This window comes from Ipomoea triloba, chromosome 2 (assembly GCF_003576645.1).
Source record: "Ipomoea triloba cultivar NCNSP0323 chromosome 2, ASM357664v1".
In the NCBI taxonomy this organism is placed as follows: Eukaryota; Viridiplantae; Streptophyta; class Magnoliopsida; order Solanales; family Convolvulaceae; genus Ipomoea; species Ipomoea triloba.
In genome coordinates, this window is record NC_044917.1 from 14783976 (window position 1) to 14842476 (window position 58501).

General features: G+C 33.3%; 5 protein-coding genes and 2 non-coding genes across 9 annotated transcripts; 3 read left to right on the forward strand and 4 right to left on the reverse strand.

Annotated features, from left to right (window-relative positions):
- The first annotated feature begins 8431 nt into the window (after positions 1-8431).
- LOC116009083 (kinesin-like protein KIN-8A) lies at positions 8432-12717 on the forward strand. 2 transcript variants are annotated; one of them, XM_031248731.1, is made up of 7 exons: positions 8432-9235; positions 10078-10351; positions 10649-10699; positions 10802-10894; positions 10984-11349; positions 11581-12267; positions 12383-12717. In XM_031248731.1, the coding sequence occupies exons 1-7, from the start codon at positions 8583-8585 to the stop codon at positions 12407-12409; spliced, it is 2151 nt and encodes a 716-aa protein (XP_031104591.1). In that variant the 5' UTR covers positions 8432-8582; the 3' UTR covers positions 12410-12717. The 2 variants fall into 2 exon arrangements, with proteins under 2 accessions (XP_031104591.1, XP_031104590.1); XM_031248730.1 differs by having other exon boundaries at positions 12387-12717.
- A 5582-nt stretch (positions 12718-18299) lies between these two features.
- Positions 18300-19621, reverse strand: LOC116009746 (protein MIZU-KUSSEI 1). Its single transcript, XM_031248874.1, has one exon. It carries the CDS (start codon positions 19440-19442, stop codon positions 18594-18596), a length of 849 nt encoding a protein of 282 aa, XP_031104734.1. The 5' UTR covers positions 19443-19621; the 3' UTR covers positions 18300-18593.
- A 1742-nt stretch (positions 19622-21363) lies between these two features.
- On the reverse strand, positions 21364-25597 carry LOC116007906 (protein Dr1 homolog). 2 transcript variants are annotated; one of them, XM_031248571.1, is made up of 6 exons: positions 25391-25597; positions 25148-25228; positions 23173-23262; positions 22624-22718; positions 21958-22026; positions 21364-21774 (listed from the first exon to the last, which is right to left on the reverse strand). In XM_031248571.1, exons 2-6 carry the CDS (start codon positions 25200-25202, stop codon positions 21616-21618), a joined length of 468 nt encoding a protein of 155 aa, XP_031104431.1. In that variant the 5' UTR covers positions 25203-25228; positions 25391-25597; the 3' UTR covers positions 21364-21615. The 2 variants fall into 2 exon arrangements, with proteins under 2 accessions (XP_031104431.1, XP_031104423.1); XM_031248563.1 differs by having other exon boundaries at positions 21364-21777; positions 25391-25595.
- Positions 25598-45971: 20374 nt separating this feature from the next.
- Positions 45972-46043, forward strand: TRNAC-GCA. Its single transcript has one exon. It is a non-coding gene; the product is annotated as a tRNA-Cys (tRNA).
- Positions 46044-46110: 67 nt separating this feature from the next.
- On the reverse strand, positions 46111-46184 carry TRNAV-AAC. Its single transcript has one exon. It is a non-coding gene; the product is annotated as a tRNA-Val (tRNA).
- Positions 46185-49307: 3123 nt separating this feature from the next.
- On the forward strand, positions 49308-55224 carry LOC116009765 (DEAD-box ATP-dependent RNA helicase 51). The gene is made up of 12 exons (XM_031248892.1): positions 49308-49914; positions 50289-50474; positions 50882-51067; positions 51517-51603; positions 52248-52289; positions 52689-52760; positions 52850-53149; positions 53448-53486; positions 53569-53673; positions 54068-54136; positions 54244-54369; positions 54792-55224. The coding sequence occupies exons 1-12, from the start codon at positions 49405-49407 to the stop codon at positions 54963-54965; spliced, it is 1896 nt and encodes a 631-aa protein (XP_031104752.1). The 5' UTR covers positions 49308-49404; the 3' UTR covers positions 54966-55224.
- Positions 55225-56169: 945 nt separating this feature from the next.
- On the reverse strand, positions 56170-57301 carry LOC116009770 (early nodulin-like protein 1). Its single transcript, XM_031248900.1, has 2 exons — positions 57157-57301; positions 56170-56515 (listed from the first exon to the last, which is right to left on the reverse strand). The coding sequence occupies exons 1-2, from the start codon at positions 57278-57280 to the stop codon at positions 56193-56195; spliced, it is 447 nt and encodes a 148-aa protein (XP_031104760.1). The 5' UTR covers positions 57281-57301; the 3' UTR covers positions 56170-56192.
- Between the last annotated feature and the right edge of the window lie 1200 nt (positions 57302-58501).

The window sequence follows — 58501 nt, forward strand, 5'->3', positions numbered from 1 at the left end:
TGCATTATATACATATACTTATAAGTTATTTTATGACAAAATATTGATTAACTGCAATAATTTAAAACATTTTATTTCATTACGAAATATGATTACAAAACATTACAAACAAATTTGAGTACATCATCAATTATTATAATTTGTCCAAAGTGCATTTGCAATGTCTAGTTGTAGCATTTGGTGTTGTTGACTCATATCTAATTGTATGGTATCATTTCCACCTCCACTACTACTTCCACCATCATCCAATCCTATGTCTTGTGTTGCATACATCATACCTAATTAATCATCCCTATCTTCCAACCGTATGAAATTGTGTAATGCACAACATGCAAGAGGGATTTGTCTTTGCCTAATCAATGGGTAACCATTAATGGACTTTAGAATTGTAAATCTTGCCTTTAAAAGTCCAAAACACTACTCAATCACATTCCGCAATGATGAGTGTCGATAATTAAATAGGGTTTGCTTATTTCTTATTCGTCCTTGCCCATGAAAGTCATTCAAGTGATAGGGCTCCCCGCGGTATGGTGCCAAAAAACTCGGTGCATTTGGGTAACCACTATCAACAACGTAGTAATAACCTATTCATTTGAAAAAAAAAAAAAAAGAATATATTTAAGAAGTAATAAATTACGCTAAGATAAATAATTGAAATGAATAAGTTATTTGAATACTTTTACCTTCGGATGGCATAGGAAACTGACTTTCAGGCTTTGAAATTGCATCTAAGAATATGCGAGAATCATTTGCACTTCCTTCCCAACCCGAATATACGAATGTAAACATCATATCATGCGAGCAAACCGCCATGACATTTTGGGTCACCATTCTACCTTTTCTACCTCGAAATGTGTTTTGCTTTGATGCAGGTGTCCAAGCTGCAACATGCGTTCCATCTATAGCACCTATACATTTCTATCACCAATATTGTAATATTCTTATTAGATACTTTACATAAATAATTATATTAATTTTATTATTCTACAACTACCAACATTACCTCAAAATTGGGATACCATTTGGGATTTCCCAAAATTTATGGTTGCACCGGTCCTTTATTCACGGGCTTAATGATTTCATTTCCCAATCGTACAAGTGCACGTATGACACGCTTCACACATTTATGCACAGTTCTAGTGGAATGTTGAAACCGCTCGGCAATTATACGTTGTGCACTTCTATGCGTTAGAGCTAGGAGACCCATTGCTAATTGTTCCTCCGCTGATATATGCTTTGTATCTTTTAATGCATTCAACCCCTTCAATGTATCACATAACTTTTCGAACACACGGGACACCATCATAAAAGATTGATAACACATAGCAACATTTCCATGCAACATTTCTTTGATGTAATCATTACCTGAAAGGATTGAGGTCCTACAAGGAGTCCTTTCTACATCGTTCAACAATAAGCATGCAGCAATAATGAGAATTACCAGTGCATACTCATCTTTATCACTATCACTAGAGCTATTAGAACTACTATAACTCAGTCGGCATACTCATCGTACTTTCCTCTTCTCTAGCTTTTCGACGGGTTTCTTTTGAAGAAATACTCATACTAACAGTATCCAATGCATTGTAAATCTTTTCCTTCAATCTCTTGGTAGTGCTCTTCCTAGTGCTACCAACAATATCCATCAAATCGTCTAAACTCCTTTTTCCCTTGGAACCGGTACCACCTTTAGTTGCAGTTGATGATGGCATTGCACAATGCAAGAACTCATCCTCATCAATGCGTTCCTCATCAGAGGTTGGTGGCATTTGCGAGGAAGAGTTGGCAAGACCTCCATTAGCAACAGATCGGGCAAATACCTCAGCCATTAACTCATCATGTTTGCAACCATTTCGCTTAAAAGTCTTGAATAACCTATGCTTCTGTTTCAACCATAAATGTGTATATTATTAAATTATACAAAAGAATGAAATAACTAGGTATCATTATTAAACTAATAGAATAAGAAGTGGTTTCATACCGCATAGAATTTATTCCATGTATCCTCACATGCCTCCACAGTGTTTGTAGTTGGATTGTATGTTACCCCCGTATGAGAAATCAACTCAGAAAACATATTGTAGGTCATTTTCAACCTATTATCCTTTCCTTTAAGTTTAATAGGCCCGTAACATGACTTAACAGAGTCTATCATCTCACGATCAATTTCAGTCATTCAGAGGGCATTAATGAAAGCTTTCCATCCTTACTTTTTTTTACTCTTTCATTTAAAATTCTTAAAAATTCTATAACAGCCATATCGGGCCATTTTGCGTCGTCATCATTGGATTCTGCGAACTTATTCATCTAAGAAAAAATAATATGCATTATTATAATCATATTTGCAAAAATAAATATACAGATTACTCCGTACTAGATTAGGTGAAGATAGTGCATGCTTGGCACAACTAATAGGGGTTAACACCATGCTTGGCACAACTAAAAGTACAGTAACATGCCAACAACAATTCATAATTGAGTTGCAATAGATATTCATTTCAAGAGTTGGACACAAGAGAGACATTATTATAAGATTACCACAACACATAAGAATCATCAACACTGCTTCACAAAACCAAAAGAAACACGCATCATAAATGCTTCACAACACTTCTACAAGAAATAAATAAGCATAAGAGTAATTTAAACTTGCACGAATGGTGAATAAAATAAGCCAATTATTGAAAACTTTTGCAGTAGTTTGATTGAATGAGATTATGAAACCATTTCTCTACTAACTTACAACTAAAAGTAAACACTCCGAAAATCTTTGTTGGAGTATAATTCATACATGTCTGCAGAATCATAATCACACTTCCAAACTAAATGAATAAAACTGGAAGTTACTTAGCAAGTTGAAGGAAAGTTCAAAAGTAAAAGATGAAAGATCCCTTTTGTCTATGTAATTTTGGAAATTACAAAATGAAAAGTGAAAAAAAAAGTCAAAAAAAATTGTAGAATGATGATTAGAGTGAAGGTAGCTACTGGGTAGATTAATAATTCTAAATCTTATCTAAAACACAACCATTTGTCTAATATGGAAGAATTAGCACAGATCAGTCCTCCACAGACTTTCATCTTTGAGGTGAAAAAAGTGAACAACACCTTCCCACCCAAAAATCTGTTTTACAATACTATACTAACCAATTGCTAGTTCATGAGAAACACAACAATGTTCATTTTTCATCAAAGAAATTTTCATAGGAAGAGATTAGGTGCACTGCATACATGCAAATCAATTTCAAAGAGGACATAGATAGGATTCTTAATTAGTTTCTACTGCTCCATCTTTTACTTACTGTCTATATAGAAATTAGAAAGGAGTTATGGACTTGTAGATATATAAATTGCAGTTCATAATTTCAGCAGTTCATAGTTTCAGTAGAAGACATAATCCTAAAATGCAAAGGCTCCAATAGTAATGGCTTACCCTAGAACGAGGTGATGGGCATGATCCAACAGATGACTTTGGTGACTCCGTCTTTGGAGTGAACTCGCCCACAATAGATAGATCTGACTGGAGTGTCGCCGAGTTTGGTCGCCAACTGGTACAGAGCTCCTCAAGAACCTGCGAAGAAAGTGAAGAAAGTGAAGCTGTGAAGAAAGTGCCTCGCCCACCCACCCTAGACTCGTCGTCGCTGGAATGAAGAAAGTTCCGCTAGGCTCGTCGTTGTCAGAGTGAAAAAGGTGAACCTGTGATCCCAGACTACGGAAATCGGACTACTGAAAACAGCCTCTTAAGGGGTATTAAAGTTGTGAAGAAAGTGAAGAAGTAAAGTGGTGATTGAGGGGACTGTGGTGTGTTTTCAAATCAGAAAGGAAGAAGGTGAAGAAGAATAGGGAGGAAGATAGAAGAAAAGTGATGCTGCTAGGATTCAATTACTGTAGCTCTTTTTACTGTTCAGCCGTGTGTTTTCAAATCAGAGAATCACTTTTAGGTGTGTTTCTGATTTCTTAATAAATGGAGAACTATTCTCACTTTTCAAAATTAGAAAACAAAAAGTAAACGCCTTTCCCAATTTTGGAAAATTTTTGAAAATTTCCTAAAAGTAAATGCACCTTTAAGTTTTCTTCCTCTGTCTACTCTAAATTTCTCTTCCTTTCTTCTACAATCCTCTTATTCTTATGTCATTCTCTTCATTTCTTCTGCAATATTCCTTTATTCCTTTTTCTTTCTCTGTTTAATTCCGTTGGAATGTTACATTTGGTATCAGAGCTCTAGGCTCGTGCTGGTATGGCGAGCTCCGTGAATCGATGATCGCTTCTAGAGGCTTGAAGACAAGGTGATGGAGTTTGAAGGTCTGATGGAGAACAATACGCAGGAGATGCAACATCTGAGGACTATCATTAATGAGTTGAGAGTGGAACTGATTGATCTCCTGAGGTTAAACAAACTACCGCCACCGCCGGTGTTCTTAACAACGCCGGGAGCTTCTTCGGTCCATGGCCGAGGTAATATAGCACCAAATCCCCCTCCTGTTAGCACTTATGAGGTTGGAGAAAGCAGTAACATACTAGGAAGAAGGCCCCAAAACCCCACCGTGGTTGTTCCTATTAGGGGAGCTAATGAACCTCGAAATTTTGATATGAACATAAGCCATGCTGTTAATATGAATGCTCAGAATGAACTCCAACTACAAGCCCAAATTACTAGACCTATAGCTGAATTTCCACAGTTTGATTATGCTTATCCTAGATTATTAGTTCGAAGATGTGATTTTTTTTTTAATGATTTCCCAGACCCCTATGCATTCTTACTTGGATTACTTGACTTTGTATCTGAATGGTAAGGTAGGAATATGACTTGAAGGCTATGTGAGTAACCTAAGGGATGAATTTGTTTGGAGGGATTTTACCCAAGGAATTTACAGGAGATTTGGTATCGATTCGGTGTCAATAGAAGAGGAGTTCACTGCCTTAAATAGATAGGTAATGTGGATGAGTTTACAGAGAAGTATGAAGAATTAAAGAGCTTGATGTTGCAGGATCACCCATACCTCACTGCGAATTATTTTCTCAATCACTATATCTGTAGACTCACACAAACCATCAGGTGCTTTGTTAGAGCATCCAGACCAACTACTTTGGAGGAGGCTATATGGTTAGCTAAACACTTTGAAGAAGGTATGAAGGCTCCATAGTTTTTCCCTAAGCTTCCATTTCAATAGAGGAATCAGATTGGGGATCCTAATGACACTCCTAGACTGTTACAACATGGTTAGGAAGGAGGTAGTAATACAGTGAATATGAGGAACTCTGAGATGGATAGACTGAAGAATCAAAAACTATGTTTCTATTGTAAGGAAAAGTGGCAGTATGGCCATAAATGTAAGCCAAGACCTACCTTTGCTGCAATAGAAGGGATAGGGAAGGATAATGAATGGCAAAAACCGAGTGAAGGAGAGCAACAAAAATCTGAAGAGGTTAAAGTATCACTATGTACAATGGTAGGTGGTAAAAGTATGAATATCATTAAAATGGTGGGAACAGTTAACAGGAGACAGATTACAATTTTGGTGGATACTGGGAACACCAATAGCTTCGTGGATCTTACTAAGGTAACTGAAGAGGAAGTTTGAAAGGGCAAAACCATTGAGTGCCACTGTGGCAAATGGTAAAAAATTGACATGTGATACAGTGTGTAAGGATTTTCAGTGGGAGGTTCAAAATGAGAGGTTTACCAAAGACTTTAGGTTGCTGAGGTTTGAGGGGTGTGACATGATCTTAGGCATGGACTGGATAGACCAGTTTGCCCCAACTCAAATACACAACAGACCACTAAGCATATCCTTCTTTAAAGATGGCATGACAAAAGGAGCCAAGATAAGAGAGGTAACTAAGAAAAAGGTAAAGAAAAAGCAGCAGATTAAACACAACAATAAGGTAGCTCCACAAATACTGGTGTAGTGAGTCAATTTACCAAGGCAGCCATGGGAGGATTATCAACATATGATAAAGTAGTTCTAAATTTTGATCCTTAGGGACAATGATCAAGTGAAGCGGAGGGGAATGTCATGATTCGGACCACCTTGCGATGCCGTTTTTTTTACCAGCTTAGTGATGTCACCAACAGAGGAGATATCATGTGGCTCGTGGTCCGGAAGATAAGCTAATAGTTATTATTTTTGTTATTTTTGCTTCCTTATGAATCCAGATTATTAAGTTTTCTTCCTCTGTCTACTCTAAATTTCTCTTCCTTTCTTCTGCAATCCTTTTATTCTTCTGCCATTCTTTTCCTTTCTTCCTTTTTCTTTCTCTTTTTAATTCCGTTGGGTTGTTACACACACTCACTTTTAATTCTAAGTTATTATTGGCATTGCACTTTTTGTCTTTTTACAGTTTACTAATAAAACATTAGGGACGAAATTTACAATTTTAGTATAACTCAGGGACGAAAAATGCAACGCAAATGATAATTTAGGGATGAAAAGTGAACCAACACCCATGGACAAAATTTACAATTATTCTACGGAGTATAACTTAGAGACGAAAAACGCAATTTTTCTAAATTTTAACTATCATATCAATCAATCAATCAATCAATACTATATAAAAGTAAAATCTTCCTATTTCATTTTTCCCGCCCGAACTTTTGTAGTCAATTAATTAAATATTTTATTGATTAAATAATTAATAAAGCTTATTTGGTAAGAAAGTGTAAAATGAAAATTAACTAATATCTATTATTTGGTAATATTGTTTCTATATTCACGTATCAATACTATTAATAAAAAATTAATAAAATTTAATTGGTAACAAAATTTTATTTACCAAATTATGAGAATAATTAAACCATTATAATTGTGAGAATAATGGAAACAAATTATGCATAATAAATTAAAAAATTCCTTGAATTTTGCATAATTTTATAAGAAATAATAATTTATTAATTATTATTTAAATCAATAATAATAATTCAAATACTTATCTATACTACTATTAATAAAAATAAAATCATCTTTTGTGAAATTTTCACCCAAACAATAGTAAAGATAAAATGGAAAAAAGAACTTATATTACTAATTGATTGAAAATATAAAAAGATTCTTATGAAAAAAAATGAAAATTAGGCAAATTAAAAAAAGAAAATGATATTACTAATTGACTGAAAATATTTTAAAAAATTTTAAAATCTAATTACACTTCTTTTGTAAAATTATACAAATTTAAAGTGAATGATTAAAAGTAGAATAAAAAATAAAAATTTGTCGTGGTGAAAAGAGCAAATGGAAATAAAAGCTCTCTAAAAAAGGGGGGGAAAAAAAACAGAAGAAAGAACTATATGTGGACCCAATTTGTTGACGTCAAGAGACCCCTTTTCCTTCATTCATTGACCGAGAATTTTAATACTTTTATTTTGGCCCACCTTATTTCCACGAGTAAATTTTACTGTGCGTAATGCATTATTAAAATTACTCACGTTCTAGACTTATAAAGCATGTGAAAAGATATAAATCATGATAATTTAATTTCTTTTTTCAAATATTACCTACTGTATTAGCGAGTTAAATCCGTGCGGATAAACACATTCATATAAATAATAAATTTTATGCATATAAATAGTGAAGTTAAATTTATTGAATATCGTGTTTATGAATAAAGGGGTGTGGAGTGTACCGAATAAGTCTAGTTATGTTTTACAAATAATGAAAATGTACACACAATTAGTTAACCTTATGCATATAAATAATAAATCACCAAGTTATTTTCATACTATTTTGTATAATTCAAATAATAAACATTATGTATAAAAATAATGTACCTTATGCATAGAAAATAATGTACTCTATACTATACATGGTCCATCTAATAAGCATTGATTTCCACTCTACCATTTCATCCGCTTTTGTTTTTATTTTTATAATTCATGTTTCTCAATTTTATTATACTATATTTTATATAACTCATAAACTTGATCCTACACTTCTATACACGAAGAATTCAATCCAAACTCAAATTTCTAATGTTTATTGCAGAAATTGAATTCTCACCAGTTAATACCTAGTGACACATTTCTTTTTTTTTTTCTCATAGAATGTATTTGTTTATTGATATGAGAAACTTGTAACCATTACCAGATGATGTATGTTAGATAAAATACGTATTGTGATTCTAACCGGCAAATATGATTTTTATTTTTGAAAAGAAAAAAACATAAAATGTACTCCGTATTTATTTATATTTTTAATTTAAAAATAAAAATAAAAATAAAAGTAAAAGAAGAAGAAAGAAAATCGAGAAGTTAAAGTAATAAATGCAATTTAACTTTTCCTTTCATAGAGAGTTAGAGACCATCTTTGAATTTCTCCCTCCCCGCTTTAATCAACTACGTACTGCATATCAACGGCTGACATTTGTCCTCATAAAACCCCAAAATCTTGTTCTTTAATCTCTACCCCCAGGGGCCAGGGCCCGCCTCCTTTACTCGCAGCCTCAAGAGGATCAAGTTTGATCAAAATTTTTGAATTTTCCGACGAAAGCTGTGAACTTTATCTCGATTCAAAACACATAAGAGAAATGGGCAATAAAATTGTGATGTTTTGGTAGGGAGTGGGGGTGGGGTTTTGGCACAGAAACAGAAGATGCCGGTTTCAACAAGATCTCGCACAGTGACAAGCAGCCGACATCATCAAAATGACCCAACAACCGGACCCAAACTGGAAAACCAGGAAGAGAGCCAAATGTGTTGTAAGATGATGAGAAATCCACACCACGGGTTGAAGGAGAAGATGAAGGAACTAACCCTTTTGTATGAGCAGCAAAAGCAAGCCTCTATGAAGAACCGAATTTTGAGGGTTGAAGAGCCTCCTAGCCTGGATATCGTGGGTTCATCGAATTCAGTCCCTAATTCTACTGTTACAAGGACTTACGTGCCCCCGCAGGAGAATGTGGGTGTGGAGGCCGGCGGTGGCGAGAGGATTGTGGGGTTTTCTTGGCCGAGAAGGGCGAATAGAGGGGGGGCTACTAGTGAGAATGTACAAGAAAGTGAAAGCAATGGGGGTGAGGCAAGTAGTAGTAGTAGTAGTTGTAGGATTCTTGTTTTTGTGAGGCTAAGGCCATTGGCCAAGAAGGAAATGGACGGCTGTGTGAGAATTGCTAATGGAAAAGATGTTTATCTCACTGAACCTGCTACTGAAAATGATTATCTTGGATTAAAGAGGCTTCGAGATCGCCATTTTACCTTTGATGCCTCATTTCCTGATTCTGCTTCTCAGCAACAAGTCTATTCCACAACGTGCGTAAGATCAACTTTTCTTCTTTTTTTTAGTCAATTCTATGTGCTTTGAGTTAGTATGCCTGAATAGAACACTTCCATTTCCAGTTCATCAATGCTATTTGATATGGTGCTGATTATATCTGGTTGTAAGTATTTATTTGTTTTCCAAAATTTGCAGCTGCTTGTGTTTGGCTTACATTTTTAGTATAGAAAATTCGTTCTTTTCTTCTCCGTAAAGGTCGAATCCCCAACCCCAAGACCCCCACACCCCGACCCGACAAAGCAGGTAAGATGATGTAAATCACGGTAACTCAGTGGCTATGCAGACATGGCCAAATGCCAGTGCGCACAAGGGATCTGCCTACTTTAGGCATAATCCTCACAAATTGCCGCTTCCAAGTTTTAAATATTGGTCTCTTCTCCCAAATACTGCCTAATAAATCAGTGTGCTAAGCCTGTGTTGTGGAGTTGTGTAACTTGGGTTACATGATAGTCATTAATTATGAAGCATTTGGGGTTCCTTGAGTCCAGCAACATATCTTCCCTATTCCAAATTTTCTAGGTTTCATTTGGATCATATTTGGTTAATTGGGTGCTTTTATTGTAGTGAAGACTTACTATATGCAGTCAATACTTTTGGAAGTTCTCAATAGTTTTGGCAATTAGGATTTACTATTGCTTTTAATGCCAAAACATGAGAGGTAATATGAGTTGTAATAGCTTTTAATAATGCCATTTTTCATCATCTTTCAAAGGGTTGTAATTCCGTTTTCTCTTTCATGGTACCAACTCCTTAGAGCTGAGTATATTTAAGCTTTAAGGAACTTAACATTATATATATATTTTTGTGGGACTTCCAGAACAGCAGAGCTTGTGGAAGCGGTTCTGCAGGGTAGAAATGGGTCTGTCTTCTGCTATGGAGCAACCGGAGCTGGAAAGACGTACACTATGCTTGGTACAGTTGAGAATCCCGGGGTAATGGTCTTGGCAATCAAGGATCTGTTTAACAAGATAGGGGAAAGGAGCTTTGATGGAAATCATGTAGTCCATCTTTCCTATCTGGAGATCTACAATGAAACTGTCCGAGATTTATTATCCCCGGGGAGGTCTTTGGTCCTTCGAGAAGATAAACAGGTTTGTATGTGCATATATAGTAGCATCTTATTTATTGAATCCTTAGATGACTGTTTGCTTTGCCGTTGTATACCTTTCATCGGAATTGATCATGATATTGTCATATTCTCCTAATCATGTTAACGGATATTCCATCAATACAATGTGTTGTCACTAGCATTTTGTGATAGAACAATTTGAATGAAAAGGTTGTGCTGTCAAGTGGTACAAAGTACAAGAATTATAAGCAGCACGGTCCGCTTTCTTTGTCTTTCTGTTTATTAATATCATTCAAGCTATTTATTTTAAAAATTTCAGGGGATTGTGGCTCAAGGTCTTACTCAGTACAGAGCATATTCTGCAGATGAAGTATGCAATATTGCAATCCTTCCATTGTTTTAGACCGTTTATAAGACCGGGACCTTGTTAAGGAAAAGGGTTACTGATCTCTGTTTCTGCTATAAATGGCAGGTAATGGCATTGCTTCAACAAGGAAATCTTAACAGAACCACAGAACCAACTCGTGTTAATGAAACTTCCTCACGTTCTCATGCAATTCTGCAGGTTTTCATTGCTACTATAAGGAATCGTTAAAAAAGTTGTGTTTTGCTAGCATGGTGTCTTATAACGCTTTCTTATGCAATCACATTCAGGTCGTGGTTGAATATCGTTTCAAAGATGATTTGAATAACATTGTATACCGCATGGGAAAGCTATCACTTATCGATCTTGCTGGCTCTGAGAGAGCGCTTGCTACTGATCCAAGAACGCTAAGATCTCTCGAGGGTGCCAACATAAATAGGTCACTCCTCGCTCTCAGCAGCTGCATCAGCGCACTCGTTGAGGGGAAAAAACACATACCATTTCGGAATTCCAAACTTACCCAATTGCTCAAGGACTCCCTTGGTGGAGCTTGTAATACTGTGATGATTGCTAACATCAGCCCGAGCAGTCACGCTTTTGGTGAAACACAACACACGCTTCACTGGGCTGATCGTGCTAAGGAGATCCGGACAAAGGTTAATTACTTTCAGCTTCTAGCTTCGATCTTCGGTGATTCTAAATTGAACTGTTGGATGCATTGCCTTGCCATTTTGGTGCAAATTGTCATCATCATCTAATAACTACTGCTACATTGTTTACTTAGAAAGTTGAAAAATTTTCATTGTCCAAACAAAAGCCATAGTTGGATGGTGATGAATCAGTTTATTTAGTAAGATTTATCTAACCATTTATCCTTAACATTTCAGGCTTATTACACACATGATAAAATGCTGATTCCTGATTCTGAAATAGATCAGGCCAAGTTATTGCTCGAGTTACAGAAAGAGAATCGTGAATTGAGAATGCAGTTGGCTCGTCAGCAGCAACAGCTACTAAGTAATCAAGCGCAAAACTTAGCCCCAAATGCATCACCCACCGCATCTACTGTTACCTCTCAATTATCCCCTTCACCGTCTCCAGCTCATCCAAACGAGAAAAGAAAAGCAAGACCCTCGCTTTTGGGTGCTAATTGCTTCACCCCAGAATCCCAGAAAAAGGGAGCAGATGAGACGGTTAAGGAGCTCAGGAAGGTTGTGAGTGAACTGGAGGCTGAAATCGAGAGAATGAAAATGGACCATGCATTGCAGATAAAGCAGAAGGATGATTTCATACACGAGCTTTCCAGGAAAAGCCAAAAACCGGCCAGGGTAGGTGGAGACTCAATGAAAAGGGTCATTACAAGGGTGAATATACAGGCAGAGCCAGAGGAGGCATGCGAGGATGAGTTAAAGACTCAAAGTCATCGTTTTCTATCCCCAGTTGCCACAGCAAAAAAACGTACTTTCTGGGACATAGCAATGCCAAGTAACCCATCACTCGTCACTCTAACTTCACGACAGACCAGAAACCATGTCAATACAGAAACCGTAGTGACTGCATCCAAGCTTCTCCAGGTGGGTGTAAATGTGTAATTGACTTATATTCTCATTAGTTTTCTTCCATTACTAGTTTGATAAGCTGGACATGAAAATAGTTTCTAAAATTCCACCATGATTGTGGTTTGGGCAGCCAGGATTCGCTCGCCAAAGACCCTGAAATTTGTAAAGCAGTTAAAGAATGAAGAATTAAGAGCTAAAAATGGATGCAAGTGATCCAAAGGGGGGAAACGCCATATCAGCTTCGGGGTAATCTTCCTTCCTGCAACGTATATTCTTTCAAGTAGATTGTTCTATGCAAATGATATAATCAATCTAGTTCCCCTACCAAAAACAAGGGGAAAACTAAGCAGATTCTATTTATTTAGCTATACACATGAACTTTCTGATAGTTTCATATAAAATCTGTATTAATTATTTCATTGTTATCTCTTCAGTAATGCAGCAGAAGCATTCTAAATTCTGTTCTTTTCCTTAAGTCTCCACTTCTGGGCAGTTTTACCATTTGCCCTTTTGATTCATTCATACTTCTAGCAGTGCATCAAGCAACAACAATTTTAAATTCAGATGGTTTAAACTATCCATATATGAACATTTTGTATTTCTGCAGAATATATGTAAGTCTGGTATGGAAAAGCAGCCATCTAAAGTGAAGGACAAATCATTTCATATCATAAGATAATCATAATCACATCATCTAAGCCCTCCCAAAAGATAAGAATGTTTTTTTCCCCTGTGAAAATCATTACTTTGCTTGTGTTTTCAAAATCACCAAAAGATCATTTGTGAATTGAATAGAGAAATAAAATCAATATAGTTGACCTTACATAGAATTGATCTCACTGGAATTTTCCTTGTAATGATAAAATAAAAGATTTATATCCAATGAACAGTATTAAAAATTAAAATATCGAATTGTATTTTTAAAAAAAGAAAAAAAAATACTTGAGTGTGCACAAAGGAAAATGAAGAGAGAATGACTGAATAAGGTTGTAAACACACACAGGTAAAACGGCATTGTTTAGTAGTATGTCAAACCTTAACCCTAAATAATTTTGGATATTCGTATGGGTCAGATATGAAAGTATCTCCCCCCACCCACCCACCTGAAATTACAAAACCGACTATTTTAGGGTTGCAAGTTGGTATTCGAAGCTCGACTATATTCGGATATCGGATCGGTCGATTTTTTTCAGGTGGGTTGGGTTTGTATGTGATTGCCTTAAAACTTGTTGTAAAAGAGGACTTTAATAAAGATTGCTTATCTTAATTTTAATTGAAAAGAAAATCACATTTCACTTATATATGCGTGTGTATGTATGTGTGTTAATGTATGTATGAGTACAAAGGATGTTTTACTGTATTAAATGAAAGAGTCATTTCCAATTTTGGTCTTACTGTTATTGTGGCATTGCCAATTTTAGTCCACTTCATTAATTTTTGTCACATTGCGGCCAGTCTTATTTAGTTATTGTCACTTTTAGTCCACCGTTAAAATTTTCGTCAAATAACTGTCCAAAACAGGGATATTTTGATCTTTTCATGCTTTGATCATCTCCTTTACCCTTTGTAGTGGTTTTCCTTATAGATTTTCATTCAATGAAGAGGTTCGGCGAAAGCCATGGCTTTGTAATGTGGCTCACATGGCTTTCGTCAGACCTCTTTAATAGATGAAAATGTGTAAGGAAAATCACTGCAAAGGGTCAAGGAGATGATCAAAACATGAAAATACCAAAAATACCCTTATTTTGGACGACAATTTAACGAAAATTTTAACGGTGGACTAAAAGTGGCAAGTACTAAATAAGACCAATGTGGCAAAAATTAATGAAGTGGACTAAAATTGGCAATGCTCCAATAACAATAGGACCAAAAATGGAAATGACTCTAAACGAAAATTATGACATCACTTTTAGATCGAACGTAAGTTGTTTCAAATTTAAATACGAATAACAATGTTGAAGCGAATGATAAATTGAATGAAGGAAAATGCAGAAAAGTAAACAAAATGAGATCCCACACCCAACATAAAGAACATAGTAGAAGCAACCTTTAGCATAAAAGTATTCATCACATGATGAACAAACTGTTTTCTTTAGGTTAATGCTGGGGTTGAGCATTGATTAGGTTAAGATTATGAAATGCAGCATGTTTATAACTTTATGTCCCAGCACACTACTTTTTCTATTATTGGGACGGAGAAACTCACAATCAGCCAACCACTCATTATGTGAAAGTCTACACTGGATGAAATATTATCCCTGTATAATAGTTTGTAAAGTAAACAGAAGAGTAAATCGTACTAAGAAAATTCTGTGCGATGAGCTCGACTGAAAGAATATTAACAAGAATTAAATTGAAAATCATGTTTAACCCGCTTGACCATTCTTTCGGGCAGCACACTACTTTTGAATCTTTGAACAATGATGACTACATGATCAAAACAAAACTTATTAACATCTTTATTATCTGCTTTGAACACTGTAATCCTTGCCACTTGCCACTAAGATGGCCCCCCAAACCCCCTTTTTTTCCCAACTTTGTATAAAGAAAAGAAAGCCTTGAAACTAGGAGCGGCAATGATGCCATTTTGTTCAAAAAAACTGTTCCTTCAATCATAAAAGAGGAAGGAAAATAATAACAACCACTCTTAATGAAGCATTACATATCATTTCTTTAAATTAATCATAGTTTTGGTTTTGTTAAATGAAATTCGTTAATATACTTATTACATAATTTTTTTTTATACATATGTTATAGTTAGAACGTAATTGTATGTATCATGGTATGTAGCTAAAAATTATAATCATTGTATCCAGTAGAAAAAACTTTTTGTGATAGACTAAAAGACCGAGGTTGAGACCAGTCTCGGTTGCGCTGAGCGTCCGAGTCTGAGGCCGAAACAGTGTGGCATCGATCCGAGTTGCCCTTGACTTCCTTCTCCGATCGGTTTGCTCCTGATCCTGCTCTCAATATATCCATTTTGTATCATTAAAATATATTAATCATGTAAATTGGTCAAATATAACATTATTTTATTAGTGTATTTTATTTGATATATATGTTTGATAATATTTACCTTTGAATATATAATTGGATGTATACGTTGATTTGTAATCAATTGCTATAATCATTATATAGAGTAGAAAAAACTTTGTACTTTTAATTTCATTAATGATTGTAAATTGATGAAATAATAACATTATTGTATTGATGTATTTAAAGTAGTTGAAAACATCACATTACAAAATATAATATTAATTTGTCCTTAATGGAATACTACAAGTATTTTATTCAAGTCATTAGTTACAAATAATTTATAGTCATCCTTCTTTCTCATCAGTCATCACTTAATGGATCAATAATGAACCATAAGTAGCCATTACTTTTTGAGCAAATTTTTTGAAATATATTTTTAATATATACTAAAGATAAATTATTTATGTATTAAATGTACATTATTTGATAATATAAAATAATATATATATATATATATATTAAAATAAAAATAATATACTTTTAATACTCAAATAATGTACCTTCAATACACAAAGATGGATGAAAATGTTATGGCATTGCAACTTGGATTAATCAAAATTGCAAGTACAATAAACCCTAATATAGTGATCAAAGAGACGGCATGCTTGCCCACTTTGTAAGATTGTAATCCTACTCGGAAGATCAAACGGTTTGGAACTTTGGAATTTTGACATTGTCAGGCAATAGCATTCTGCTTTGATTTACTACTTTTTGGGATTCCCATGTTTTTTATTTAAAAAAAAAAAAAGAAGGAAAGATGAAGAAAATAAAAATTATTATCAGAAAGTAGATATTGTCACACCGGATATATTTTGCTTCTGTATAATAATCTGTAAATTATGCAGAAGAGATATATCGCAGTGAGAATATCTTATGTGATGGGCGTGATCGAAGAGATGTTGATAAGAATATCATATGATGTGTCTCAACTGATCCACACATATTCAAATATCTATACACTACCAAAGTAAATTTCATACCTCCATTCACAATATTCAAATTTAAAACTTTATTTCTCTTTATTCAATTAAATATATTTTGTTTTCTTTTTTCTTTTTTTCTTTTTGGGTTGTGGAGTATTCTACGACTACAGCTTTAGCTTTGTTTCTTGGGATTCTTCCATGTTACTTTGATGAATCCTGACCAAAGATATGCTCCAAAATCAATGATTGGAACATCTAACATCTTTAGGATCTGATGCCTCGAAATTTCATGTAATGTCTGAAGGCTAAACTAAGCTAGCTAGTTTGCCAGAAAACAAAAGCGAAGCTATACCAATATTAAATTCAACATAAAAGATTATGCAATGAAGAAAAGAAGCAAAAAAGAAGGTAGTAGCCTTACAAAGAGAATTTCAGTCCTTCAACTGGCTGCCAATATAATAAACAACAAGCAATACAAAGTTAATGATTGATTTGTTCTTGAGTATTGCGAAATTATCAATTTGATTCACGACTATCATCCATATTAAATTAATTAAATTCTCAACTTTAAAAATCTTATCCAATTTCATCTTCCTAGTAATTAAGTAATTTGAGCCGTAGAATGATAACGGAGGACGAAACTGGATAAGATTTTTAAAGTTGATGACTTAATTTGGTAAGGATGACAGTCAATGACCAAATCGGTAATTTTTGTTATAATCAAGGAACCAAATAAGTCATTTAACTCTAAAATACAATATGTGAAAAAGGAAAAGATAAAGCAAAGATGTGAATTATAAGATTAAGATCTTTCAAACAATTACCAAAAAAAAAAAAAGGTCTAAGAATTGGAAGCACTTGAATTGGTTCGCCTTGTAATCATTTGATACTATATGTGTATCGCTATATGTCTCTTTATCCTCGATAAAGTTTTAAGACGAAAGAAGTGAAATCAAATAATTTAAATATCAAACTTTTCAAGAAAATCTAATATATTATTGTATTTACTAACGGGGGAGAAAAGAAAACACAGAGCATATTTACATATATACACTTGGAAAGCAAAAAATAGAAAATATAATGGAGAATTAAAAATTTAAAATTAATGCAATCCAACACTTATTTCATGTTACTATTTAGTATTACACATTTATACAATATTGCCTTCTATAAACTTTCAAGGTAACAATATTGAAACTAGATAACTCAGATTTCAAATGTATATATACACATCACACCATTTCTAGTTTTCCACCCCACACTTGTCTGCCACTACACATGATATATGGGGGGTGGGGGAGACAATTAGGATGAATGAAGGATTTAGCAGAGGATAGAGTTTGTGTACACATAACCTGGGGTGTGATTGAGTGGAAGAGACGACTCATTCATTCTTAACCAAAGAGTTTGATTTTTGATTTTGGATATGGAGTAGTTTTAAATCTCCAGGCCAGATTAACTATCACACTCATTAGAGATGCCTATACTTCAATGAGGGGATTAAACATTGTATCCGTGCCCGTAAAAATCCTGAGTACAAAAAAAAAAAAAAAAAAAAAAAAAAAAAAAAAAAAAAAGAGTTTGTGTACACAACTCACATGCTGCATATTACCTTCAAACAACATGATCATGCCATAGTGGAGGTGCCTAGGACACAAAGCAACCCCACTCACAGAGATTTATTCCAAGCAGAGAAATCACATCAAGAAATGCCAATTTTTGGGGATACTAAGAAAATTCATTAACCGATTATATTTATTCCATCATCCAAACCACATTTTCATCACAAGTAAAGACAAAAATGGGTTCTGCCAAATAATGATAACATAGGAGAAGATTTTATCCCTAGTTTTGTTTTTATTAGGTGAAGGTAGAATTCATGATACTTGCTTTAGGTATGGAGCAACCTTAAATCTCCAGTTGTCCCATACAATAGAGGTGCCTATAATTGAGCAATGAGATTAGTCATTGTGTCCGACAGTAGAAAATCTGGGCTACACTAAAAAAAAAAAAAAAAGAATTCATGATACCAAAATGCAAAGAATTGCATAATATGCTCATAAATTTGTAGCTAGGCATCCATTATTGTGCAATAATAGTAAGTATTTTCCATTCCACCCAAAAAGTAAATTAATACAAAGGATTCCCAGTCTTCTCCATTCTATGAACAGGAAGGATCTTCCTTAAACATGATAAGTAAAGTAGTAGTAGAAAAAGAACAACATTGGAGATCACTAAATCTCCATGCCCTTAGACCTTAAGCTACACAGAGGATTGATTATATTCAACTTTAATTTGTGACATCTAAAGATGATAAAATATACCTTCATTCACCCCCAGAAATTAAAAATAAAAATAAAAATTGCATCTAAGTAAGTAGTTTCAAACTCTGAGCAAGTAAATACTGAGTTCAGGAGCAGCATTGCTATCAGGATTCATCATGTAGAATGCCTCTGAGTCTCTTGATCCCACAACTCTCTCAAACTTGGCTCTCATGTACATCACCTCTTCTCCTTCCCCATTTGCTGCTGCTGGCAAAACACCAGCCCCCATGGAAATGGGCTCCACAGCCTTCAAAATCTGCCATTCTTTGGCCCCGCATTCGCGCCTTGTGGCGAACCCACATTTCTTCCCATTGCAGTATGTTCTCCACACAGCCTGATCTATGAGCCTGCAGCTTGCACCGCCCCCCGCCTTCTTGTCGTCCTTGTCGCATTCCAGGGCGATTCTGACCAGCCCGGACGCCATCTCGCGAACCAGCCCAGTTATTGGGGTGGCTAGCTCAACCAAGAACACTGGGTGAGATGTGGGGTCTTTCTGGAATGCAAAGTGCACATGCCCTCTCCTGTAACCAAAAAGGGTGCCTACAAGCCTTGTTCCTAAGCCATGGAAATGGGCTCTGTTTCTGCCAAATCCAATCATGGATTTCAGCCTGGATACTGCTATTGCTTGCAGTTTCCTCCTTGCAGAACTACCTGATGATGATGATGATGATGATGATGATGATTCTTCATTCTCTTTCTCTTTCTTCTCTTCTTGGATGCTACTCAAAACTGACTTTACAACTGAAACCTTGGGGGGCTTTTCTTCTGCATTCCCTTCATTCATAGCATCACTCTTTTCTTCTTTCTCTGCTATTGCTATTGCTTCTTCATTACTAACTTTGGCTGTCCAGTGGAACTGCTTCTTGGATGACAAATCTTGGATACTCTTTGCCATACTTGTCTTCATCTAAATCAACACAAGGCCTTTAAATTTTCCTTCTTTTTTCTCTTTCTTGGATATCCTAGCTAGTACCTTGTTATAAGATATATTGAGAAATTTTTATACTTGGACGGAGAAATCTCGGTCGTCCATCTATATTCTCTCTCTCTCTCTATGTATATATATATGCTCTTAGCTTAGGTTGCTCCTTGTATAACGGCAGGCAAGTCATGAAACTAATAATGGAATTACCGGGAAGGGAAACATAAACTGCCCCACAAAGTGTCATAGGAATTAGCAGTGAAAAAACAGCAATTTTGAAATAAAGAATGGAATCTCTGGGAGACATGGGATGTGTGGTTTCACTTTCTTTGTGGGGTAGGGGACCTTAGCTTGACTGACTGTTTTTTTTGACTTCAATCCAACTACAGTGAAAATTATCAATTTTAAATATAATTAAAAGTATGAAAAAGAAAAAGATGAAAAAGGGTAGAGCCTTATAGCTCCACGCCACTGCCACACCCATTCGAGGCGCCTATAATTCACCGACACTGGAAATCCTGAAAATTTGTCGTGATCTACCTCAATATTTACATCAATTTCTGGGAGGTCAAGATATATGGCTAAAGATATAAACTTGTATAACCACGATGTCACGAGCTCAAATCTCAGCCCTCTTAGTTTGAGCTGGTCAACTATAGATAACATAAGCCAGTTTATCTCGTGGTCCTTTATTACCGGCTAGAGTCACAAGGTAGGATTTATCCCAGTACCCAGTCTCTCGGACCTCGGTTAGTGATTGTGGATTTCCCTCGTTGCACAAAAGAACACACACATAGAGAGAGAAAGAAGTGAAGGCAGAGAGCAGTCACTATTTACAGTAGACATGCCTTCTGTTTCATTGTCTTCCGGTGATAACATGCACTCCAGACCAGGCGCAGGATACCATGTCTCTGTCTCTGATTCTCAACATCTATAAAAGATAGTATATTGTGCAAGTAAAATTGCAGACTATGTCTGTTTTGATACCCTGTTTGCTCAGATAAGTTAACATCTTGCCCAGATCTGATTTTATGGACACCTCACGCGTGCCACATATACTTTAAAAAACAAAAAATTGTATATGAAGCCAGTAGATACCAAACAATTTCTCAGATATCATCCACCAATAATTTGTCCAATTGTCCCCAAGAAAAAAAAATGATAAATGGACTCGGTAAAATTTTGGCGTGGAAGTAAGTGGCTAAGGCCTTAAAGGAATAGTGAACCTCAAAACAATCTATGTGCTATAAGGGTTATTGAAAGAAAATGGATACTTTTTTTTTTTTGGGGAAGGGGGAAGGGGTGGGGTGCTTTTGCACTATGGGAAGCAAGTAGTGGATCCAAAGCAAATGGGAAATGGCCTTTAGGCATCTTGAGTAGGACCCTGGAGTGGTAGTAGCCATTCAAGCTTTTATGCAAATTGCAAAAGTTGGGAAACCATTCCAACAATGACCAAATGATTGTCCAGTGACCAACAAAATTCATCATTACTTGCCCCATACTTTTGCATAAAATTGTGACCCATCTCAAGTTTTTCTTTTCTTTTTGTTTTAGATGACGAGGGAAACTCCGCAACCCTTTCAGGTGTAGATAAACCCCACCTTGTGACTGTAACTGATAAAGAACCTCAAGGAAATAAATCAACTTAGGTTACCCATAACTGACCAGCTCAAACCAACTTGTGAGTTGTGACCTTGTAGTTATAAGTGTAAATCTCTTATTATCTTGGCTGGAGTTACCTTACTTTTCCAATTTTCTTTTTTTATGGCTTTTGGTGATTGGGTGGGGAGGCAGGTACTAGACATGGACCTGATAGGCATCAAATCCCAACATAAAACAACAGTTAGCAGGTCGCAGAATTGGTTCTTGGTGGGTCTGAAGGATCAGCCATTCCAGAAACATGTGCTAGTGCCTCATGCCACCAGTTCATTGCATTCCACTATATGAGAAATATTCGATGCACCATTAGACAAGTTTTTAATCAAGCGTAATAATTACAGAAACATATGGACATAATTCAGGATACAAATTGAACTAAAGTCCAAATATGACGGGAGGGATTAGCCAAGAGCCTTCTGTACATATCAGAAGAGAGAAGATCTAATTGAAATGAGCCAAGGAGTGCTTGCCTAGAGCTCCAGAATTGAAGGTCCTAAAGTTAGCTGTTTGTGTTTTGTTCGGGCTCAGATTGTTTTGGAACTGTAATGCCATTATTCATCCTTGCCCGTGCCTCAGCAAACATCCTCTGTTGCGCAGCCAATGCTTCTTCTTCGGTCATTTCAACTACGTTGCTCCATTTCCCGCCCCTAACTGAGTCCTGCTGAAAGCATAGAGACCCAACCGTCATAAAAAACTTGTGAAAAATGAGAACAGTGTCTCAAAAGACAGATCGGTACACTCTCAGTTTCAAACAATCCACGTAAAGATTAAAATTTATATGTTTATTCAATTGTCTAGATTTCCCATTAAAGAAAATCAAAGAGGCAACTAGAATAACTACCATGGTTTCAAATTTGTGCTGTTCATATGCTGCATAAACTTCTTCAATATACTCCCCAAAGCCAAGGACCTGACAGATTGTGATAAAAGTAAAAAAGGCATAATCAACAAAGTATGGCAGAAAAGAGATCTCAGATGAGCTTAGAAGGTGCCAGTCTGCCAGATAATTGTGTGAAAAACAATATAATGAAGTTCACAATATCAATTTGATGTCCATAATCTAAAATGGAAACTTGATTTGTTGCTTACAAGAAAATGCACAGAAACTGAAAAGCCCAATCTGAATTAATATATATTTCTACTGCATCAATAGTCTTTGTATCACCAATATCAATCCAAAAATCAAATGCAAAAGTAACAAGATGAAAATAAATTACAAAACCATGATGCAACTAACAATTTTCTGCCAAGGTGTTAGAGAACAATACACACTTCTACACTGTTGGTGTGAATAAATGACAAACTTGAGAAGAATTAAACTAAAGCAGATTGTTTGATGAAGAATGCCAAGTACATGTGACATTCAACAAGAGGCAGACAGAAAAACGCCACCAGCATGTGCCAAGTATAACATTAGCTCAGTATAGAAAGTTAGCTAGGTCATCTTTCATCTATACCACATGATATAAATCAAAGTTGTCCAAACAGTTTAGTATCAGTCAATTACCTCTAGAGCCTTGAGTACATGTTCTGGTGCAATTGTTCGTTTATCCTCTTTATTACAAACTTCATTAGATTCAGATGATATAAGATTGATAAATTCTGTAATAGAAAAACACAACTTAGAACTTTTCTAAAGAATCACAGAAAAAATAATTTATGAAAACTAAAGGAATCAAGTCAAACAAATAAAATACTAATTGAAGCGTGCAATTTAAAGGTATCAATATATATGGCCTTTCCAGCCCCCCGAGAAGGGAAAGCACACACTAATCAGCAGAACAAAAATGAACCTAAGGCTCTTAATAGCTGATACAGAAGCATGATCCCCAACAAATATAATACTCAGAGTCTGGAAGGCAATGCAAAATATTTTAGACTTCCCTTGCCAATTTATACTTTGACATAAATGAAAATAAATTATTGTTTTGTCTGTCCATAAAATATCAGAGAAACACCCTTAGGCAAACAAATCTGCTGTACAAGATGCTTGCATAAATATCTTTTGGGCTGCTGAAGCAGACCATATACAAATATCTAAATGCCCACTACTCACCTACACAACATTCAATCAAAAGATCTTGACAATCTCGGGCAACACGAACATCTGGGGGAAGCATCTCTTTAATAATTTTTGTCATAGTTGCTGCACAAGAAACCACAGGAAGCATTAGTAAAGTAATAGAGTAAACCAACATAACAACCAACGAAAGCTAATAATTAAAAGGTATTCACAAGTTTAAAGTATGACACCAAAAGACGACCAGTATAATTTTACACCTGTTGTCTATGTCTACCCATAACCAGCCCTGGTTGTAGTCTTATAGAAGTTACAGAGAAGTACTGATTAATTTGTTGGGTTATCATAACTAGACATAAAGATCAAATATGTTGCAAGTGCAACATGCTAAAAAAATGAAACTATTTATTTCTAAACTCTAGTCAAATAAACACTGTCCTCGCCTTTCTAATTATCTAATATGTTCAAAGTAAATGTTCATCTGCAACACAAATGTATTTATAAATTATAATTGGAAAATTGTACAGTATTTAAAGCATATTGGCCCAGTAGGAAACCCTGAAGTTGCAAACAAAATGTCAATATGCCCACCAAACACAAAGAAAGCATTAATGCCATGGGCCTGCTTAGTTACATAAAATATTTCTATTCAGTCTCCAATTTTCTCAAAATTTTCAAATTCATTTTTATTTTCCAATTTATAAAACATGAAGTTATTTGAAATGCAATAACTTTATTCATACAAAAGTACCAATGCAAGTGGTAGATGGCAACGGAGTTGAGCAATGATCGGCATCAAGTCAGATCAGGCCAAAAATAACATTGAGCTTTATGCTATTTTTGTGTATCAGAAATTTTGGATAACCTAAAAGTGTCTATAAAAATTGGGTCAAATATAAATTTGAACTTCATGTTATTAAATTTTTTTATCAGGTTCCCATACTTGATTTTGTATTGTCCATATAATGCATATCCAACCCCTTGTAGATTTGTAGTGCATCGTACAAATCAGACACATCAATCAGCACCAAATAGTGGTAAAAAGATTCATAATGAGAGATGGTGAAAGGGTGCTAGACAAATATAGATGTTGAATAGTTAGCAATAATAAATGTGGTGGTAAGTAAAAGTGGATAATTGTTGTAGACCAACAAAAAAAGTAGTGGTCCATATAAGTAAGCAATGGTTGTAATAGGGGAGGGGTTGTGGTGGTCGGGCAGGTAGGTGGAAAATATTGAAAATTAATGATTATTTGTTTTCTAATTTTAAAAATAATTCATTTGGAAAAAAGACTGCTGTCCCTTTACAACTTTGTAGTTACAGGCAAGCTTCTTAATACTATAGCTCCAAACTCGAAACAGATTCAGGAAGATATTCTGATTCAGAAAAAGAAGAAAAAATGCATCACAGCTCCAGCCAACAGAAAACATGTTTGCAAATTCTGAGTGGTGGCGGTGCTGGATACAAATTATTTGTTTCCTATGAAATACTTGATATTCCCATTTTCGACTTTGATTATCAATGTAGTCATAATTTGTACACCCATTGAGTAGACTCCACCAAACACCATAACATTCTGTTCACTCATCGATATACAATTCAATTCAATTTTTCATATGAGATTCCTCTCTATCCCTGCCCTCCTTGCTTCAGACATCACCCTCTGGCGGGACATCATTTCCAAAACACACTACTCTATTGAAAGTTCCAAAAAAAAAAAAAAGTAACATTACTTTCAGCTTAATTAACCTGTCATGTATGCATCAATGCTGATTTGAATTTTATTTAATTATTTACATATCAATCAGATCAAAACCTCACCAGCCAAGCCAAGCCAAGCCACCCACAAATAATAATAACAACAACAACAACAACAACAACAACATTTAAGAAAAAAAAACAATGATTGAATCATAAAATGAGAAAAATGGCAGATAACTAGAAAAACAACAAAATTTAAACACAAACTCAAATTCACAGCAAAAGTAAACAAATAAATGGAAACACATACCTTTGGGAAGCGAAGCATCCTCTTTCGCTCTCCCAACGATGTCCATAGGCTCCATTTTCGAGCTTCAGAGCCAAATCAACTCTGCATCTCAAAATCAAGGCCATACAGATATATTAATTAGCATAATTATGGATATATAAAACGGTGATAATATAAAGTAAGCTTAGGACACAACTTTAAATCTTTTTGTTTTTTTTTTTTTGAATAAACGCACGCAGGTAACATATATGTATACATTCTTACCTGACGAAGCGGGGCAGATCGGAGGGCAGGGATGAGAATGTGAATTGAGACGCGAATCAGCCGACCGGAAGGGACCGGGAAGGTGACAAAGTAGGCGAAGGTGCTCGTAGACGGTGGTGGTTCATGGTGGATATAGAGAGAGAGAGAGAGAGAGAGAGAGAATGTAGAAGAAGAGTTCCGCAGGTTGGTAGTGCACAAATTGTCCGAAGCTCGTCGAAAGAGGGATTCTCAACGCGCTGAAGGACAGGTGTTAGTCCACTGGTCAGAGAGGCGCGGGCCCGACTCAGGCGGTTAACGATTGGGGCGTGAGATCACTAGCGGAGTAGATGCGTGAGAATTTTGACCAACAGAAATTTTGGAATATCATGTGGTCTAGTGGCACCAAGGTGCACTCTCATATGGAATGGGTATATTTGAGTCTCATTGGAGGTTTAGCCTACCGGATCGGCCTATCCCGCTCCCTACTTAGGTAGGGGTAGATTTCGAAAATACAAGCTCGCTAAATAGCGGACTTTTTTGGCCCGCCAGATGCCCCCATTCCTTTTATTTTATTATTAGAGAAATAGAGAATAGATAAGAGAATTAGTCTAACTAGAACCTTAGTCCGCCACAGCTACTCCGTGTCTCTGCCTAACCCTTCATCGCTCAATTGCTCATCGCCACCACCGTCCACCAGCAACCTGCCTCCACCATCGGCCACCACCCAACAGCCCTCTTCTGCCACCTGCTACTGGCCACCGCCCACTCACCCTGCCGCACAGCACTGCCAACAGTCAGCAGTCGCAACTCGCAGCAGAAGCGCCACCTACTCCGCCCAGAACCAGCTGACAACCCTCCACAGCAGTCAGCAAGCAGCTCTCCCTCTCCGGTCATCGTCGCCTGATCATGGTCTTGTTCAAGGATATCCCATCCTTTCATTCATGCATGGCACGTGATCCTTTGGCAATTTCTATAACTACTGTTGTATCGGAGTCTGCATTTTCTATTGGTGCACGTGTGTTCACAAAATATAGAAGTTGTATGTTGCCTGAAAAAGTGCAAACTCTAATTTACACTCGTAATTGGTTGCATAATTTCAATATGGGTAAGTTAATTTATAAATTAAAGTCTTATGTTATATTATCTTGATTTTTTTTTAATTTAGTGATTTAATTTTGAACATGTTTTATTTGTTTTATATATAGATGTTGATGATGTTGATGAATTAAAGAGATAAAGGAGACGAATGAGATGATATGAATGAAGATGAATTGAATGATGAAATGTCTAATGTTTGATTAATTATGAACTTGTTATTTTAAATTATTCACTTTAAAATTATTGTTATGTTTAATGAACTATTGATATGGACTTTGGACTTTGGAGTTGTGAGTTGTGACTAGTGTGTTTGATAAACCATGGAGTATTTGGTTAGGTTTGATGAACTATGGACTTTGAACTTTATAATTATTGTTATGTTACTTATGTATAATCAATTATGATGAATTATGTTTTCAAAAAAAAAAAATTATGATGAATTATGTGAATGTGAGTTATGCTTAGGTTATTTTAATTATGTTTTATGTGAGTTATGTACTTACGTATATGTTATTTTAATTATTTTTGTGTTTACAAATGATAAAATTTAGAAAAGCAATAAATTAACAACTTATGGAAAAAAAGTCTAGCAAGGGCCCGCCTAACCCACGGGCGGAAGGTGGGGCGGTCTGGGCCAACAAAACCCAGGCCCGCCAAGAAGCGGGTTTTTTTTTGGCCCGTCTCGCCCCGTCAACTCGTATTGACAGCTCTAACACCATCATACTAATTCTAAAAGCAACCACATCAATATAGTTTGTTCATAAATTTTTAGAAGTTAAGTAGGATAGGAAAGAGGAAAAAAAACAAGGAAAAAGAGTTGTCAGTAAAAGTACAAATAAAAAAATATTTAGAAATAAAAAGGAAAATGCTATGGTTAATAATGAATAATAAGTAACAGTATAGATATAGAAGTATAGATAAGTATTTGAGTTATTATTATTGGTGTAAATAATAATTAATAAATTATTATTTCCTTATAACATTATGTAGAATTTCCAAGGAATTTTATCATTTATTATGTAGAATTTGTTTATATTATTTTCACAATTATAATGGTTTAATTATTTTCATAATTCGGTAATTAAATTTTGTTACCAACTAAGTTTTATTAATTTTTTACCAATTAATTAATAATATTAGTTTGGCTATAAAAGTTGAAGGAGATGATTTTACTTTTATTAATAGTATAGAGTATAGATATAAATTACTTTTCCTTTTCCTTTCCTTTCCCCAATATTATTATTAATTATTTTTTGTTTCTTCCTGTGAGTTTATGATTACCTTCACTAAAAGGCCTTTTTTTTTTTTTTTTTTTTCCAAAAGGTTGAATCTCCAACCTCAAGGGTCCCCACGCTTCAATCCGACACATCTGGAAGGATATAGATCATGATAACTTAGCGGAATACAGAGACTAGGCTTTTACTTACTGCGCACAAGGAACCCTTCACTTTGAGACGTTGCTCCCATACTGCTGATGAGACTTGACCCTTAGTTTTTCTTTTCAAACTTTACCCTTATGACCAACTGAGCTATCTATGCGGGCAAAACGTCCCATTTTTACATGCAAATCTGTTGTATCATGCCACCTGCAATAATCCCAAAGGAACAGCTTAAGGGATCTCTAGAAAGAAGCTAGAGCAAATTTCTAATCAAAATGGAAGACATCTCCTTTCCTTTGTAATGGAAACGTGTTGTAGTTTCTTTGAAGGAGAGCAGCAGGTACAGACTTCCATCAACTTCAGCAAAACTACAAAATTGCCACTGCCCCTTCAACAAATATTATTAGTGGGCTTCCAACCAATATACTAGACCACATATTGGGATTCTTACCAATTGAAGATGCTGCTAAAATGGCTGTTCTATCTACCATCTGGAGAGATGTTTGGTCCAATCTTACCCAACTCAACTTTGATTACCACTTCTTTGATTATATACTAAAGAAGCATTTACCCCTTTCTAGATGGGGATCTGGAGTTTTGTACGTAATTAACAAAGTTCTTCTCCAACACAATGGATCTATTCGGAAGTTTGTTCTCCATCTTGATGTCAATCTTATTATAAGTAATATGCCTCAATCTCATGAAGTTGATCAATTGTTATTTTTAGCCACACAGAAAGGTGTTGAAGAAATCTACTTTAGTTCCTTACCAAATCGTTATTACAAGTTGCCAAATTGCATATTCTCTTGTTTAACTCTCAAGAGATTGCATCTTTCTGCTGTCGTTGTTGATGAAATCAATTTCCCTCGCAATCGTTGCATATTTCCAAATGTTCTTTCACTTTTTTTTTGAAGGCGTTGAGTTTGTTCTTACAAATCTTCAAGATGCTCTTAATCTTCCCTCACTAGAGACTTTATCATTTCTCATGTGCCGAAACATGTGTCATTTTAACCTTATTGCTCCAAAATTGTGTATTTTAACAATCCTGTCTGATGTGCACGACAAGTTTCTCCCGATTAATTTGGATTTGAGATCTATTTGTACTCTTGATTTTGAAAGTCCTCACCAGGTAATTTGACCGACAATTTCGTTTCTGTTTTTTTAATGGTTTAATTTATAATTATTTTAAGTAATTAATCTTACTTTCTTTCTATTTGATTTCCAAGAAAATTGTTAGAAGAATTTTCCAGGATGGAATTTCCACAACTAAATGTGGAATACTTAAACTGTAGTGTTTCCCAATTTGCCCATTTGTTCATTTGCTACAACAATGTCGCAAGTTATGCAAACTTGATATCGATTTATTATCGGTAATCTTCATTTGTATGCATAAATTGTTCATCTTCATTTGTATGCATAAATTGTTCATTGTTTTATTGATTCATTCATATTTTGGTTGTTTATGTCTTGTCTTGTCTTTAGATGTCTAAACATGAAGAGGCCTTGTGGGAGCTCTTCTCATATCTTTAGACAAATCAAACAAAAGATATACTTCATGTCTTGAAGCTTGACTCATCATTTAGAGGGTTATCGTGTGAAATCCTTTTCATTAAGGCGCTACTTCTAGTTTTTCAGCACTTGAAGAGATTTTCATTGTTCGTCATCATCAAACGTTTTTCAAAATGTACTACAAATTAAATTTGGAGTGATGACTAATTAAGTGAGAGCCAATAATCATATTATTAGGGTCCAATTAAGCATATAATATAAAACATAAATATTCGACATTTAAATATATAGTTTCATGATATACATAACATATACTCCGTAATATATAGATTCATGATATCCAATTTTTACTTTTTAAAATTAAACTAGTATTTTCGCCTAAATTATAACATCGAATATTATATAGTGCAATTGATGAAATTATGTTGGGTCAATTATGTTTTATGATAAAATTATAGCAAATAATTGTTCAATTACCTGATGCACGGATATAAAATTTTTATTATATATTTAGATAATAAAAATAAAGATGAATTTATAAAAAAAATCTAATACTGAACGTGTACATTTATTTGATTATTATTATTATTATAAGATTAGTGTAAAAGTATCACTCAATTAATTGAATAACATATGACTTGTTTGTCTACAATTATTTTAAAAAGATCGATATGTAATATGACTTATGTAATTATATTATTACTAAAATAAATATGGGGAAAATGAGAAATAATTTAATAATTATTATTATAAAAATAAATTCAACGGCCAATGTTTAGCTTAATTACCAGTAATTATTAGGTAATTATTATTAGTCAATTACACTAATATATGTGCAATTATACTTTTATACCTTAAGTATATTCATTTTCACCATATCGCATTTAGTTTTCTCTTCCTCCTCTATATTTGAATAAATTAATTGTAATTACTATAAATAAAAAAAAAACTAACAGGCCATGTTTAATTGTAATTATATTAATATCTGTGTAATTATTAAATTAATTAACATAATAATTATTAGTCAATTATACTAATATTTGTGTAATTAATTTCTTAGTTACCATAATAATTATTAGGTAACTTAATATTGTGTAATTATACTTTTATATCATGTTTAATTGTAATTATATTAATATTCATATAATTAGTAGCTTAATTAGCATAATAGTTATTAGATTTTATATAGTAATAGTTTGGACGAAAAATTGCAAAAGTAGGATTTTATTTTTATTAGTAGTAAGTATAGATATTGATAGATTTATAATTAAAAAAATTACATTTATAAATTTAAAAAATTAACATTTAAATTTTTTATGATTAATTTAGTGCATAAGTATATGTATGTATGTATGCATTTTTTTTAAAAAAAATCTAAATATTTATGAACACATATTTTGTTAATTTTATAATTCTAAATATTTAAATTATATTTCTCATATTATATATATATATATATATATATACACACACTAAATACATATATACGTACTAATTTTTTTTTTCCGAAATAATATATACATACATATACACAAAAATTTTGTTATAAAAATCATAGGAACATATATACACATATAAATATGGCTATACACACAACTAAATATTTGCATAACTTTACACTATAATCATCCATCAAAGTTTCCAAATAAACATAATAAATCTCTACAAGAGATAATTCATACTATATAAAAAAAAAAAAAAAGTTCATGCTTCAAGAATTCATATATGAATACCATAACTTACAAAAATCATCATTTCCTTATCATACACCTAAACATTCAAGGGCAAAGCATGATACTAAAAATCCACCTACTTGAATGGCTTCCTTCAATTTTTCTTCTAAATTACTGAAGGCAAATTCCTCTCCTTCTACCATCATCATCCAACAACCAACACAATAATATATACACATATAAGCATATAACAAAATCATATAAAGGCTTCTACTTCTAAAACTACCCAAAAGAGATAACTAAAAGGACTAGACACTTACTACTTGAGACTTGAGAGCTTGTGATCCAACACTTGAGAAACAAGAACAAGAAGAAGATTTTTTTTTTCTTTGGGGAAATTTCGGCAATGGCCGGGGAGGGGAAGCAGAAAGATGCAGATTTTTTTTATTTTTTTTCCCACTTCTACTACACTTAAGCTTATTAAAAGGTGGTCAATTGGTCAGTTGGACATTTAGACTTTCTAGGTTGGGAAGACTTAATGAAGAAAATGCAAAAAGGGGTTAGAAGACTAGGCTGCACATTAATCATGTACAAACAAGATCAATTAAAGAGATAGGGATGGCTGCTTGTTGCCCCCCTAATAATGCCTAATGCATTAATGAAGAATCAGGAGAGATTGACTGGCAGTAGATTCCGAAATTTATTGAGAAATTTGAGTAAGGTAAAATGGTTTCATTTTTTCTAGATATGTATTTCAATAAGTCTAGAATCTACATAAAAAATTTCATAACAATCCAAGTAGTATAAGTATGGTTTTCGAATTTTTTTTTCCAAAATTGATCCAGAGAGAACAAAATTCCGGACAGCACACTGCCAAGGGCAAAAATGTAATTTTCTGTATTTACTCGAAGATCAAAATGACTCAAAATTTTTATGGATATCAAGTAATATAAGTTGAGGTCCTCTAATAAAAATTTCAAGTAAAAAGGAGTTCAGAAAGTATTTTTACCGAATAAATCTTTTGGACTGCGCCAAGCTGAAATTTTCTAGAAAGAAATGGTTAGAAACAATTTTGGCTAAAAAAAATATTTTGTAACAAAAATGGTGACGAAATTTTCGGGATATCACAGTGTAATAATAAAATTATTAGATAGGGTTTTTATAATTAAGGTATAAATTAATTAAATTGAAATTATTAAAAATAATGTGTGCACAATACAAAATAAATTATACTTGCCTTAATAATTAATTATTAATAAATACCTAATTTAAATTTACAATATTAATAGTTATTTATGAGAATTATTAGGCATTCAAAAAAAGGGATAAAAAAAAGAATAAGAAGAGGAAAACATATAAAAGATGCCATACAATATCTTACATAAGGCAAATTAATATAAAATTTAATAATTATGGCGACTTCCCGACAATTAATTATCATAAAGTGATATTGTAATATGATTTAGACAATTATACTATTATTAAAGTAAATATAGAAAAAAAAAGAGAAATAATTTAAAAAGTAAATATAGTGTCAACTATTATATAATAATGCATATTACATGTCAATTTATAAAGTTGTAAAATGATTTTTTACTGGGCAATGGAAGAAGGGAATGAGAGAGTCACCAGCATGGAATGAGGAGAGAGGAGTGTGAAGAACGTATTTATAGGTAGAGAATGTAAGAATTATAAATTTCTATAATTTTTCAAAAGGAAAGGGTAATTAATTTTTTTAAAGTTTTTAAATAATTTTCAGTCAGTTAGTATATCCTTTTTCTTTTCCAATTTGCCTAGTTTTCTTTTTCATTTTATCTTTACTATTGTTTGGGCAGGAATTTCACTGATTTTATTTTTATTAATAGTAGTATAGATATAGAAGTATAGATAAGTATTCGAATGATTATTATTGGTGTAAATAATAATTAATAAATTATTATTTCTTATAAAATTATGCATAATTTTTAAAGAATTTTCTTATTTATTTAGCAGAATTTCTTTCAATTATTCACACAATTATAATGACTTAATTATTCTCAGAATTTTGGAAATAATTTTTTTTACCAATTAAGCTTTAGTAAATTTTTACCAATTAATTAATAATATTAGCTTGGGTGGGAAAGTTGAAGGAGAGGATTTTACTTTTTTTTTCTTTTGAAAACGGATTTTACTTTTATTAATAGTATTGATTGATTGATTAATTAAAAGAGTGTTACTCCGAACTTTACACTTTTAGTCAAATTTTAGTTAGACAACTAAAATAAAAAATTTATTTATTTATTTACTAATAAAGTAGAACTATTCAACAAGAAATTAATTTATAATGAATTGCTATTATTTCTAATTAATTAAAGTTAATTTATAATTTATTACTATTTAGTTCTCTCTTCTTTTTTTTTTTGAGTACTACGGGTTCTATTATTACACCAACATTTTTTTAGTTCCCGTTAAGGATAACGAGACTAACTTTATTGGCTTTTATTAGGTTTGTATATATATTACATATGGTTTTTAAATAATGTTATTCTATAGCAACTACAATATTGTAAAAAAAAAATTAACATATTTATACACACACACAAATATTAAGTAGAACTTGCATCAGAGGAAAAGATTATATAAAGAGCAAATTGCCATTTTGGTCCACTGACTATAGGGGTCCTATTAATTATAGTCCACGACTTTTAAAAGTGTTAATTGCATACCATGACTTTTCAATTTGTATCAATTTTGGACACTCCGGTGAAATTTCCAGCCAAATGTGGCCGGATTCTCTTAATCCCTCTGATCTGACTTAATTCAAGGGGCAAAAATGTACTTTCCACTATCCAAAATAACCCAACCCAAACCAATAATCCAATTTCACCGGAGTGTCCAAAATTGATACAAATTGAAAAGTCATGGTATGCAATTAACACTTTTGAAAGTCGTGGACTAAAATTAATAGGACCCCTATGGTCAGTGGACCAAAATGGCAATTTGCTCTTATATAAATTATATTTTTTCAGGGGGTCTGATCTAGTAATAACTATTCTGCTTCCAAAGGGAATAACTCATTTCCACGAACATTATTCCTGGGAATAAAAACCGTTACCAAACATACCAAACATGTTGTTACAGTGATTGATAATTCATTTTCATAATTCATTTTGCATTCATCAGAGTTACAAGAACATGAAATGATTTTTTTTTTAAAATCTTGTGCTCAATGATTCATGGCAGTGGTAAGATTCAAAACTTTTCATTTGGCAAGGAAATTAAATAACACAAGAAAACAATAATATAAAATTATGATAAATTAAATCCATTTTGATAAAAGTAATACAAGATGGGCAGATTATCAAAATAAACAAAATATTCTAATTCATTCAGACTCAATAGTATATATACGTTAATTTCCCTTTGGCTTTGGCTAACATACACGTACGGAAGCTTTAAGTTTATCTTCCAATTCATTCCAAAAAATATGTTTTTCACTTAACTCCGTCCCATACATCTTCTAATTCATTCAGAAAAATATACTTTCTCTCCGATAACATGCACAATAATCCTTCTCAAAATTTCAAAAGGTGAATAACCTGGAAGTCCACGTATCTCAAACTTTCTCCATACTTGTGTTCCACATGCATAAAATAAAATCGAATCAAGAACACAAATTCCTCAATACTATTGGCTGTAAGGCTCACGGATTTAGCTTGGCTAATGATATTAGCCTCTTCCAATGTGAGAGGAACCTCATGTTTGTCCCATCCCGATCCCATTGATTTCTCCAAAGTACAAACAAATATTTGAGTCCTTTCTTTTACATCAACATAAATATAAGCTAGTCCACCATTTAATTGCACCCATAATAAATAATACATCGTAGACAAAACAATACACTTGAGTGTATGTTGGAACATATAGGGAAAAGGTATCACCCTAATTAAATTCTCCGTCTCAATATCAAATACAACTATTTCTTGTTCATCCTGCAATTTATCTTAAAATGTATCAAATAGATAATACCATCAATTTGAACACTAACAAAGGGCTGGCAAGGGAGGAAGGAGTTTTGTGTAGTCACTGCAAATATATTGTCTTGTACTAAGGTCCAAGATAGTGGTCTCTCCATTTCTGTTGAATAGACAAAGCTTGCCATCTGCAAAGCTTGAACCAATCAGTCGTCGTTTAAGACGCTGCAATTCATCTGCTGAGCATTGGAGACTGCTGGGTTGGATCCTTGAAATCCTTCCATGGGATTCTATGTATAATTTATAATCTATATCCTGGGATTCTATGTATCCTTAAACATACATTTCTTGATTATATACTTTGAATTATAGATTATTCCCAAAACTATTGTTCTCATAATCTAGTATCAGTACACCAAACGATTCATGGCTACCGTCACCTGTGACACCACCTCCTATTATCGCATAATTATCAATATTGTCTATCCAACCATAGCACCGATAAATACCTTACAAACAGCTCATCACTTTATCTCCATTAAACATACTTCCTCAAACTATCTGTCGTGAAAAACTTAACTTGTTCATTTCTCCGCAGTGAATGTTATAGTAGATATGTTGATGGCTCGTTATCATATCCGACTTCATTTATTAAAACTCCGGATGAGTGTTACGTTGTAGCCACTTTCCGGATGGGTGTTTCGTTCTAGTCCATTAAAAAGTATAATTGATTATAGTTCATTATTATAATACTATAGGTTTGTTAAAGATGCCATCAAATTGCATATTATAATTACTCACACATACCATTCTTTATTTTTGTATAAATAAAATCAATGTTACAAAATATATTATTAAAATATCTCATTGAAATCTTTTGATTGACACTCATTACTATCTTTTAAATCTTAATTGTTCAGTCTCTTCTTCTGTATAATTATTATGGTCATTTTTTGATTCTATATATATTATTAATTATGGAATTAATTACACAGATATTAATATAATTTATTAATAATTATTATGATAAATAAGTTAATAATTACACTATAATTAACTAATAATTATTATGGTAATTATTTTAACAATTCTCATCTCTTCTTTTGTGTAATTATTAGCGTAGTTCTATGATAATCTCTAAATATATTTTTATACTTAAGGTATATATAATATTATAATTCACTAATAATCTATATCTATATATATTACAACAAAAGTGTCATTTTCCTCTCATTTTAGACAAAAGTTTAATTTGAAATTTGAAATCAGTCAATATAAGATTACAATACTTAACAAAATTATTATGATTTGAATACATTTGGGTGTTTCGTTGTAGCCCAATATTTTGTTAAATACTGTGTTATATTGCGTGGTCAACGTGATTGAGTATAAGTTTTGCCAACTATATATTTTTCTATCCTTCTGCTAGTTGGGATAATTGACGTGTTTATGTTGAAACCATTACGTATTTGCATATGGTATTGGAGGGTTAAACATGAATTTGAATAGTGCGGTTAACAAGGTAGAAATGGTAGTGAATATTAAAATTTCCGTGGTGGCAATTGTAGTTTGAAAACTACAACTTCACTTCCTTTTGACTCCCCACTTTTACAGCACCTTTGGTTCACGAAATGAATTTTGAGGTAATAGGAATGTCATTCCATAAGGAATGGAATATACAAGGAATAGAATAGGAATTGTATTCTATTGTTTGGTTCGCGGAAGGAATAGACTTTATGAATTATATTATAGTGTTTGGTTGGTTTAAGGATTAGAAATGTTAAAAGACATAAATACCCTTATAAAATACGTAGTAATAATAATAATAATAATAATAATAATAATAATAATAATAATAATAATAATAATGTAATGAAGAAACATTGTCTGTTGTGATGGATTAATCCTAAGACACTGTCATCACCTAAGTATATAAATTTTATTAACTTATCCATACAAACTGAATTTGTACATAATATGGATCTCTTAATAATTAATTTTAAAAATATAAGGAGTTGAAGTGTCATTGCAAAAGAACGCTAAGTAATGGGTATGTGCACACAATGTAATGGGTATGTACACTAATATTGTACTAAATGCGCATAAGAGTTTACATAAGTGCACACATTCAATTTGATTAGTTCTCACATCATCGAATAAAAAAAAAAGGTGCAGTGCACACATACGACTAAAACAAAATCTCTCACAAAACATATATGTACATTTCAAACAAGAAACGTGCACACACTCACAGCCACAGATGCACGCATGTTTTTTTAGTGTTTTTTTTTCCTTTTTGGTGGTGTTTGTGCCTCGTTTGCCGTGTGGTCTTGAGTGCCATGTGTGTGCCTGATTTGGTGGTGTGTGTGCACTTGTCTGGTTGCTGTGTGTTTTTGAGTGCCATGTGTGTGCACTAATTTGGTGGTGTGTGAGCACTCGTCTAATTACAGTGTGGTCTTGAGTGCCAGGTGTGTACATTGATTTGGTGGTGTGTGCACTCGTATATTAATTAAAAAAAGGCTAAAGTGACATCCCGCACCATGAACTATAAGCGATTCTTCATGTCGCACCCTGTCCTTTCATAAGTGATTATTCGATACACAAACCATTCATCAAGGTTGCAAAAATCGCTAGGCGCCCCCCAGGCGCCTAGCGCCTAGGCCGCCTAGGTTTTTTTATTTTTATTTTTATTATTTTTAATTTTTTTTAATTTAAAAAAAATTTTAAAAAAATATTTTAAGTGTTAATAATTGTAAAGTGTTTAATATTGTAAGTCTTTACACTTTAATAGTTAAATATTTAATACTTATTAAGTTATTAGTTATTATTTATTAATTATTAGTACATTACTTATTAGTTTAATTTAGTTATTACTTATTATTTTATTAAGTTATTATTTATTAGTTATTACTTATTATTAGACTATTAGAGTATTATTCAATACATTATAACATTAATAGTTTAAATGTTTTAGATTTATAATTTAAATTAAAAAAAATAAATAAATAAAAAAACCAGCCGGCCGGCTAGGCGCCCCGCCGCGGAGGAGGCCGATTTCGGCCTTCCTCGACGCGGCCGGGAGTCGCTTAGGCGCGATTTTTGTAACACTGTCATTCATTAAATTTTTTTCACCTAGAACTTTTTGCAGGTATCCAGGTTACTATGATGACATGTCATAGGTTATTAGCTTTTGTGGACCTTCTTTTTAAGTCAACCTCCAAATTTTTAAGTTTTTAAGTCAACCCCCAGAATCAATCTTTCTTCTCTTCCACAATTATGAGAATTTTTAAACACTTTTACTAATAATCCAAGCTGTGGCAGATTCCGGCCAAACGCCCCATGTTTTCCGGCATCCGCTACGTCACCATCTCTGATGGCCTCCTGTCGGAGTGGGATAGAGCGATAAACCATGACCACTTCCGCAAACCCACAGCAAAATGAAGGCAAAACTGGGCCAAAGATGAAGAGAGAAGAACATTGCTCAATTAGCAGGTTTTGTTGTATAACTCAATAATATGGTGAAATTGCGTGCATACAACCATGTAGACAAGCCTATGAGAGTCATAATGAATATAACATAAGGAAAATCAGCCATTTTCACACATTACTCATATGCAGTCATTTATAGAATATATGCAAACAGGGAAATGATAGAATGTCAGCACAACTACATCAAAAGTGTAGAATCATAGTTTATGTGGTTCTTCCTTTGCTTTACCTTCTCACACACTGAACAAAAGACAATGGAATATATTAATCACAATAAAACTTTTAATTAAGTCAGTTTCATGGATACATACACAATACATCATAAACCAAATATAAAGCATACAACAATTATAATTAACTGAAACCATTAAAATCCCATGCTAGTGAAAGCAAAAGAACAAAAAAAAAAACCTTTCATGCTAAACTGGCGTAGCCCTCTACCACTTTTATCCCCTCCTGCTGCCCGTTGACCTCTTTTCTTCTTCCTATTAGAACAAATAGAATTGCAGCCACAATCAGAATATATACAAGAAATTTGAAACTCATAGCTAGGTTCGCTCTATCTTGGAGAGAAGGATAGCCGATTGCAAAAGCCCTAATTCCGGCTGCCGGCGCCAAACCTGGGGTTACTCTACCACCGCCACCCGCAAGGAGACCGGGGGTTTGTTTATTTGAGTGAAATGATGAAATGGCTGCCAACTCATATTTTTATTACTTATTTTTAAACAGTCAATAAAAATCACCTCCATATCAGAACTTATTACCTACAACCTGAAGTCAACCTGCAAAAAATTCTAGCCTCTAGGCGAAAAAACATTTAATGCTTTGTGCATCGAATAATCATTTATGAAAGGACATGGTGCGGCATGAAGAATCACTTATGGTTCATAGTGCGGAATGACACTTTAGCCATTAAAAAAATGTTCAGTATTAATTAAAAATTTAAATATTAGTTAACTTTTAAAAATGGAATAAATAAATAATTCAAGCAGGTTGCCAGGTTGTGTGTGCACTCGTATGTTAATTTAAAAAATTTCAGTTTTAATTAAAGATTTAAATGTTAGTTAAATTTTTTAGAAATGGAGTAAATAAATAATTCAAGCATAATATATATATAAATTGAATATTCTACAAGAATCCTATTCTACTATAAATACATTTCTAAAATCAAGTATAACATTCTAATCAAATTCTATCCCTAATTAAATCCTGTGTGTATTCTTTATTATGCCCTTATTAATTATGATCTAATTAATCAAACCATATATGTTTGAATCAATCACATCCACTCAAATCTTTATCTCCAATGGATATGATTAGTCCTAATTGTCCTCCTTTTAGATGTGTTCTCATGTGAACAAGGGCTAGCTTATATATATATATATATATATATGATCATGTGAAACAATTGCCTTAGGTGAGAAATATGATGAAATTATATCAGTCTAGATCAAGGGTCCAAATTGGAGATTTTTTGTTTTTAAATGTGGTAGTATTATTGTAATTATGTGTAAGTAAGTTAAATTTTTTGGCAAAAGGGTCAAATAGGCCCATGTATTATCATTGATTGTTCATCTAGCATCATGAACTAAAATATGGTTCATCTAGGTCATTATACTCCTAATTATTTTTCATCTAACATTTTTAGCTTATTTCTAACAAGTAACCCATCTAATTTGATGACATGGAAAAATAAAATTAGAAAAAATGATGACATGTTATTTATATGGATGTTTTGGATGATTTCTACCATATTTAATTAATGAAAAAATAATAATTTCTTGCAATGAAATAGGGTAGAAATCAAAATTGTTATATAAAGTTTTAACTACATGAGTGTATGTATAGCGGGGTATTCATTATCGTTCGGCAATGAGATTTCATGGAAATCGATATATAAAAATTAAATTATTGGGTAAATTTTATTTTATTTTAAAAATAAATTAATATTTTTGGATTTTTGGATAATTGAATAACTTAAGATATTGTATTTTTGGATGATTTCTTGGAAAGAAATAGGGCAAAAATCAGAGTTGCTATATAAAGTTTCAACTATAGTGTACTGTGTATGTATAGCGGAATGTACTGTATATGTATAGCGGGGTATTCAGCGTCGTTCGACAATGAGATTCCATGAAAATTGATATATAAAAATTAAATTATTTTTTAAAAAATAATAAAATTTACCCAATATAATATCTTACGTTATTATATTTAATTTTAATATATCGATTTTCATGTAATTTCATTGCCGAACAACTTTGAATATCCCACTATACATACACAGTCGTGCAGTACACTGTAATTAAAACATTATATAACAACTTTGACTTCTACTCTATTTCATTGCAAGAAATAATTTTCTTCATTAATGAAATAGGGTAAAATCATCCAAAACATTCATATAAATAACATGTCATCATTTTTTATTATTTTATTTTTCCATGTCAACAAATTATATGAGTTACTGGTTAGAAATGGGCTAAAAAATGCTAGATGAAAAATAATTAGGAGTATAATGACTTAGATGGACCATATTTTAGTTCATGGTGTTGGATGAACAATCAGTGTTAGTACATGGGTCTATTTGACCCTTTTGCCTAATTTTTTTTGTCCTTCCAGTGCACAATTTTCCTTCTTCAGTGTACATTTTTATGCTATACAGTGCACATTGTTCCTTCTTCCAGTGTATATTGTTCCTTCTTCCGATCCAGTGCATATTGTTTTGCCATACAATGCACATTTTTACTTCTTGCAGTGCACATTGTTATGCCATACAGTGTACATTGTTCATTCTTCTAGTACGCATTGTTCCTTATACAGAAAATATTATTGTGTCATACAGTGCACATTTTTCCTTCGTCTAGTGCACATTTTTTATGCCATACAGTGCACATTGTTGTGCCTTTTAGAGATTTTTTTTAAAAATTGTAGATGACGTACTTTTTTTTAAAAAGAAATCAATTAATCTTGATCACTAATTACTAATTTGAGATGAATATTGTTTGTTTGTTTATTATTTATGGTCATTTATGATTTGTGTTGAAGATCCTATATTAAATTTAATTTTTTCAATAATTGTTCACATCTTTGTGCATCCAGTACGCATTTTTTACTTTCTAGTGCACATTTTTTTCTTCTTCAAGTGCACATTGTTATGGTTTACAGTGCACATTGTTGAAGTTCGTAGGTCACAAATTATTTTCTTTTGATCTAGGGTTGAGATTCTATCTCACTTCTCACCTGCGGCTTTATTCACACCCAAACTCCTTCCTCTCCCCCCCTCTCTCTCTCTCTCTCTCTCTCTCTATATATATATATATATATATATATATATATATATATATATATATATATATTGCTACTGAAACCGAATAAAGTGATTGTTTACATATACTCATTATAATTTTATGCATCTCCTCAATTTTTACTATAAGTTCGTGTATAGTGATGCTTTTAGAATACTCTCTTCCTCATCTCCCTACCAAAGAAGCCCCTCTTTCTTTCACCCAACTTCACAATAAGATTATTTAAATAAATAACTTAGATACTAAGCGAGCTTCAACAATTACACATACACTTTCAAATAGTAACGACACGTGCATTTTTCATAATCAAAGTAGTGAAAAATTTGCACATAGGAAATGTAACTTCATATAGTAATGTTGACATACTTTATATACCAAATAGTTTGGGTATCACACCAGGCCACTCTACACGTAGAATTCTATTCCACGAAGAGAAAATGAGCTTTCGGAGATGCATAAGGGAAGCGCAACAATTACCAATGAATTCTGTACGCCGTACTAGCTTTCATATTCTCAGATTTTTGAATAACAAGTCTCTCTAGGGTAGGGAATTTCAAGAGCAGCACTCTCATAAAAAATATTTTGCGTGTAAATCCACTAAATGAATCAATCTATTGCATTAAGCATTTTCAAATCTTGATTAATGATGTAATCATCTGGATTTCACATAAGTCTTTCAGTAGCTTCAATGTCATGAGAAGGACATATTAATGATGTTTTGGAGCTTTGAGTGAACCAGCTCCTCAAGATTAGGAATACTACCGTAAGCAATTACCTTATCATTACATTATCACTAAATTCAACACCATCAAAAACTAATAAAGTGACACACTACTGCATTTATTGGCAAATCAAGATTGAAACAGTGGAACACCCGGGTCAATATAATCCATCATAATCGTTCGGCACAACACTATACAAAATGGCAGCTTATATGAGTTACATCTACCCAAATCAACGAGTCGAGCTTAAGTTCTTTCAAACCATTATTTCTTGATAGAAAATGACATCACTTATCTAAATCAGATTGATATGGATTACTATTCCAATGGTGAATTGAAGGTGTAGAGCAAATTTCTTTCTCAACTGTTCCAACACGGCTCAAGAGAATATTAGTTATTAACGGCTGCATCTTTATCACTATTGCACTTTGAGAGGCATTATATTGGTAGAAGTTCTTGTCAAACGCAAGCCCGCCGCTCATGCTTTAAACACAAATCATATCATCATCGCCCAAAATTATCGATATGACTTGGTGAGCCTCATACAAAATTCAATACATATGAACTAAATATTCATACTTAATAGTTAAAGTTAAGGCAGTTCAAAGATTTGAGAAATGTGATTAGCAACCTCGTTGATAGATGCATGTCCACAATAAGCTAAGGCAAAATTGAATTGTAAAATACTAATCCAAACAAAATTAAATTGTAAGGGAGAAGGCTCAAATGCATCCCTAAATTTTATACAAGAAGTTAATTAGACCCTTAAACTTTTAAAAGTTGCAGTATAAATTTATAAGAGCCAATAATTGATTAATGAGTAATGTTAGATACTCTTCATATTTGTTCGTCCAACTCATCCCCATGATATGTCATTAGTTAATTACTAATTAGTTACTATTTTTTAAAAAGAAAATTAGTGGTGAGTTAACCAATTTATGACACATTGACACTCAATGAGTGAAAGCCACGTCAGGAGGAAAATCTAGAATGGAAAATTCAGGAGGTGTAATTGCTGGTAACATTCTGGCAGGTGATGTGACATTTTTAAAATAGAATAATAATACTAAATTAAAGAAAAAAAAACAAACAAAGAATATAATCATATATTGATGAAAACCATCTTCTTCTTTCCTCTATTTCGTCTCTGCCTTCAACCTCCTTTTTTTTTTAACCAAAAAAAATTTAATAAAATTGAAAAAAAAAATTAATAAAATTATTTCCCTTCTTCTTCCCTCATTGGCCTCCAAATCTGGAGACGAAGGAGGGAAGAAGAGGATGGTAGCCGACATGGTTGTAATCTCTTTTTTTTTTTTTCTTTTTAAAAAATAAATTTAATTTAATATTAATATTAATATTTATTTTATTATTTTATTTTTAAAATGTCATGTCAGCTGCTACATATTTTTGTTACCAAGGATTGCTTAGACTTAACCGGTTATTGGCCTGAATGCACAAAAAGTGCAAGTTAATAAGTTTAATTGTAACTTTTAAAAGTCCATAATCCTAATTGACTTCTTGTATAGTGTATTTGATTATTTTTCCAATTGTAAATAATGAGTTAAGTCTCATTGGAGGGATGGAGTAATATTTATTGACCAACCTAGCTAGGAAACAAAATTCTATTATTGCCTTGCAAAAATTTGTCAACTTAGCTTATAGCTAGCACAACCATGCATTGATTACATTTCTATACGTTCCGGGGGTGTGTAACTAGGCTATAACTAGACTTGCACTCCATTAAGACAAGTTGTGCTTTTGGAGATATATGAGGGAAGTTTATTTCTGGGTAACAACTTTCTCTAGTGCAAGGAATTTTGAGAGCAGTGCTTTCACAAAACGCATTTTCAATATGGATCTACTAAATGACTCAATCTTGATTGTCTTAAGCATCTTTAAATCTTGATTGACAAAGCAAGAATCCTTCATATATAAGTCTTGAAGTAACATCTTTAATTTGCCATCTTTGCCAACCCACCACCTCGACTATAACTCAACAATAATGAAAAACATGTTAGGGAAAACAGAGAATCAAACCATTTTAGGCTTAATTGTATGAGATACATACACTTTCAATTTCTATATGTTTTTAATCACCTTATATAAGCAACCTAGATAAAATTTGTTGACAAATTACTCATTCGGATTGCAACGAGATAATTCAACAAGGGAAGAAAAGTTATGAAAAATCTCAAAATTCTTTCGAGCTAATACGGTAGATACCCTCTCTCAAAATAAGAAATAATGGTGAGTAAATGGAGATCATGGGTGTTACCACTACTACGAAAAACACTTTTAACGTCGATTATTTTTGACATACAACGTCTGTTATTTTGTGACGTCATTCTCTTCGAAGTTATAAATAAATGATACGACGTCGATTTTCAAAAACCGATGTCGTATGTCATTCTTAAAAAAAGTTACAATACAAACGTCAATTTTTTTTAAAAAATTGACGCTGTAGCTATTTTTTTTAAAGAAAAGATTATTTAAAAAATAAGTCGTGGTCAAGTTGGCTCCTCCTCACATTAAATAAAAGGTACTTATACTAATATTAACACATGTTGTAAGTAGTTGATTTTCTGGACATGGTCGTAATCTAGGATTAGATCTCTCTTGCACCTTAACAAGTGCATTATCCTAAGCTCAAATGAATACAACCACTAGTCTTTTCCCATTGACTTTTGTTTTGGTTTTGATCCTTTATGAGAATTTCTTGCTCCTTTGTGTTGTTGCGTTGGGTTGTGTTAGGTCAACCCACTAAAATATTTTTCAGTAATAATAATATATAAATGCTAAAATGGAAAAATGTCAAAACCCATAAAGCAAAAAGTAAAGTTGAAACACACCGATAAAGTTGACATGCTTGTGAGCTATCAGGGTAATATTAAGATCCGCTAGAGATAAGATTTTAATAGGAATGTTATTTTCAACATTTTTTAAAATTTTTATAAATGAAGTGTAAATAACTCAATTGCTTGTCAATAAGTGTTGTAGGTTAGTTACTCCCCTAATGAAGTCAATAGCGATACTATAAAACATTTATAGTACTTCTTCTATTATCATGTTGTATAATGGGGGTTAATTTAATTTTTATAAATAAAATTTAAACATATAAAAAATTCAATGAGAGTTATATTAACAGGGAAAATTAAATTTAAGGCATATAGGAAAAACATTGTACTCCATCTGCCCCATTTTACCTGTCTTATTTACGGTCAAATCAAGTCTTTCTTCATTGCTTATTTTCTTTAGTATTTTTTTTATTTTTAAATTTAACTTTTTGTGTTTAATAGTACTTTTAATGTAGTTTCTAAATATATAAATATTATATATTAATGCTAAACTTAATATTATGAAAAATTGGATTAAAAATAATTTTAGTCAAGTCTCGTTAAACGAAACAAACAACCAAAATGGGACGGAGGTAGTAATTATTAATATTTAAAAGAACAATATTTTAACAAATGAGGGTTCATAGCTCAGTGGTAGAGCATTTGACTGCAGATCAAGAGGTCACCGGTTCGAACCCGGTTGGGCCCTTTTTTAAAATTAATGTTACGCTTCGTTTTTCGTTTCTTCGTCTTAGGCAAAAAGAGAATAACAACAATGGCATCACCCGGACTCGAACCGGAGACCTTCAATGTGTTAAACTGACGTGATAACCAACTACACCACGACACCTTCATGAACAGGCTTGTGATATTTGTTTATATCTTTAGAATATAGATTCTTATAAGACTGCTTCAAAACGTTAATGTCGAAGTCTAATATGACTTCCAAGATATTCTGATACCCAATTCCTAAGACCTTATGGGAAGATTTTGATGCCCCATTGCAAGACCTTTTTGTGAAGAATTTGAGGGAATAAACATGATTTGAGTATTCATTATTATATAAATCTTACAGAAAATATCGTGAGGGAATTTGAGGAGGGAAAATATTATTTCTTAGATTATGAAGATAAAGTGATCTGACATTTGAAAATACACAATAGGTATTCACTAGTTCAACCAAGACATAAGAAAGCTCCAATCTCCTTGATGTGCTTTGACACGTATTTATCATAGGCCTCATTTATCTCCAATGCAATTTGGAATTCCAATTGGGAGTTAAAATGCATTGCATGATGAAATTGATTTGCATGTCATTGGGCCTAAGGGTAAAGATTTCACCAATACTTATATATATTTCATGTATTGCACGAGTACGATATTAATATTTAGAGATTATGTTTGTTGTAGTAGAAATTTTAGAGTATAATAGAGTAGTAGTATACTTCTAATTTTTCCATTTCCATTTTATCATCTAGAGTTTATCATCTGATCGATTGACCAAGTTTGTTGCGTAAATGTTGAATTGATCAAGGTTTACATTTTCTATGCTTTTCTAAATTCGATGTAACCTACTTGTAAATTAAAGATGCTACTTTTAAACTTTTAGAGGTATCATCACCGATACGTAAAATATCATTACCAGTGTACTTTTTTGAGGTATAAAGGACAATTATGTCTAGAGTTGCATGATTTGTGGCTCCGGTGTTTGAAAGCCAATTCTAAGAACTTGACGAGGCGCCCAAACTATCCTGAAACACCAAATTATCCTGAGCACACGCTGAAAACAATTGGCTCTCGTGTGATCGAAACTATTACAAATTTGAAATTGATAATCAAAGCGTCGAGAACAATTGGTTCCTGTGTGATAGAAACTATTGGGCGTCGGCCGGGTTGGCCAAGTTTAGCCCCTACTCGATTCGATTCGTGGCGTTGTGACTTACTATGGAGGGATGTTGTTAAATGGTTAATGTCTACCTACTTATCACCAATTGGATTTAAGTAGGATATGACGACCAAATAGCCAAGGAACTCTGTGGTTAAGCGTGCTTGACTTTCAGCAGTCACGGGATGGGTAACCCCCTAGGAAGTAAGCATAGTGCAGCGCTGAGATCCATCAATTGGTATCAGAGCCGAAGTCACGCGTTCGATCGATGGCGAGGCGAAAGCCGAGTCCAGTCCCAGGTGGGATGTGGGCGTAGGTGACGCTGGTGGTTGTGTTGCGGAGAGAGCACGTTACTGGAATGCAGTTGCTCCAATCCCATCTTCCGGCCTCCTCAACCAACCGGCCATTTAATGCAATAGGTGGTCTATGTCCTAGAAGCCGACATGGCTGAATTTTGGGGCGTGCAAGACAGACAACAACACAGGGCCGCAATTTTTAGAGGGCCCAATATTTATTTTTGACCTAGTTACTTAAGAAATAAAAAAAATCTACGATTGATCTTAAAACTCATTAGTTTATTCCCAAATCACTTCTCTCTCCTAATAATTAGGACCTAATTAATTGAGTATGACAAAACTATTCTATAACTGAAAAGAAGAATCCTATATTTTACGGTATTAGTTTTAAAAATTGTCCTTATATTTTTGGTAGAGCCTCATTTATTTATAAGAACGAGACCACAAAAATCCAGAAAAGCGGCTCTAGAAGCTGACAACCAACATACACAACATTGAATTAAAAAAGGCGATGATCAACATATGTAGTCCATGCATGCATCTTAATAACGATGATAAACTGTTTGTCTGTTTCGTAAAATTAAAAAAAATAAAATAAAGGGGTGGAGAATGATAACTAAAAGATTGGTAATTAGTGATGGCGGTGGAATATTTGGACATCATGCTTTGAATTTGATCATTGTTAAAATTAAAATAATTCCTTCATCAACAAAAATAAAATGTATTAATCATACATCGGCTTAAGATCTTCCACTCCCCAATGGATCCGAAACAAAATCAACAGAATAAATTTATAAAAGCATATCTATCGAAACACAGCGAAACAATGGATTAGCTAGTATCAATTGTGATTTTCAAAGTCACTAATCCATTGTATTTATAGGTAGAAAATGTGAGTATTATAAATTTGTATAAATTTTCAAAAGGAAAGTATAATTAATTTTAATTTCTAAAGGAAAGTGTAATTTATTTTAATTCTTAACATTTTTATTCTCAACATGGCTTATGACCTGGTTTTTTAATATTTGGATCTTAGTACAAAATTACCATTTAATATTATAAAATTATATTATTATATTATTTTGTAACCTCCATACTATTAATACGTATGAATAATTATATTATATTACTCTGTATATTATTATATTATTATTATTATTATATATTATATTATATATGTAACCTCCCTATTAATATGTATGAATGGAAGAATGGAAGATAACCAATTATAATTAATACATGGCTGATTTAGATAACTAATTATCATAATAACCAATTATAATTAATACATATAAATGGCTAATTTTTATGCATATATTATATATATTATATATATGGATAATTAATAAAATCAATGATTTTACTAAAATGTCCTTAACTTTGGGCGGGAAAAATTTGGGAGGAGGATATTGTTTTTATATATAGTATAGATAGATAGTATAGATAGTATAGATTTCCATATAAACGTGTATAACTGCCAATTTCATAATATATATAATTAATATTAATAATATATATTTTGCACTGGAATTGTTAGTGGGCTGCTCAAGTTGGAATTGTTGGGTTTCCATATAAACGTATACAACAATTCCATTGCCCTTGGGTTTCCGATCTGTTTGCAGTTTTTGTCTTTGGTTTTGGAATTGTTAGTACTGCCGATCTGTTTTTACATATAGTATAGAGTATAGATTGTCTTAAACTTCTTAGTGGGCTGCTCAAGTTGGGCCGGACTATTAAAACCCTCCAAATGGCAAACTGAAATAGTTCCTTATACCCTTGCATAAACCCTAGACTTTCAGTATCAACTTCAATTTTTCAGCTGTGACACCCTTGCATAAACCCTAGATTCTCAGTATCAACTCCAATTTTTCAGCTGTCTGGTCGCCGTGATGCCGGAAATATCCAAGGTCGATTCCGCCAAAAGAAAGCGGATAAGAAAGCGCGATTCAAGGAAAAAGCATAGCATGACCGATGGAAGCCTCACAGTTGCTGAAGAAGAAGTGGACAAATTGAAAGAGAACGAAAATTATGGCAGTGAGCACGAAAAGGGCGAAGAGAAGAGCTTGAAGAAAGATATGAAAAAGAAGAGAAAGGATTTGGCAAAAAGGATGGAAAAAGATGAGGATGAGAACCTGGGAGAACAGGGGTCGAAGGAAGAGAAGAAAAAGAAGAATTTGGTGAGAAAGAGAGAAGAAGATGATGAAGGAAGAGAAGAAGAGGAGGAAGATGAGGAGGAAGAAGAGGAGGAAGATGATGAGGATGAGAGGAAGAAGGAGATAAAGAAGGCAGTGAGGAGTTCGGGCTCTGGGATTATGAGCACAGAGTTGTTTTCGACGCTGGGGCTTTCGGAACTCACCATGAAAGCTATTAATGAAATGGGGTTTGAGTACATGACTCAGGTAAAACTTGTGAATGAATCTGTATTGAATACTTTTTAAACAATTTTCAAGTATTTGGTTGTTAGTGAAATTAGTAGGTTTATAATTTAGTATATATAGATCAATCAAATTTAGTTTGACTTGATTTTGCAAGTGTGGTTGCATTTGGTATACTTGAGAGTAAGCTTGGAAAGTATAATTGCAAGCAGATAATTGATGATGTAAAACTGAATTTTTTTGTAGCTAACAATAAACTGCATTCACCTACATTTCCTTCAGCTTTGTTGCAAAATCATGGAAATAAATTTCATCATTCTATATATAGAGTTTATGCAAATTGTTCGGGAAGAAGTTGAGTTTAAATTTCTCTTTTAAATTTTCTGGTTTGATTGAAGATCCAAGCCAGAGCAATTCCACCAATGTTGGAAGGAAAAGATGTTCTTGGTGCTGCAAGGACTGGTTCTGGTAAAACCCTTGCCTTTCTTATACCAGCAGTGGAATTGTTGTTTAATGTGAAATTTACACATCGCAATGGAGCTGGAGTCATTGTCATTTGCCCCACAAGGGAGTTGGCCATACAGGTAAATAATCCATTTTATACCATTGTTTTCTTTACATGGTTTGCAGATCAATGTTATTATTTTTTGGTAATATCTGTTGATCTAGTAGAAATATCTTAGCATCATTGGTTATTTGTTGTTCCCTACAACTGTTATATGTCATTCTTGTATACTTCTTGGATAACAAGGTAACAACACAAAACTTAACTTATTACCATTGATCTTCAGGATTAGAGTTTAAAAAATAGTTGCCCTATATTCTTAAACTAAGCTCTATTTGGTTGGATTGATGAATATAATACAATATATATATATATATATATATATATATATATTAATCAAGCTCTTGTATATGATATATATGATATAAGTAAAAGAGCAGAAGATGCTTTTTGTAAATTCTAACCTAACCTACGATAATGGTACAGACGCATGCTGTGGCAAAAGAACTTCTCAAGTATCATTCCCAGACACTGGGATTGGTTATTGGAGGTGCAACACGAAGAGGAGAAGCTGAACGCATTAAAAAAGGAGTAAATCTTTTAATAGCTACTCCAGGTCGACTTCTTGATCACCTTCAGAACACTAAGGGATTTGTTTACAAAAACTTGAAGGTACCGGTTTGTTTCTTAGTTGTAACATTTTATTTATTTATATAGATGAAAACACTTTGAAGTCCATTTGCAATCACTTTTCTTACTGAAAATAAGAGATATCTGATCTCATTATAGCCCATTTTTTTTATGTAAATGATTGATTGTCCATACTGTAGCTAATGGTATATTCACTAAGAACTATGATGTGATTATCATCTTGACATGAGTAGGGTATATATTAATAATATATTATAAACCCTTCCCTGTCTTCTTTTGATCCCTGCTCCACCCTCTTTTCATTTATCAGTCTCGATTCAGCTTCTGTGGGCTGTCCTTTGAAGTTATGAATTTCCTTTTTCAAAACAATTGCTGTGCTGTTGTTCATTTCTCTTCCTTAGGTGATATTTGCATTCATAGATTAACTCAGGAAACACCTGACTTTTAACTAATATATATGGGATTTGCAGTGCCTCATGATTGATGAAGCGGATAGGATATTAGAAGCAAATTTTGAAGAAGAAATGAAGCAAATAATGAAACTTCTTCCAAAAGAGGTACTGATTACTTTTTAGTTGTTACTATGAATTCTTTAGCTGTTTTAGTTGTACCTTTACTCCTGGGGGGTTTAAAGAGTATGTTCCATATGATATTTTGTTAAAGCTGTAGAAACTTCCATTTGAGTTTTCTCTATGTTGGTGTTTATCATTTCTAATTCAAAAATACTCCACTTGGATGCTAAAGTTTGAATTATGGTGATCCTGATGATATAGTTTTGCAATACAGTGAACTATAATTAGAAAATCGTTGAATAGTTGTGTTTAATCATTTGGTATTTAGAAAAAAAAAAAAAAAACTCTGGTTGTAAGGCAACAATTGAATTACTATATATTCTATGGTAGCAGTTTTTATACTGATCTTTAAATGTAAACTTATTGAATGGTGAGTGGTCTAAATAACCTGTTTAAGCTGATATGAATAATCTTTTGTAGTTTATTTTCTTATGTATGTTTTGATAAGTTATCTTGAACTTCTATCTTTATTGTACTTGACAATTGTTTACCTTTGCTTATTGAATCTTGATATTTGGTATCCACTGTGTGTAGTGGCAGATGCTTTCTTTAATTTACTCTTAGATCACCGAAACATGATATTTTACACCAGTTGTTTTGAAGTAACGGAATTGCTACTTGGCTTTCAGGGTAGACAAACTGCTCTATTTTCAGCTACACAGACTAAGAAGGTATTCTGAACCAGCTGTTCCCTTTCTTGTCTACTTAAAAAAGCATCGCTACCTTCAATGAAAAGAAAAATTATGTCATGTTAAGCAGATATTCTAGTAACTGGTTGGAATTATGATTTCCTAAATGCAGCATCACATGATTGTTAAAATTAATGTTTGTTACAAAGCTTGGAGTCTTTTAACTTGTCAATGGTAAGTTTAAAAGTTAAAACAATTTACGGCATGCTAAGTAGAAGAATCCCAAAAATGGATTGCATGGTATTATTTGCTGCATATAGTTCATGACTTTAATAATATAAAAACACCAATAATAACTTTATTGTGCAATGCATTTTTTCCTTCTATTTCCAAGATTCAATTGTTATTGCTCACCTGAGATAAAATGTTGACCCTTTACAGGTTGAGGATCTGGCTCGCTTGTCTTTTCAGACAACTCCTATCTATATAGATGTGGATGATGGAAGAAAGAGGGTACATCTGTAGTCCTGCTTCTGTTTTCACTTTTATTATGACATTTGGTTCCATTTATTTATTTATTTATTTATTTTTGTGAAATTTAGGCCACTAATGAAGGACTGCAGCAAGGGTACTGTGTCATTCCAAGTGCTAAGCGATTTACCCTTCTTTATTCCTTCCTGAAGAGGAACTTATCAAAGAAAATAATGGTCTTCTTCTCTTCGTGCAACTCTGTAAAGTTCCACTCAGAACTTCTTCAGTATATCCAAATTGATTGCTTTGATATTCATGGAAAGCAAAAGCAGCAGAAGCGGACCACTACTTTCTTTGATTTCTGCAAAGCTGAAAAAGGCATATTGTTATGTACTGATGTTGCTGCAAGGGGACTTGATATTCCTTCTGTGGTATATTCCTTCACCTTTATTTGTCATCATAGGGATTTTTAATAAGTATTAGTATGCAGAGGAGGTCGTAGAATGGGTTAATGATTTAAAATAGAGGACAAGAGGAAAATAATTATTATATATTTAAATGGTATTCTTTCCTTAAAAAAGTAGGACTAATTTATTAAGAGTAGGAAGTTATTGCCATTATAAATTTGCTATAAAATCCTTCAAAAGTAATCCCTCTTTCCTCTTTGAGAGACCTTAATTTTATGAACAGAATTATCATGTATTGACTCTCATCTCTCTTCCTTTGTAGGACTGGATTATACAATATGACCCCCCAGATGAACCTAAGGTACTCACTACTCAGTGGTTATTTACTTTAAGATTGGAAGTCAATCGAATGTGCTCTAACTATACTGGTGTGCCCTTGACAGGAATATATTCATAGAGTTGGTCGAACAGCACGTGGGGAAGGTGCAAAAGGAAATGCATTGCTCTTCCTGATTCCAGAGGAATTGAAATTTCTTGCCTATCTTAAGGTCTGTTGTATTATTAAGGATCAACTATTTAAAAGTAATCATTACAGATAGTGCGGGGAAGTGACTTGTAAATTTTTCTAGCCTATATGTTGTGAAATTTTTTTTTTATTGAGGTATTGGTTGTCTTGGACAAGTTATGACTTATGAGGTGTTTATTTTTATGGAGATTGTATTTTGTAAAAAAAAATTATTGAGGTATTGATTTTCTTGGGACAAGTTATGATTTATGAGGTGTTTATTTTTATGGAGATTGCTCAGTAGAAACAGGTGGCTATTTGAAAAAGGAATATAGCATTTATATTTGCAATGAATGAGTATTTACTGTTCTGTATGCATGTGGAGTTTGATTGATTCTCTAATCTTAGTGTTTTTATGTACACTTATTATTTGGCAGGCTGCAAAAGTCCCGGTAAAACAGTACGAGTTTGAGGAGAGAAAGCTTGCCAATGTGCAGTCCCACCTGGTAATTCTGCTTTGAACGTTTTCCTTGACAAGTGATTTGCACTTTTTGTTTGGTGCTTTGTGGAACTGTGCTAACCAGAATGAAATGGTGTTTTGGTTTTGCTGCAGGAGAAGTTGGTTTCTAATAATTATTACCTGAATAAATCCGCTAAAGAGGCTTACAGATCCTATATATTGGCATATAATTCACACTCCATGAAGGATATATTCAACGTTCATCGGCTTGATATGCAGGTACTCCTTTCTTCTAGCTGTAATGTCAAATACGTTTGTATTGGGGGTAACCCCAGCCAAGATGGCAAGAGACTCACACTTGTAACCACAAGGTCACAATTTCGAATCCTTGGCCCCTTGGAGTTTGAGCCGGTCAGTTATGGATAATCTAGGCTGGTTTACCTCCTTGCGGTCCTTTGCTGGCTAGGGTCACAAGACGAGATTTTCCCACATCCAAAAGGCTTGTGGTGTTTAAACAAACATACGTTTGTATTCAATTGTTTACTCTGGCTCTGTGCCACGACTCTATTATTCGGGTATCCATTTGAACTAAGCCACTGGTATCGTCACAAAAGTTAATGCATAGGACCACAAAGATTTAGTTGAAGAATTATGTTGTAGCTCTTCTTTATTTACAGTAAACTCTTCGTGTCTTTTGGCAGGCCGTTGCAGCTTCCTTCTGTTTTTCTTCTCCTCCAAAAGTAAATCTGAATATAGACAGCAGCGCGGCCAAGTTTAGGAAGAAGCACAAAGGTGAAGGGAGAAATGGGTTCAGTGAGAGAAATCCTTATGGGAATAAAGGTGAGAATGACCAGCGGCAATTTGTAAGATACTAGTGAAGTCTGATGAAGAAGCTGCAAAAAGTTTGTGTCAATGGCTAACATGAGAATATTCATTTTTGTGCACCATTTTACAATTTTGTTCCAAGAGTAGAAAATCGAGCTCCTTGAACGTCTAGGCATCATTTTGTACTATGTTTACAGGATAGGGAAAGGGAAAAAGAAAACAATTTTAGTATTTCACCTTTCAACTGTTACCTCTGTTTTATGTTTATTTATTTATTATGGTTTTAAGAATCACAAGAAAGATTGTGGATGTGTTTGGTTGGTGGGTTTAGGCGTAAGGAATGGGTATGAAAGTGATTGTTTGTGTTTGGTTGATAGGTTTTGTGAATGCTACTATGGATTTGGAATATCCCATTAATGACAAAACCCATACCCTTGTTAAATGAGGGTTTCATCTCCTTTCTTCCTCAATTATTAATAATTATTCTACCCAATTACCAAACATGTTAAATACTTTTATCAAAATCCATTACCATTACCAAGTATTTGATATCCATTCCGATTCCGATTTCCATGTGCGAACCAAACGCACCTTGTATTTTCTTTTTAGGTTTTGTGTTGTACTGTTGTCTTTCTTTCAGAATATGTATCTAATAAGGAACATTTTCTCAATATTTTCATAATTGTTTTTGTTCAAGAGTTTGAATTCTTGATCACTTAGTTTGAGCCAAACAGTTATAGCTTATTTTATAGGTCCAGTTTGAATTCCTGCTCCATAGTTTGAGCCAATCAGGATTATCTTACTTATTTTTAAGGCACAAATTGAGCCAATCAGGATTATCTTACTTATTTTTAAGGCACAAATTCAAATTCTTGTCCTAATTTGATCCAGTTATTCGCTTATAGCTTATAAATAAGATTGATTTATGATTTTTTGCCAGCTAAAATTATAGTGGAAGCACTTATAAATAAGGTTGATTTATGATTTTTTGCCAGTTAGAATTATAGGGGAAGCATTATAGGTTCTCGTCGTAAAAAAAAAAATGATAGGGAAAGCATTGTGGGTTCTCGTCGTAAAAAAAAAATGATATCCAGCAAAGATATATGGTCAAAGAGAAACCAAAATCCCCATTGAAAATCAGAAACATATTATGTAGTCCAACTTGTTAAAAACTGCTCTAAGAAAATCTAATATCAGTCTTTCACTAAATAAAATTAGTAATATAAAAATTTGGAGGATCCAATTCCCAAAACATACACCAACGTAAGCAGAAAGAATTACATGAAGATGATGGTCCCAAGGAGTGACACGAATAAGAAAGGCATCCGAGCCGGAGTTGCAGCGCCGATGGCCGGAGGGGAATTTCCGGGCGTGTGATCATCTGACGGAGGTGGGGTTTCTAACTCCAAAACCTTGACGATCATCTTCAGCCCTCTCTCACAGTGGCCGGAAACCCCGCTGATGAAATAGTAGAGGCCCGCCCGCTCCAGCTTGACCACCGTTTTGCCGGCGTTGGAGAAGAACATGGGATGAGCCGACCGGCACTTCTCATACTCCTCTTGGCTCACCACCATAACTGAATCCTTCTGGTACTCAAACTCTACATACATGTTTCATGCATTCAAACTTTACATACATGTTTCATGCATAACAATATAATTAATGGATACAAGTAAAACCATAATAGAAAAATTATAATTTTTGCCCCTCCATAATATACTAATTATCAATGTTACCCTTAAATTTAAATTATTAGTGGTGTAAACGTTGCCCCCCAATTTTCAAAAATGTAACATATATTGCCCCTCCCGTAACGAAGGAGGGGCAATATTTACACCAAATATATGTACCATTTTTGAAAATTGAGGGGCAATATTTACACCACAATAATTCAGGGGTGACATTGATAATTAACGTATTATGGAGGGGCATAAATTACAATTTTCCCAACCATAATCAAACTATAGGGCCGGGTAAACCCAACTAAGATGACAAGAGATTCACACTTGTAACCAAAAAATCACTAGTTTGAATCATTGCCTCTTAATTTGAGGCAAACCTAGACTGGTTTATTTCTTTGTGATCCTCTTCTGGTTAGAATTTTAAGGTAGAATTTACTTACACTCAAGGGTCGTAGGTTTTCCTTGTCATCCGACAAAAGAACAAATTAAACTAAACCCAAAAGCAGAAGAACAGACAAGCTTAATATATACAAGAATATATGACGACCAAAATACTTACTTAGGGTGTCATTAACTTTAAACCTATTCTTGGAAGCCCATTCATTGTAGAACTGATCATCTTTCGCAGAAGGGATAACCCAACCCTTCTCGCCGGCAACATCAAACTCATTCGAAGCAGCCATGAAAAAATAATGGGTGGAAGAAAAAAAGGTGAAGCACAGGAAAAGTTTGGAAACTCCGATGAAGAAAGAAGAATGCATTTTGGATATTTGGACTATGCAAAAGGGAGCTCGATCGAGGATAAAATAATGTGGGATTTGATGGGAGGAAGTTTGAGTTAAAAAGCTAAGAATATAATGGAGGAGAGAAAGTGGGATAAATGGCGGTTTGAAGGAGAGAGTCGATCGGAGAGAGATAAGGAGAAAGTGGGATAAATGGCTGCAGCAGTTTAGCTAGGAAGATCAATATAATCTTTGACTTGGCATGCTTTTTCAAAAACTATACATTTCTTTAAGGCCTTCCAAAAATCTATATATATTGTATATTACTGTACTTATAAATATTATATATGCCTAAATAGTCGGTCAATGGGTGAATCATGAACGTGATGAATGTATGTATATGTATGTCTTTATATAAAAACCTACCAACCTAATAAGAGCCAAAAATAAATTTAGGCCATAAAAGAACTAAAAGATGAATGAATTGGTTCATATTATTTTAATTTTAGTATATATATATATATATATATATATATATATATTCCTACTTTAGCTTCTATTATATATCATTTACTTTTATTAAATACCCTTATATTCTGTCAGTGTAAACTAAAAAACAAATCTAATAAGAGCTAAAAGTTAGGCTCTAGCGGGAACTAAAAAATGTTGGTGTAATTGTTTGTTGAAATGAATGGTTCATATTATTTTTATTTTAGTAATTTTTTTTCTGCTTTACCATATATATCATTTACTTTTTCTAAATACCCCTACATTCCAGTTGAAAATAATTATGAATTTTTCTTTTCGGAATAATGTTTATTACATTTATTTCAATAATAAATGTGATGGCACTAGAACATTGTTAAATGATATTTATCTTTTAAATATGATTGATAAATGAGCATTTAATACATATTAATGTACAATTATGTGGTCCATTTGATGAAATTGATTTTAGATCCTATATAGAGTTCCATCTAAGTCTGTTCCTAAGACACCCTATGAGATATGAGGAACCCCGTCTTTTAAGTATGTTAATATTTTGAGTTGCATGGCTTACATCAAAAGCCTAAAACAGACAGATTGGAAACAAGATATGAAAATGTAGGGAGATATAACTTGACGAAGAGTTTGTTAATAAATCTTCCTAATTAACCTAGTCAGATTTAGGAATATGTGCAA

Excerpts from the sequence above, each read along its gene's own strand:
- LOC116009083 (XM_031248730.1), top strand. The coding sequence starts at position 8,583 with ATGCCGGTTTCAACAAGATCTCGCACAGTGACAAGCAGCCGACATCAT. Across the intron at positions 10,352-10,648 it reads TCCTTCGAGAAGATAAACAG|GGGATTGTGGCTCAAGGTCT; the intron begins GTTTGTATGTGC and ends TAAAAATTTCAG. Across the intron at positions 12,268-12,386 it reads CTGCATCCAAGCTTCTCCAG|GATTCGCTCGCCAAAGACCC; the intron begins GTGGGTGTAAAT and ends TTGGGCAGCCAG.
- LOC116009746 (XM_031248874.1), bottom strand. The coding sequence starts at position 19,442 with ATGAAGACAAGTATGGCAAAGAGTATCCAAGATTTGTCATCCAAGAAG.
- LOC116007906 (XM_031248563.1), bottom strand. The coding sequence starts at position 25,202 with ATGGAGCCTATGGACATCGTTGGGAGAGCGAAAGAGGATGCTTCGCTT. Across the intron at positions 23,263-25,147 it reads GGATGCTTCGCTTCCCAAAG|CAACTATGACAAAAATTATT; the intron begins GTATGTGTTTCC and ends TTTCTTGTGCAG. Across the intron at positions 22,027-22,623 it reads ATGTACTCAAGGCTCTAGAG|GTCCTTGGCTTTGGGGAGTA; the intron begins GTAATTGACTGA and ends ACAATCTGTCAG.
- LOC116009765 (XM_031248892.1), top strand. The coding sequence starts at position 49,405 with ATGCCGGAAATATCCAAGGTCGATTCCGCCAAAAGAAAGCGGATAAGA. Across the intron at positions 50,475-50,881 it reads CAAGGGAGTTGGCCATACAG|ACGCATGCTGTGGCAAAAGA; the intron begins GTAAATAATCCA and ends ATAATGGTACAG. Across the intron at positions 52,290-52,688 it reads CAGCTACACAGACTAAGAAG|GTTGAGGATCTGGCTCGCTT; the intron begins GTATTCTGAACC and ends GACCCTTTACAG.
- LOC116009770 (XM_031248900.1), bottom strand. The coding sequence starts at position 57,280 with ATGGCTGCTTCGAATGAGTTTGATGTTGCCGGCGAGAAGGGTTGGGTT. Across the intron at positions 56,516-57,156 it reads TAAAGTTAATGACACCCTAA|AGTTTGAGTACCAGAAGGAT; the intron begins GTAAGTATTTTG and ends ACATGTATGTAG.